General features: G+C 34.4%; 4 protein-coding genes and 1 pseudogene across 5 annotated transcripts in view; 4 read left to right on the top strand and 1 right to left on the bottom strand.

Annotated features, from left to right (window-relative positions):
• The window catches only part of LOC128222814 (retinoic acid receptor RXR-like), a 13126-nt gene extending 641 nt beyond the window's left edge, over positions 1-12485 (bottom strand). Inside the window, exons 1-7 of one of the 2 annotated variants that reach the window (XM_052931939.1) lie at positions 12351-12485; positions 9316-9724; positions 8779-8936; positions 5264-5433; positions 4759-4885; positions 4041-4265; positions 1-3738 (exon numbers count right to left, since the gene is read on the bottom strand). The exon at positions 1-3738 is cut by the window's left edge and continues 641 nt beyond it. In XM_052931939.1, the coding sequence (XP_052787899.1) occupies positions 3485-3738; positions 4041-4265; positions 4759-4885; positions 5264-5433; positions 8779-8936; positions 9316-9724; positions 12351-12369 (1362 nt within the window). In that variant the 5' untranslated portion in view covers positions 12370-12485 and the 3' untranslated portion in view covers positions 1-3484. The remainder of the gene's footprint in view (positions 3739-4040; positions 4266-4758; positions 4886-5263; positions 5434-8778; positions 8937-9315; positions 9725-12350) is intronic. The other variant, XM_052931940.1, reaches the window with a different exon arrangement.
• Positions 12486-19813: 7328 nt separating this feature from the next.
• Positions 19814-22188, top strand: LOC128222812 (toll-like receptor 2). The gene has a single exon (XM_052931937.1). The coding sequence runs from the start codon at positions 19888-19890 to the stop codon at positions 22069-22071; it is 2184 nt and encodes a 727-aa protein (XP_052787897.1). The 5' UTR covers positions 19814-19887; the 3' UTR covers positions 22072-22188.
• A 7465-nt stretch (positions 22189-29653) lies between these two features.
• LOC128222813 (toll-like receptor Tollo) lies at positions 29654-32420 on the top strand (annotated as a pseudogene).
• Positions 32421-40135: 7715 nt separating this feature from the next.
• LOC128223295 (uncharacterized) lies at positions 40136-58003 on the top strand. The gene is made up of 20 exons (XM_052932578.1): positions 40136-40195; positions 40612-40794; positions 41147-41383; positions 41525-41647; positions 41735-41860; positions 41977-42237; positions 42405-42531; positions 42718-43870; positions 45065-45299; positions 50268-50384; positions 50593-50906; positions 51210-51323; positions 51617-51773; positions 52195-52378; positions 52519-52732; positions 53219-53707; positions 54961-55287; positions 56001-56319; positions 56477-57025; positions 57520-58003. Exons 1-20 carry the CDS (start codon positions 40138-40140, stop codon positions 57807-57809), a joined length of 5577 nt encoding a protein of 1858 aa, XP_052788538.1. The 5' UTR covers positions 40136-40137; the 3' UTR covers positions 57810-58003.
• On the top strand, positions 52776-54962 carry LOC128224469 (uncharacterized). Its single transcript, XM_052934312.1, has 2 exons — positions 52776-54140; positions 54359-54962. The coding sequence occupies exons 1-2, from the start codon at positions 53033-53035 to the stop codon at positions 54958-54960; spliced, it is 1710 nt and encodes a 569-aa protein (XP_052790272.1). The 5' UTR covers positions 52776-53032; the 3' UTR covers positions 54961-54962.
• Positions 58004-72089: the final 14086 nt, after the last annotated feature.

Below are 72089 nucleotides of genomic sequence, written 5' to 3'. Positions count from 1 at the left end.
AGCACATGAAAAAGGACCTGGCCCTACATTACAGTATTGTGAATAGCAATGCACCATGTTTGAGAGCATTTTCTTCATGTTCGACTACACATTAATATTCCATATCTGAATGGTTACAAGAAGAATAGGCGTTACAGTTATAAATATAACTACTGTGCGAAGATGCATGCTTTTTATTGAATGCTGTCCTTAACAACTTAGCAAAAATAATTATGTCAACAGCAACCATCGTGATTGAAATAATACACCCAATAATACATGCTATAACAGTTAGTATTATCTCAAAAACTTGGTTAAAGGGTGCCATAAATATAACTTAATGATTTTGGTCTTCTCTTACTAATGTCATTTGTATTATTGCCTTTTCAAGAAGAAAATATATCGTCATTTGCTTGGAATTGTATTGGAGATCTGTCATCAATCTATCTTACACGCCAGTCTGCATTAAGAGGCAGCTGGAAAATGCCAATAATTATGGCATATATAGGACTCTCAATTTAAAATGATACAACAAATGAATGCAGGCTAAAATGACATGACGCGAATCGATTTATTACTCATAAATACATGCTTGGCATGAAAAAGAAACAATATTCCAATGAAAGTAATGAAACAAATTTTATCCATGTTTCTTGCAACAATTCACAATAATATCAATGGATTTATCTGTTAAAATATACCTTTTCATTGAATTCATTTGTCTACATGCAGCATAATATTGTTTGATCACCAAGAGCCTGTTGGTCTTAATTATCGGAGTGAATTACAATCCTTTTCATGTCAGAACCAAACTTCTCCAAGGATAAATCTCAAGAAGGAAAGAAGTCGCTCTTAGGATAAGTATCATGAAAAAATGAAACCGCTCCTAGATATTTAATAAAATAGCCAGCAGTGTGCTTAAAATCAACCATGTATTTTTGCAAGGATTTAGATATGATAAACAAGATAAATGATTCAATGCATGATAAGAAAATGCTAGAATAATGCAAGACAACACATCATTAAATTCTATAACCAAATGCTTATGTACAGCAAAAAGAGAGATCATTACTTTTGATAATGAAACAAAGTTTTATAGATAATTTGTTAGAATTCTTTTGAAGTAAATATACTTGAGCACAATTTTTCTGGATGCAAGACAAAACCAGAGCATGGCATAGCGAGCGTCCATGCATTTGCTATACATATGTGTATTGTCTCTAGCAACAAGTGAACAAAATTTCATTTGTATGTTTTGAGTTATGGCTAAAATTTTCAAAACGCCATGCTGACGACAAGACAACTAAGAAAAACAACAACAAACAGGCTTAAAAATGAAATTCACACTATATCTTTCATACTGTATTCTCAATCTACAGCCTTATATAAGGTCGAATATATGGTTTGCACTCATTTCAAGTTTATTTGATCCAGGGGATGCACAGAAAATTGAGTAATGGCTTTTTCTGTGGCAAGGTAATATAGAATATCCTATTCCAGTAAAAGCTTATGCCATACTAAGTTATCATTGGTATGTTCCTATTTACATTAAGATTGAAGTATTGGTCAGAGAGAGTGAAACAATTGAATGGATAATATTATGTACATTTAATCTAGGGTAACCACAGCTGAAAGTTAAAATGCTTGAACTTTATGCCGTGGACTAGGGGGTCGAGTTACATCCCTTGTGAGTGAAATCCCCTTTTAGTTCTTAGGTTTCAATTATTTCAATAGCTCTATAAGATTAAACACATCTGTACTTGTTTTGCCTAGGAGACAAAGAAAAACACCCGCAATCGGCTGATGACATATCATAATAAAAATATTACATTCTTGGGCAATCTGACCAGTCTTACTTATTTTTTTGCAAAATACATCTCATTATGACCAAGAATAAATAATTATCAAACTTAAATTTGTTTTCACAGCCCCTGACCAATACTGCCCCCTATGGTTTTTATGTAACCAATCAGTGAGCTAGAAGTAATTCACTGTACGTTTACGCCACAAGGTTTCATGATCACACACTCTTATTATATATGTACAAAAGCCTTTGTAACACTTGTTAACAAGAATTTTTATCACAACAGTAAAATGTATATAACAAACTTCTCCATTAAAATATCATTTCTACACAAAACATGTTTTAAGTATATACATATAAGAGAATAAACAACATTATAATTATAATAATAAAACCTCTAAAATCAAATGTAACATAGCACTTCCATACGTTAACAAGATTGGCTGTTATATATTGTTACATAACAATTAATTTTTGTTGCGTTTTTTAATCAATTACAATTAATCTCTCGTAGTGATATTTAATTGATTTTAAATGTATTTAAATTGTTAATGGCATTCCTGTGGTTATGAAACGAGTCAAAAATTATTATGAAATGAGTCAAAAATTAAAGAAGAAAAAAAAGCTTATCATTACATGTAAAGCTAATTTCAACATTTTACATATGCTTCTGAATAAGAAATTTTAATTTTATTTCAAAACTGCTCTGCTATATTAATTTAACGTAAACAGTTACTTAATTTGAACTCTTCATATATGTTATTAAGCAATTTATATGTGACTTTGCCTGCAGGAATGAATCCTGTGAAGTCATTTGCATCATCATCAAACATTGAACATATAAGAGCTATTAGATGTTAATGTATTTTTTGAACATTGTGTTAAATTTAGATAGGTTTTTGTAAAAAAAATTTAATAAAAGCAGAACCATTACCTGCTAATGGGGTACAATATTTAAGATGTCATTTTTACCTCTTCAGAACTTGTTTACGCAGACAACGTCTCATTAATAAAAAATATCCAGCAGTAAACCATCGAGTGTTTTCATGAACAGCTGTTTATATATCATGAATATAAGCATTAGTTTTATGTTTTTAATATCAAGTGAGATTTATGAGCAAAGCTGTCATTATAATTAGTGATAGGATAAGTTTATATAGAATTCTTCGGTGTTTCTATACATGTTCATTGCAGTAAATATATTTAGCACATGAAATTGATTTTATGACAATTATGCATTAAAAGGTTAGGAAAATTAGACCATAACTATTCAATTTAAATGTATGATCCTTATCCTTGTAAGTTGACTTAACAAGTAAATCACAAAATTTGACTGTGATTCAAACATAATCATTATAACATGATCACATCATCTCAAATCCAAACATTACAGACTTGTGAATGACTACAACATCCACATGAGGATTTTTTGAGGGCTTGATTACATACATGAAAGAAATAGAAGTCATTTTGGACAATGGTTAAACGTGTTGATTTCCTCAAATGAAAATATCTCAGCTGTCAATAAAAGAGAACTCCATCCACTACAGCTATCCTTCAACAGCAAACTCCCATAAACAATAGAAAAACATCAACCTTCTCAATCTCAATGTGCAACAGTCACACATCTGAGGGCCAATCAGGAGGCAGTACTGGGCTTAATCAGCCAATCATGAGACAGTACTGGGCATCCTTATCCAATCAAGATGCAGTACTGGGCGTCTCCAGCATCTCCATTAGGAACGTGTCTATTGGAGTATCTCCGATCAGTTTGAAGAAGAATAAATGTTCTAAGCACTTGAGCCCGATGCTTCTTAGCGCAGGCAGGCGCAGAAGAAGCTTTGCGAAGCGGCCAGGCTCGTCAACGTATCGATTTTTGCAGTACTCTTCCAGTGAAGCATATACTTTCTCTCGTAGCTGTTCCACTTCTTGTACACTCGTTAAGCCCTTGGCATCTAATAAACAGAAATAAAATTGAAACACTTTATAATTAACATCTTCTAGGTTGGCACAATATCCAGATATCTACATCTACATGTACACAAGCTGCAAATGATAACTCAGCAGGCCTTGTTACTACATTCTGCATTTGCCCTTTTAGTACATTTTCTGACATGACCAAAAAGAGATGAAATATATTATTAAAATGAATGTACATAACAATTGCTTGAACCTGTGGCAAAGAAATAAGAATTGAACATTTCTTGTTAATGTAGCAAAACAACCTGCAAACCCTAACAATCATGTTTTTTCCCACCTGGGTTGAAGAGAACAATTGAACGCAGACAGCCGAGCTCGGTCTTGTCCATCTTCATCTCCCGCATCTTGGAAACAAGCTCTGTGAGTACGCGGTCGAAGATTGTCCCAACACCGGCCTGGTGCGCGCTGCTACGATGAACGTGTAGGCCTGTTGCCAGTAGAATCCCGTCCTTTACGGAGATGGAACGGTGAGAGAACGCAGCTATCAGCAGTTCATTCCAGCCTTAAGGTAAAAAGGTCATGGTATCGTTGGAATCAAAATCAGACCAGTTTTTACTATTGATTTTCAGGGGTTTGCAATTCCTACTTGATGTTAACAATTTATCACAGAAAGGAAGGAAATCAAAATAAGGAGCCTCTGATCCAGAGTCTGATACCCTTACCACTTGGCCATCACAACTTATAAAATAGCAGATCTGAATAAAATCATGGCTGATAGCCCCTAAGAAACATCAAATTCTAGTAAAAAAAGTTAAGCAATACTGACAAATTGATAACAGTGAGCAGCCTGGAAGAAAAGTAAAAATTCTAAATCTTAATTCAATGTGCAGAACAAAAACTATAGTCACTTTTTATATTCTCTTGGATGGTTTCTTCCTGTAATTGGGACCAAGGGTTTTTATTTTTTCATTTATTTAAGGTCCAAAATTATCATTTTTAAGCAGTTTCAGACTCTTTGACTACTGATTGTTTGACAGACTGTACTTTTTGTTTACCTGCACGTAGCAGTATAACCTGGTCGTCGAGGGGCAGTTCTGTGAAATGTGGGATACGTTTTGCCCACTCAACCAGTGTAAACAACTGCTTATCTGCTGCCTGGCAGATATTCGTCACAGCGTCTTTCTGTAAGCAAAAATGAAACAATACTTGATTTCATCATTGTAAATAAGATTGTTAATTGTTTAAGACATGTTTTTACAAATATTTTTTATGATACATGTTCATTTATAAAATTATTTAAAAAACACGCACTAAAAAGTCACAACTAATGTTGCTATCATACTTATTGAACATTGTTAATTTTTTACAGTCTCATTATTTTCTAAAGGATTTATCAGCTATGAGTCATGATACTCTCATGTATGAAAATTTTGGGGTCCATTAATATGGGTTCAAGTATATTGTTTTTCACTCAAAGTACAATGTAAGATTATTTGGGGGTCCCTAGGATGCAAGTAAGTACACAATACAAAATTGAGTGAGGGACTCCAGTTTACTGACCTGTGCGTCAATGTAGGTGTCTGTTTTTGGCTCCACAGCAAGCTCAGCATCGAGTATTTTCTCCACAGGCATGTCCGCGTTTGCGTTGACGGAGGAGTCGTTGTCCGCCTCACCCTTCTCCTTGTTGCGCTGCCGCTCCTCTTGCACCGCTGAGGAAGAAGAGATGCATGCTGTGATGCATCGACATTTCATGCTGTTACCAGAAATAAATCATCACCCTGCCTTAACCACTTGCTTATAGGATTTATTAGAACTGATAACAGACTATCACCCTGTCTTAACCACTTGCATTTAGGGCTTATTAGAACTGATAACAGACTATCACCCTGTCTAAACCACTTGCATTTAGGGCTTATTAGAACTGATAACAGACTATCACCCAGTTTTAAAAACTAAGACACTTGTATTTAGAATTAAGGATAGACAATCACACTGCTTAAAAGACTAAGTCATTTACATATAACTTTTTAGATACATTACTGGTCGATGAATTTAATGAACCCTTTTGTTAAAAGAAAGGCTTTGGTTTATTTTTTTTATTGAGTTCTATCTAGGTTTCAAAAAAGTCATCTTCGATAAACAAAACAGCTGAGCTCCAAGGAGCCAATGCTAATTTCTTGTTTCAGATAAACAAAGACATAGGCTTTGCTATGCATGTGAGTATTGTCTTTGGCAACATGTGTGCCCAGTTTCATTTGCATAATTATCTTTAACAGTTTTTACCCCCAAGAACTTAGACATCACCACCTGCAAAGAAACCAAGGCTTGACAGTTTCAAGCAACAGCTGGATCAAATGGGGAGTTCAATATACATGTATGATGCAGCTGCCATTTATAATTCAATATAGATGTGTTTACATTTATTCTATGAGTAACAATTGAAAGAATGATTTTTAGACACATATCCGTATGTCACATAATGATGCAGTTAGAAAACTTTGAATATATTATGTATATTTGGGTAAACTGGGCTGATTTCCGTGTGACATGTAATTCAGTGTCATGCTTAAAAGAGTATTTTATATAAATTGTATTTTTTTTAAAACCATTGCTTATTTATTCAGAAAATATCATAAAATTATAATAAGTTAATGCAAATGCATCCATTTGGTAACAAATTTATCTTTATCTGTAATGATGTCTTAGCACAAAACAGTCTTAAGCAGGGAAAACAAAAGTTGCATTATATAGAGAATGTCCTTTAGGCAGTATATGCATCATAGCAATAAAACAATCTCTGATTTCATTAGAAATTCAGGTCAATAATGTAAATGTACATTAGCATACACCAAGCACTTTCTATACAATGAGTAATGAAAGGGTGTTTTCCTTGTTTTCGTCTACATATTAACTGCCGTATCTTAACAATAGCAAGAAAAATGGGTGTAGCCATTCTATAACAACAATGTAAATCAACTACAATGCTTCTCACTTACAATGTATGCTACTTGTTGAACATTGTCCCTGACCAAATGATATGGAACAGTTACCCAGGGCTTTTTCTGCCAATTTTGGGAAAAGACCCTAGACATTTTGGGAAATTTTGAGTCACGAATATTCCTAAATAGGAAATTTTACAGTTAAAAGAACAAGTTTTTCAGTCTCTTGAGAATTAGGAATTTTTTTATATTAGTTTCTTTTCCCTTTCAAAAGACCTCAAATGGCTGAAATATCAATCCTTGGGGTATAAATCTCTATTGCAATAAATCATGACACATAATATTTCATACTGATCTCTGAATGTGATGAATATTAATAATTTCTGATTTCAATTATTTCCAAAACTTTACATCACATAACACATAGTTAATTAGGATGCTGAATGAACCAGTACAGGTAAAAAGACTTCCATAAAAAAGTTTTGTTTTTTTTGCTTTTGTTTAATTAGGATTTTTTTCTGAAGATTGGGAAAAATATCATATATTTTGCTTTGGGAATGGGTCTGATAGTTGGACCCATGGGTACTACAGAAAAAGCCCTGGTTACCCAACCCGCAACCCTCAAGAATGTCTTTATTCACTTGCGATATTTCAACATCTCCAGTTATGGGTGTCATAACATTTACTTCTACTGCCCTATATGTGTAAGTTGGTATCATAGTTTCGCAAACTAAAAATGTCTTTTTCATTATTTTTGTCATTTTAAAGAAGACCATCCCTAAAAATGAGAGAAAAATTAAACTGCTTCCATAACTGTGTCACAATAATATTTCTAAGATGTCAATGGAAATATAAGAAATAACATAATAAGGCAATTAATTTCGTACTACATGCCTTATTTCAGAGTTAAAACTTGGTCTTAATATAAAAGAAGTTGTCATGGAAACAGCTATATGAAAGCCTGCTAATTGTCTTTTTTTCTAGAATGTCCTCTATCATTTGCATATCTCCAAGTGAATGAACAATTCCTAGAAAATGGTGCTTAATCATAAGGCAAAAAAATTAGTATGGTTTGAATAACCTAGCTGCCAGTGTTTTTACTGTCATTTTTTTTTTAAATTTTGGTGATTCAAAAGAGTCCAAAGGAATTTACTGTCTAATATCAAAATATGAACATTAATCTCACCTGAAATGAAAAGGATGAATTCAACCAGAAGGAACTGTTTACTGTGCACAAAAACAACCTATTTACCGACCCTAATATCTTTTCAGCCTGTAACCAGAAACAAACCAACAATTTTTCAGGCCTAAGATGTGAATTTTTTAGGCCTAATATGTGAAAATATGCTAATGGCATATTTTTCTCATCTTCGGCCTAAAAATTTGTTATAACTTTTATCACCTTTCCCTTCTGGGAAATGGCGCTTTATTCACATGTACATGTTTACTAATCATTAGTAAACATGTACATGTAAATAAAGCGCCATTTCCCAGAAGAAGACGAGTGAAGGGAAAGGTGATCAAAGTTATGCAAGAATCCAACAGGAAAATACCCCACGACAAGACCAAGCTATGACAACAATTCTTTGAAAAATTGAACATCAGTAACATGACAGCTATCAAGACACTCATCAGGATTGTTGACCTCATACAGGCCATATTAGCTTATGCACCAAACTGGTCATTCTTATCAAAGTCTGATGTATTAACGCCTGTTTCAGTCATTCAAGGATCTTAGTCATAAGGCTGAAAAAGGTTTGTTTCGGGAAAAGGCCTGAAAAATAAGGATTGGTATGGCAAACACTATTGAAACCTTCAAATTATAAGAATTCTTCTCATTTCAGGTCATATTAAACTTCAGAGATGGTTTGTTTAATTATGTAATATTTCTTTCCAAACTTGAATTATTGTTTTTCAGAAGGAGGTAAATATACACTGTTGGAATAACCTGAAACATATTTTTACTTCAACCTTCAGAACAAATGGCTTATTTCTTAATTGGATCTATGTTGTAACATAAATTTTAATTTTGTAGAGACTTAGCAAATAGCAACAAACAGGGTTTTTCCTTCTTCAGCAACATTTTCAGTACCCCACCCCCAAAAAACAACAACACTGAATGCCTTCTGTACATACCTTCTCTTTTCATGCCCATATTCAGACACTTCATATATCTGCAGTACTGACATCGGTTCCTCTGGCGTTTGTCAATCATGCAGTTTCTGTCGTCCCTACACGCGTATGTCAGGTCCTTCCTTACTGTACGCTTGAAGAATCCCTTACAACCCTCACAACTGAAGGGGGAAAAGGTGCAAATTGATAAATGAATACATTTACATACTTTGCACATATATTATGATAAATAACTGATTGACATCATTGAACTCCGAACAAATTGTTATATACATTTCTATGTATTATGTATTAGCTGCATCTATCTATTACATAATTGCAAAATTTGAGATAATAAGACAATTGAGATAATCAACTTAAGTTTAATAGCGTTTTTAAGGTTTTAAGTTCACAATTGTCACGTCACAAAATGTCATAGTCAAGGGACAATGAAATAGAATGGATAATAAATGAATGAAAACAAACCATTATATATTTTATATCTGTTTGTTATAAAAAACATAATTATGTACATGTATAATAAGCAATTCAAAACTGTACCTGTATACCCCATAGTGTTTTCCAGATGCTCTGTCCCCACATATCGCACAGATGTGTTTGTTACTTAGAGTAGTGTGGGGCATGTGTGGGTTTGGGGGTGATCCTACAGACCCAGGGGACCCTATTGACATCATGGAGGGTGATGTGACGGAGGAGGAGGGTGAATGTAGAGGAGGCGAGTGTATGGAACCCGCACCAGTTGAGTTGGCCATCCCGGGGTGCATTCCATAGCTGAAGTACTGGCCAGGCGGTGAGGTGACAGAGAGCGCCGATATGTCAGGTTTGATATCAGGAGAGGTCAAAGGTGAAACAGAGCCGACAGAGGAGATGGGGCTCGTCATTCCCATGCCACCCAAATCCATACCCATAGACATACCCGGTCCACTACTCACACCACTGTCTAGTGAATCTAAAAATGAAAACAGCAAACTTATAATAAACTCAAAATCAGCTGATTTTATATCTTGGCCAAATGCTTAAAACGTTAATATGTTTCGACATTTTAATGTAAATACTCTAAATTAATCTTTCAAAATAATTTGTTAGTAATTCCAACTATTTTTGTTATTGTTGTTTTATATGAACAACAGTCCCATTGAATTTCAGGCTTGTGCTGTCAATTTCAATCAAAATGGAAACAAATCCAGTGGAACACACATGTACTGGTCTTGAATATGTTGTTTATATTGTAATGTCATCACATTTTATCCGAAATTCATCAAGATCATCTCGATGTTTAAATGTTTAACTTTATCACTTCAGTTTATAAAAAATTACAACAGACCAAAAAGTAAGTAAATAGCTTACATAATACTGAAAATGCAGACACACTATGTCTATCAAAGTGTATTTAACCCTTTACTTCATGTAAACCTAAGCCATTTCAGGCTGCCAGTTCATGGCTTATCAGTTCATATCAGTACCCCTACTTCATAGGAGATTATTGATATTATTGGAATTTTAACCCTAATGTATTACAAACCTATTTTCTTAGTATTTCTTTTGGTTTAATCAATAAGTCATCAATGTAAAGTTTATAGAGAATTAAATTTCCAATCCAGTCATATAAATTTTATTTTGTTATCTAAATTATTTCCGCATGATATTCATAAACAAACAGAAAAATATGTCAAATTTGATGAAAATTAATTTTTATTACACTTTTATTAATCAAACACAACACGAAATATTATATAAACAACATATTTTTATAATTCATTTAATGCAACCTGAATTGAAACAAAGATGGACAGAATTAAAAAATAGTTCACAACAAAGAAGCACGGTATATTTATATATATGATACAGAAGAAAAAAAAAGTTGATCAACAGTCACAGTACGTATAACTTTCGGTTATTTAACACTACAATGAACAAATAAAGTTATTATTCAACTACTAAATGAGGCCTGCATGTTATTGTTTACTAAATTTATATCGTTTATTGCATGTCCATGTATTGTCATTTGGGTTTGATTTTAAAAATCCTCATTTCTCGTATCCTTGTGTGCGTGACGCCGAGGTCTGAATTCTCGACGTCGTACTCAATGTCTCAAACTCATTTTAATTGAAGCCAGAATGTTCCGATTCGTCAGACAAACACTGAAATATAAATGACATTATTCAGGAATGTTGTTTTAAACTGAAGTTAACAAGGGCAGAAATTAGCTCTACATTGCATTCTTGTGTATTCGAAAACACGTGTTTCAACAGCTGATCGATGTTAAATTGGGTCATGTCAAAGTTTAACAATAGGGATAGTCATTATTGTATAACACATTTGTACTTACTTTCAATTTGTAGAAGCAGATGCGCATTTTTATGACCGGATTAGCGAAACAGAAGTGACACATATGTCCCATATAATGATTTATGGCCTTTGTTTATACAAGCCAGATGATTTTTTGTTTATCCAACATGGCCGACATTTTGACACGTTTTCGAACCATGACCTGTGACGTCAGGCGCGTGATCAATAAAATATAGTTGTATTATTGGTAGTTAATTATAACTTGCAGTATTGTGTAAATTTCCACGAGGAAAACGAGACAGAAATGCCCACAAACCTGCGCAGTCAACGTTTTACGCATCTTTGATACCAGTGACCTTATTTCGCGATTTTCCGAAATTCTTTAAATAGTAACATAGTGTTTTTTTTAGTGCATTGTATTTATCGATGTTTATACTTTATGAATATGAATTTATAGCGCATAAACAAGCATCAGGTATGAAAATAAATGCCCCTACATTACGAATACGTAGGATTACGTATCTATGAAGCTATGGATAAAACGTTAAGATCCGTATCTATGAAGCTATGGATAGATAAGTAAAATTGCGTATCTATGAAGTAAAGGGTTAATAAGACAAAATATCCAAAAGCAATATATTATTACTGTGACATGTGAAGCCACACAATCAATATCACATTGGACAAACAGGATGGCGTTCCGAGAATAAAACTACACCAACCAATGTGTCTGTATATAGATCTTAGATGACATCATTGCAAGAGGCAATGCACTTCTGGTCACTGACACCACACAAATAAATAAAAGGTTAACAAACTTTAGAGCACTTTTATAAAGAGAACAACCAGGTTATGCACCAACGATGTAGTAAAATATATCTATATATGAAGAATTAAACAAATGCATTCTAAAGTAAGAAATTAAGATATTAATTCTGCTGTATCTGATTTTGCTTGTCGGTTAAATTGAGTTCAAAAGTTCAAGTTGTGGTTCATACAGGGGTCAGAATTGCGTATGAAATATTGAAGCGAATGTACGAGTTACAGATCATCTTCGTGGAGCTTATTGAAAAAAATGACTTATACATTTAATCTAGCACCACATAAAAGCAAAATAAATTAATAAACACATCGTTTAATTACTCGAAACCACTGAGGAAATCAAAACAAAATGGCCACCGCCCGGGCAGATTTTGTGTACAAAACACACCATATAACACGTGGATTCTGCATGAAAACACGATAGACTTGAGTTATGAAAACCAATCCTACATATTAGCACTTACCCATGGCATTGTCATCCATGGCAGGGAAAGATCAGCAGCATAAACAACACACGCAAATGAAAGACTTGTTATGACGTATCGAGCTGTGCACGCAATCCAATGTTGACCTACTTTACCTCAGTCGTTATGGTACGTTTAAATTCCCAGCATGCACTTTTTTACATTTTCTTTCTCAGCAACGCAGTTTGACTTCCGACGAATGTAAATACATATATATACAAGAACATTTTGAATTAACACCGCATTTAAGACACCAGTTTTTTTTTTGCATTTGTTTATTCAGGTACAAGATTTACTTTTCGTTATAAATTTTATCGTATGCGTTCGACTGAGGTAAAGGTCAAAGGTTAAAAAATACCAGGAAAAGGGGAGGTAACACAGAAGGAATGCGGGTCAAAAAGGCCCTCTTTCAGAAAGGCCCGGTCCAGAAAGGCCCAGTTTGATCTTTTATCTTTGATAACTGACGTTATCTTAGATATATAGAAGTGAATATTTATTAAAAATGGCATAATGTCTTAAATGATATTTTAAATCATTTCAGGAATTCGGAATTGCACCATTTTCAGTGGGTACAGAACAAATCAAACGGCGTGACATTTTTTATTGACAGACATAATAATGCATTTTTCACAAGGTTAATGTGTTCAACAATGCAACAATGAATCAGGATTGCTGACTGAGAGATGTGGCAGCAAATCACATACGCAGACGATATACATCTCCAATCCTTCCAAGATATTCAGAATTCCTCATGTCTCCATTCAAGTACTCGTCTGCGAGCGTCCTTATGGTGTTGTCTTGACGCAGACAACGGACGTTGCCTCCTCTCTCCAAGTCCTCCGACTCTACAGACATCTGCAAGAGCTCGGCCTCTCTGCGAAGAACTGGCACGAGCCTGTAGAATCCCAGTTCACTCCCTCCGGCTTTCTGGTTAAGACGGTTGTGCCACCCTGGAAATATAGAAAATATACTTTGATTAAAATCATTATTAACTGCAAATTTGCCTTTGATTTAATACAATGAAGGATTTAAATATTGTTTAACCATAGTGGATGGCTGCAGACACGGACGGCACACAAACGTCAACCCCGCCTCATTCTTTGTCGCCTCCCGATACGCAGCAAGGGAAATTCCTGAATAAAACATTTTCGTGAATTGAAAACACGAGGTTAAAATACATTATCAAAATTGCTATTTTCTAAAACATGCTTTGTGTATTACTTACCACATATCTCCAAGGTGACAGCTAAATGCCATCCGGTCAAATATTAACACCTTTACTGAAATGTGTGAAATGCGTGTCAATGGACCCTATGGCATACATGTCATAGGGACATAAAATAAACACCCAATAGTCAAGTCAAGTCATCACATTTATTCACTCAAATTCATGCACAACATGAAATAATTGAGGTAATTGATAAAGACAATACATTTCAGAGGCTCAAATACATAACATACATTCAAATAAATCAAATATTTAAAGACCAGATAGTCCCGATTAACAGGATAAATATTGCACATATTACACAATAAACAATACCAAATACAGGACACTGTAATATTTCTCTACATTACATACGTCTTTTCATGATATATCTACATTGAAGTGAATAGTGATTTTTTACATGGTTCATAAATACATTGGGTAACGCAATATACTTGTTCAGTTATACATATATTGGCAATTTATAAAAGACGTATACCGTTAAAGCCTGTATATTAAGCCGTTTACTGCAATATTCTTACTTCCAATATACAAGTTCTTAGCTTACTTAAAAAATAAAATTGATCCACCACTTCTCAAATTCCTCATCAGTTGTCCATCAGGTTTTTCAATATGTATTATCTCAAAGTCTTACCTGTTGCCAGCGATGGCAGGTATCACATTCCCAAGGATGCTGACGCGGCCTTACTTCCTTGGAACACAATATGCACGGAAAACTCATAACCAAAGACATATGTTGGACTAATAAAATCATCTGGAACATAGTTCTTTAATTTATACATTTGAACTTGATTTACTCTATTTTGATTATATTATTAAAGATGTGTTACATAGTATGAATATATCTTTATCACACTTCTTCTGCCTAACACTACTAACCGTGAAATATCAAAGACATACCGCAACTGATAATGTGAAACGATAATTATCACCTCATTAAAGACAAATATCGCTAATCCTATCAAAGTACAACACCCTCAAACACAATACAGGTGTTTCCTTTGATTTAAAAGTAGGCCTTTCTGGAACAGGCCTTTCTGGACCGGGCCTACTGGGCCTTTTTGAACCGACACCCACAGGCAACGGCAATGCATGAAGAGAGACAATCCTAAAAGAAATTGATCAGTATCTTTTCACGGTTGTTTACCTTCAGTCAGTTAGATCGCGTCATTAAAAACATATCCATGGATTGAAAAAAGCCGGCGTCTGTGCACGTGTTATCACAGATGAGGATCCTATTAATATCTCCTCATATAATAATAATAATAATAATAATAATAATAATAATAACTTTATTTAAAGAAGGTAACGCATTAAAACATAGGCAGCATATAATAAACAAACATTATACTTGCCTAATTATCGGAGTTTTATTTTTTCATTATCTGATTTTAATCTGGTCCAAGTTTTAATGTAATATTGCCACGGACCAAGTTTATAGGACTGTGCTATTGCGTAGTTATATGACATGAAGATGTAGTTTGTGCGTTGAAAATTACGAGTGAAATGAAATATTTCTTCAGTCTAAAGGAAGTAGAAATCACATCAATGGTAATTTTTAATAACTTTTAACTTTAATTTGTGGCGCGGGAGGCGCCGTGACTGTTATCCCAGAGAAATTTGTCTCGCGCGAGGCGACTCACGGACTCTCGTCAGAAATGCAGCCCACAAGTGTATCCATTAATTTTCAGAGCAGTTATGATTCGAAAGTTAACAACGATAGCGTTAACAACGTTGTTAACTTTAACAAACTTCTGAACAACCTGCATAGTGTTTGGTATATCATTTTGCTCTTCAGTTATATTTGAATGTAGATCTATGCAATTTTTCATATTTATGATAATGTTTTGGTATATGCTTGTGTCCACAAAAAGCGTTTTTTTTTTATCTCGGAATGAGATCTGTTTCATGCATGGAAGGTGATTAATCTCGGAATCACATTGTTTGGTATATGGGCGACTTAGTTTCTAGAAATAAGGTGTGTTTAGTAGAAGGCATCAGTCATGGATAACTCGGCATGAGATTTGTGAAGTGGTTACTGTATACATATTCACGTTTTACGGTCCTTTACAATTTTTAAATCATACCGTTTTTGTGTCGAACATATACAGTATAAGTACAAATAGTTAGTATTTCTAACAATAATTTGTTTAAACTTATCTATTTTAAAACAGGTACTGTAGCATTATGTTTAGTGTGTGCGGGGTGGGGGGGAATAATCGGGGGAAAATACACTTGTCCAGCTAGCCGACCACAAACCAAACTCACTTATGCCCAGGACGAACGGTTCTTGCCTAGTCAAGGCGCAGACTGCACTTACCACTGCGCTTACCGGACATTGTATTTCTGTAGATGATTGGGGATTTTCGTGGCTTACACTATCACCATTTGCTGAAGGGTTCAAGCTTTTGGTGCCGTCTTAGTTTTAACACTCCTAATGATTTGTCATACTCTATTTCGTCGTACAATTTTTTTTCCAAAACATCAGCGTGTACCTTTAAGAAAAGATAATATCTGCAGATGGTACATACATAATGACATTTTTTGTACTAATTCATACATAAAGCACAAAATTTATGAAAATAATATGTGTATATTTTTTTTCATTTTCTCCGAATCACAAGATTTGGCGCCACTGTTTAAAGCTGCACTCTCACAGATTTACCGTTTTGGCAATTGTTTCTACTTTTGTTTTAGAATGAGCCGTTCATTTGCGTTTATAAAATATCGAACAACCACTGATATAAGACTGCTGACAAAAGATCATATCGCAAATTTTTATATTTCCGTTCGAAAATTAATGTGTTATGGCTAATAGCGTTACTAACGCTTTAAGAAAATAACACATCAACTATCGAACATGAAAACCTGCCATCTGATTTTTGTCAGCAGTCTTATGTGACTGCATCGTTCCATGCGTCTTCGAAAAAAATGGCTCGTTCCAAGACACAAAGAAATAATTATTGTCAAAACGTCCAATCTGTAAGATTGCAGCTTTAAGGTGACAATAGCCAATTCTACTTTATTCTGTGTCAAATTAAATCATTTTAGAAAAACTACCTTAACATATTACAATTAAGAACGATTTAAGAATAAAGATCAGGTTAAATTCATAGAGACAAAGGTATATGTGATTAAGAAAACGTGAATTAAAATATTTACAGGACTTCAACATATAGAAACATACAAAACTATGGTGCCGGTGTCCAGTTGTTCGTACGCTCTCTAAACCTGGCTATCGTTAAATTTTCTTTCTAACCGTTACTTGACGGGTTGTTAAATTTCAATTTTGTTTCAGCAAAAAATTCAAACAACACAAACTTGGCAAAATACAAATTAAAGAATATAATTTAGCGATTTTCGTCATTTTAAAGTATTAATAACAAATGAACGAACAACTGGCTACTATGGCACATCCATGGTGCAATTTATTTTAGAACGTTTTGGTTGGCATGTACGACGATTGAAAAAGACGGCATTTCTACGAAAAAGTAAAGCTCGACGAAACTTGAGGTTATCATTTTTCAAACCAGATTGAAGCAATAACAACAAAGTTTGAAATGGTAAAGAAGAACTATCTAAAATTGCTCGCAAATCGAATACTGTAAAGAAGTCAAGGTGAGGATTCACGTGACTTAAAGGGGTTCTCACTTGAGTCACCACGGGTCACAACCGATGCTAACAATAAAGTACGTGACTTTAATTTGTAAATAACTTTTTTACAGAAAATATTTGAAAATATTTCTCAGCCTATAAAAGACTATCATACTTCTTTGTTCTACACGTGTGAAATATTTTAGATTTGCTTGTAATTTAATGATGCAATCCTTGGCCAAAATTTCAACCTGTCATCGTTCAACACAATTTCGTCGAGTTGACATTTTGGCCAAGTATTGCTTGCACCCAGGAACTTCATATTGGTCATGATTAGTATAATCCCCCTGTTGATTTTGAGGTCAGTAGGTCAAGGTCACAGTGACTTTCAGATAAAAAAATGCTTGGGAGTGGTGGGAGGGGGGGGGGGGCGGTAGACAAGCGTTTTTTTCTAAAAAGTAATCTTGGTGTTTACTCACACTTGCTACACATATAAGACACACTCGTTTTTGTACAACTCACTCGGTCATCTCCGGCGAGCTTCGGGATAGATCTCGTAAATAGGCTTCAAGACATACGAAAATCTGATGAGGCCGCCGTCGAAGTTAACTCAATTACCATTACGCTCAGTAGACCCATTCGATTACGCAAGCAATGTTTACATTCGTTGAATAAGTAAAACAGAATTGGAAAATGAACTTTCAAGACCGTGATAATATCACTACTAATCCTCCCTTAAACATTAATGATGTCTCTAATGACGGTTGAAAACACATAAACACGTTTTCAATATGGGCGCCGCCATGATGGACTATTATTTTAAAGACCCGTAATAATTCCGAGGTCTTATCTGTTGCGGATATCTGTTGAATGGCCGAGGTGTTTCGATTAAGATAAGGCAGTCCGAACCACGATTAACTTTTATTTGGATCAAGTCTGCCTTAGAATTCAGAAAAGAAACTTAAATATCTCACACCAAAATAAAACTATTGATGAAATTCTCAATAAACATTTTTATTACATGATCTATAAATAAACCGTCCATGATTGGACGAAAAGTAATTTCGTAGACAAAATAAATCGCAATATTGACCTGTCTTTTTATAGACCGGAAACAGATTATCGTATGACTACATAATAATGCTGGAAAAAGCAATTCAAAAACACATTATTGACCTGTCTGTTTAAAGACCGGAAACAGTTTAGCATATGACGTCAATATATATAATATAATTAAAAAAATATTTATTTATTAGCTGTAAAAATGTAACTTGATTGCAAAATCATTATTTAGGATTTAAGTAAATAATTGTATAATATTAGTAATCAGTCTTTAAGTTTAATGGACTTTATCCTACATGTAGATACATTATGTCAATGTATTGAAATGCTTAACGTAATATATATGGTCACCAAGCCGGACAAGTGGGTTTTCTCCGGGTTCTCCGGTTTCCCCCACAACACAAGACCACACTCTCGCGTTAAATCGTGCCAACGAGAGTGATTAATATAATGTTGTACTAACTTGTTTCACAATCGTTGTAAAATAAATATGTTTAAACTAAATTAAACTAAACGAAATGTATATTTAACGCTTGCTTGAGTTTTATGAAGTCCTTGAATGATAACTTTGCAGTCAAATATCAGCTCAATTATGTGTTCTGTTATTTTCATTATGAGACAAAAACGTGTATAATTGATCATTTTCAATCAAACGAACATATGTTTGACATGCAGAGCATTCTCCTTCAACAAATAAACAGCGATTACAAATTAATTGCTAACTCATAAGCTTGTTTGTTTGGATACTTGTGCTTTTGATTTGTTTCCATCCAATCTATCATGTATAAAAGGAAATGATGTTTTGAATCAATAGTATGGCTTCAGCCTAAATTTAAAAAACACTATTATTAAATATATCTGTCATGTGCTTCCGGTCCGGATTTTTCTATCCTGACCGGACACACACGATTGATATTTTTTTCTAGCATACCTTAAATAACTCTTTTGGTGAAAAAATGACAAAGAAAAACGCATTTTTGAATATTTCACCAAAATGCGTCACCGTGCGATGATGTTTACTGACATCATGACGCGCAGTAATTTTTATTCACTGCATACGTTCTTTTAATATACTAAATGTATATATTTTTTGTGTTGAAGCTATATTATTTTTAAAGATAATGCTAATGAGAATCATCTACTGAAATATCATAATTATGCTTACATAAAGTGTATAATAAAATAAATAAATGGTAATGCGTCCAATTTTTAAAGCAATTTAAACGATAATTGTTTTCAAATGTTATCCTAATGCACTGACATTTGTTTAACGTGATCTCCCTTGATTGACAACTCGGGGTGTCGAAGGTATTTAAGCACTTATTCTATTGAGAAAGGTGTATGTGAAAAAAAGTAGAAAGAAATCTTTAAAACGGACAAATCAATTGTGTTACAACTTTTAGGATATCATAGTTATATAATTTGACATTATGTTTGTTATGTAGACATGTTCCACGTGACCATTCTATTCGACTGACAAAACTAATATAGACATACTGTGAAAACAGAGATGAAATTAAGCGTAATTCCCCTTAATATGCGGAAATCATTTCCACAACTATATAAAGGTCATATATGATGATCAATTTTGTATTCATTTTATATTGTTTTGAGATATAATGTTGAAAGTTTTGTGGTACACCTGATATCAAAATGATGGTAAGATTATTGCTGAAATCGCGATGGCTGCTTTCCAACGTGATCTGGATATTCATGTTTAAAGTGTCACTTGGGTCGAATATTAAACCTACGAACACTTTGGTGAACTATGGTGACGTGGATCTACCAGAGCAGTGGCGGAATCTGTGCAAAATTCATTACGAATATATGATTGGATCAAACTTTACAAGTAGGTGGTCATATCGTTTGTCATGTGACCTTGGAGCGAACGATCATTGGTCATTAGCGTCGTACAGAGAATGGGTTTCAACCAAAGAGGTCGCAAAATTGCAAATGACGTTACCAGCGCGTGCCAACAGCTCTTTGAATTTTGCATTGGAAATACACTGTTCTTCTCAAAACGCGACGGTATCCTTGCCTTGGCCGGCGAGGGCTAGATACTTGTGGAGCATCGCGATTAATAACTGTACGCTGGTCGACTTTCTAGCAGAGTACAACAAGACCCACAGCGAAGCGGATAATTTGAATGTCTTTATTGTGACAGATAGCGTAACACTCACACAAAATGAGCAGTTTTTACATGTGTTTGAAAACTACAAAAACATGAGTAGTCATTACTATTGTGGTGGTGAACAACTGGAGAAGTTAGTAAAAAGGAATAATCAGCAGAAGTTTGAAATACCAAAACGAAATACATTAGTAAATCTGAATAGATCTCCTCGTTTATTAAGTTTAAAAGGTGATTCCGAATCTGATGGAACTCATGTTAAATCATCATCAAGGAAAACACAGTTTGATCGATTTGGGAATGGGATGCGAATGCCAAATGTCAAGAAAATATCAGCAGAACAGAGAACAATGTTACGAAAAATTGCGAAGTTTGGACAAGACTATAAGGTTGAGAGAAGACAGTGTTCATTCGACAGGCTACGCTACATTGACGAAAGTCATTCAAGGTCTTTGTCGAAACACCACACATTCTTCATGACAGAACGATCGAGCTACCCATCCCTGATGTTCTACAATTTGTCACATTCCAAAATAACCCAACTCTCTCCAATGGTTTTGCAATGGCGGAGATATTTTCCTAAAATGATGTATTTGGATATGTCTTACAACAGAATAAAATACTTCGCAACCTTGTCGGATAATGGTTTACTCGCCGATGGTGTCGGAGTTTTGGATCTAAGACATAACAATATAACCACTATAACTTATGAAGATTTTGAGGCTTTGGGGGTTCACAGTAACACGGTATTCGTTGATCTGAGACACAACCCTCTACACTGTGACTGTAAACTTAAACATCTTGTGGAAGCTGTGCACAATCAAACGAGTGATTTGATGAAACAATACTCATACCTTGGTGAGATGCAATGTGCGACGCCAGAGCGTTTCCAGAACACAGCCCTCTCCTCTTTGCATGCGGACTTTTGTGATGTACTGGATATAATTTACCACGAAGGTCCAATCATTGCTCTTAGCTGCTGTGTTCTAGGTGTAGCTGTTCTGGTCATTTTGGCGATCAAGTATAGAAGAGAGTTAATGATTCTGGCCTTTACTCGCCTGCATATAAGCCTACCATGTCGAAAAGTGATAAAAGATGGCAACAAATTGTACGATGCCTTTATCGCATACAGCGAACACGATGGTGCTTGGGTGTTCAATACTTTACTGCCTCGTTTGGAACGCCCTATTGAGAATAATGGCCCTGGTTTCAAGCTGTGCATCCACCATAGGGACTTTCCTGTAGGTGGATCTATTGCTGATAACATCGTCGATAAGGTGAGAGAGAGTAATCATACCGTGTTGATATTATCAAACGAGTTTTTGCAATCACATTGGTGCAAGTATGAGTTTAAAGCTGCGTTTACTCAAAGTATAACAGAGAAAAAACGACACTTGATTATGGTCATCAAGGAAGAATTGTACAAGCCCTTAATTGACCAGGAGCTAAAGAGGTGCTTACAGACATTCACGTATGTACAGACGGATGATGTTCTGTTCTGGGACAAGATCATATTTGCCCTTGCAGACAGGAAAAGAAACATAGTCAATGTTGAAGAAAACAATGTTATCAATGCGAACGTTAACAATGTGGCACAGAATGAAAGAGATAATGTAGGCCAAGGTCATGAAGTTCGGGACGAGGAGCGTGCACCACAGCAGGAGATGGTCAACATTGGGTTTATTCAAGACGGAAATTGGGTGCTTTAAGTTGGAAAAGAAGCGCAGAAGCAGTGACGTAATTGAACAAAGATTGCCAAATTGACCTGGGTGATCACCACTATATTTCTTGTCACGAAATCCTCTTCAATAAATGTATACAAATAACCGATAATTTGTGAAGATCGTTTAAGTAATTTTTCACTTTTTTAAATTGTATATCCGATATGCAAATAAGCTTGCCGTTTAACCCAGCTATAATGTCAGTAATGCTAAATGTTGATGCCTGTCAACCCATGTAGTATTATATTATATGAAAGGATATTGCCTTTTTATTGCTTATATGTGAACTAACTGACCAAAAATACATTAAAGATGAATATATGCCATCTGAATTACGAAGTTTATTTACGGAATTAGCATTTTTTGAGCTTGTTTACGCTATTTGAATAGGCATAATTTTGATATATTCTTCCTCTTTCTATTAAACCATTTCAAATGAATATACCAAAACCACATGGGGTCTCCAGGCATCAACATTATACATTATTGTATACGTAGTGTACCATAAGTATAAACACAGACTATTTTCTGGTCTAACCTATATATATATATATATATATCTGCCATGTTATGTAATGTACAACATAGCATGCGGACTATCACGTGAATGTGTACGTTTTGTATCTAGTTCAACTGCTCACTCTGAATTGTATGATTATTTGGTTGTAAATCAAACGTTAACATTGTAAAAGGGCATACCATTGATTGGTTGGCATAGCAATAATGCAATCAAACCTCAACATGAATCCAGGGTGCGTATTCTTAGACTCAAATTATGAAATTTGAATTTGATTAAAACATATTAATATCACTCCAATTGACAAATGGGGAATATATAAAATTAAAAATAGTCATATAAAACATAAACAACATTTTTGTAACTTCAGTGCTTTAATCATCATTATTTTACTGGACCATCAGGATTTTCAGCTTTAAGTATTTAGTCTCAAACTCAGACTCAATGCGTTATTAAATACTAATCAAGCCGTCACCAATTACTCAATGTGTTTCTGAAAGAGCCCAGCCAATACACAGCTGAACACAATGACAGCATTCGCTTATTACAGTAAACTTTGCATGTTATTGTTAATATATATTTGGGATAAGGTAGATGACCCGTTTAAACGATACTAAACCTCATAAGATATCAACGGGCATCAACAGTAAACATGAGTGTTAATTTAGCCATTCAAAATAATGTGGTAATACTTTGTGCTGACTAACCTAAGTAAGGCCAAACATATTATATTATTAAGTCTTAATGTGTTTCCGACCAGAAACGAACAGTTTTTGCAAATACACTTGCAGTCATTCCAAACACTAGAACATAATTATATGAAGTGTTTTCGTCTTCGCCATCTAAAAAATGACAAAGGCTGCGGCTGGCACCTGGACTAAGCCGATTGCCAACAATACCCCGTTTAAGACCATTGATGTTCAGAAATTTTGGACCATTATTGTTCAGAAATGTTATTGTTTGCAGCGTAATCGTTTGCATCATATTGGTTGTTTAAGTTGTCTTCAGCGTTGTTTGGCTACTCTCTTTGGAGTAATGGGTGAATATGGTATGCTTAGAACGTCCATTATACGATACCGTTTCTTTCTTTGTCAACCGATTTCCTCCTTTTTCTCTCACGTCTGGGACATGAATTACGTCTACCACGACAATAGCTTTGTCTTTTAACAAAACATTGATAACAACAGCGATATGCCTGTATGGTGCATTCCTGAACTCACCCTTCTGAGTGGTATTAATCGGGTACTGCAATAGGAACTCCACGTATTAATTAAAACAAATTAAGAACCTCCAGTATTAAATAAGCTTACGTATATCCCGAATGTTTGTAAGCTTTGTTTATACTCGCACTCGGGCCTTGACCATTCGGCGAGTGCTCTTAATAAGATTGTTAGTCATTTTAGATTTTTGGAGCATAGTGCACAGACAGAATGTAGCCCTAGTTAGAGCTACCCTGGTTGTTTAACGTGCAAAAGTGAATAGCACTGTAACATGGGATCACACATTTAACGTCCCTCCCGGGAGACGATTAGTATTATTTTTAGTGGTGCGGCGGGGAATCGAACCTGGATTAACAGTGAAAAGTTACCACTAGACAACGAAGCCGCTACTTGACGTTGTTATTTGATATATTAACGATCAAATGCGTTACATTTACGCATTGGTTTTGGCAAATTACTGTGTACATTATAGGTATAGAATGAGCCGTAGCTATTCTACATCTCAGTGTCTTATTTCCTAATGTCTAAACCGCATCATCATGAACACATATCGTCCGTTATATTATGATCATTTAAAGGCAAAGCACGCGGGAGATATACACCATTGAAGTTATTGAATTGATTATAGAAGTCAATTTTTAATTTAGAAACATAAACGATTAAACATATCGTCTTAGGATTAACAAAAAATTGAATAAATCTACAGGACTGCAACACTTTAACATATAAATTACTAACTATTTTATTGCACAAAAGTATTTATAATGTAAATACTGATGTACGCCTTTGCTATACGATTTCTATATCCCTGAGCAATGACATCGACATTAACCGGTATGATGTAACACTTTAACTACAATTTATGATTGTTTCGTAAGCTGGCACCATTGCAGCGTACAGTTTTGTTAACATGCAAATGTTTGTGTATGTTTATGTTAAACAGATTAAGTGCTTAACTTTAAACTCAGTTTTTTTATTGTGTCGAAACTTTTCACTATCAAAGATAAATGTAGAAGAAAGTGCTTAAGAAGTCTGCTAAAACTATTAAAATTGTTTTTGAAAATGTACTGATCAAAGTCGAATGTGTTTATTTTCGGTGTTAAATTTTAAAAGATAACCCTTACTTGTTTATATAAATTTCTCCAAACTGGTATTAGGAATTGTAATCACGTACGCCCATACATTCAGATGTTATAATAATTACATTCGTTGGCAATGCATTCTTCACAGACCAATGGCTGATTGAACATGAATGATTAGTCGAGGATATGAACGCTCTGGTGCTTACACGGAAGTTTTAATCCTACGTCATACGTACGTACAACTCATTTTTGTTTTGTACAAACTGTATATAACAGCTATTGGCTTATTTCTTTTTACGATTTTAATGACAACAATCTGATATTTTGGTTTGACCAATACTTATATCAAATACTAGAACATCAAACATGTGTATTGAATCCAATTAACGAAACATGGAATGCAATAAGCAACAATCTTATTAATTTCATAGAATTATCGATAAAGTTATTTAGCTTAATCTTCATGTTTGTACATCGATTGTAGAGAAAGTTATATAAACGTATTTTAAGTCACTCTCGTTGGCGCAATGTTGCGCGAGAGTGTGGTCTTGTATTGTGCGGTCCGGAGAAAATCCCTTGTCCGGCTTTGTTACCACACGCGCCGAGACTTTAAACCGGGTTGCCTTCGTGAGAAGCGCATGCGCTGACCTGACAACTGGTATGTGTTTATGAGTCTTTATTATCTTTAAACATGTTTTTATGAAAACAAAGCAGTTTACAAAAGTGAATTTCAAAACTAGGTAGATTCGTAGCAATAGTTTTTCATGCTTATGATGTGCGGGCTTGAATTCTTTTATTTTTATTTTTTGTAGTCGCTCGTAGTCAACATAGATTGTTTGAAATGTTACGTTGATACTTGATATATCAGCATGTGCATGCTTGTTGAATTTTTAACAGAGTACCAGAATCTGTGTAAATTTACCGAGTGAATACCGGAAAAAATACCACACACATACAGAGAGCAGTTCCACTATACTCATTTTGTCGTATTTTGAATCCTGTATTGGCTACATCAAAATAATCAAAGTGAAAATTAAAATACAGCAAAATAGTTCACTGTCCTAACAACGAACTAACACACACAATGACTAATCAATGCGACCGGGACTAAAAGACAAAACGGCTATTCGGAGATCAAAATAGCCATGCTAGAAAGACGACAAACGGTTACGAACCGATCGGCGGACAATACGGTGTAGATTGAAAGACCACATGGCCAGGAACCAAGACGATAAGGCACTGACTGTCGGACCGTACGTCTCAAATCAGCCGATGAGATACGACCCATATCGGTTGATCGGAAACGACCCAGATACGTGACCCATACGGACCAGATGACTTATCGATTAATTTAAAATGACCCAGATAAGTGGACCATACGGCCCAGATAGAATCAATCTGGGCTGTTTGACCTTTCAAACCGGATTTTACAATCTTTTAATCTGGCAGTTTTTACAAGTGAATTTAAGGATAACGACTAAAACCTACAACTTAAGACTACGGAATTCGAGCATTCGTTCCGGATGGCTGCATTTATCTTAGATTTATAATTTTGCGACCTGTTTTGATAGAAGTAATGCTAGAAGTATTTGTGATGTTAATATGTTTGTGTTTATAGTTCATTGTCGTTTGGGCCCTTGCCTTGTGCCAATTAACAGGTATTAGTTTTACATTTTCGACTACTGGGCTTGTCACTGTATTTTTCAGTATATAATGGATGGAAAATTGAGTGTCATTAAATGTCAACCAAACTTTTAACATGAATGGAATAAATGTTAAGATGGCGAAAAAGGTGAGGTAAACGATTTTAGACTAAAATGTAATGCCCAGGTTTCTAATGTTTAAAGGCAAGCAAACAAATCTCAAGTGTTTTAAAGTGATTACGCCATATTAATTGTAGAAAATAAAACGACTATAGAGGGTGTCATATCATCCCCACCTTGGTACCCCAGATTCAAGATCATATGGTGTCATTCCGAATGCCGAGCATACGTCAAATTGCACTAAAAGAGCACCTTGGAGTCGGATACCAGTATTTTACAAGCAAATATTAACGAATGCATTATAAATCACTTGTTTTCAGAAGTATTATGATAGTTACATACCTCCCATCATTATACTAACAAAAACAAATATGGGAGAGAGCACCCGCCCTCAAACCAAAAACCCCTTTAGAATAAGAACTTGATGAAACTATTTTGGCTTCTGGAAGGAGGCATGTCCTAAATTGTCCAACCAGCCCCTATAGTACAAAGATCAGATCCAAGAACCGTCTCCAATTGGATATTAATTGAACTTTGAAATGGTGGAATATACTCTGTAAGATTACGTTCATGCATGTGTTCATACTATGTTTGTGCAATTTTGTTCGTGCATTGGTGCTTGTTTCGTTTACTTCGTGTAACATGCTCTTGAAAACTTCCAAATATATCTCTTTGTTAATTGCACATGCTGTCTCGTCCTCTACCACATCATATCAACACTTCAAATGTCGATATGCTAACTGACCGATATGTAAGCCAATTCTTACAGTTCAAGACAATGTTTTGCAATTCAATCCGTTCAGCATAAAAATAGCACGAACTACCTTACCTATATATTGCAATGATATAAGTACAGACCTTTCAGCCGTTAATATTTAATACACAGTCATAAATCAAACAATCCAACATTTTCTATCGCTTTTTAATACGATCTCAACTTGTATGGTTTTGTTATCAAATGAATAACTGACGAAGCTACCATTTGCAGCCAATGCATTGTTAACAAGTATGTATTGACAGATATAAAAAAGGTTAAGATGAAATATTTTAAGTAAAGAATTATTATTATGCTCCTGAAAATGAGGCGATCAACAGCATTTACGAATGATGTAAGCATACACATGTAAAATGGTATTTAATCTAAGACGTCATACAGATGTACGTTTACTTTGCAAGTGAACTGTTGTTTTAATGCCAAGTACCTGTATGTGTTCCAGGATGTACTCTCTTTATTTAAGATTGAGAATGCTTCTTCATACTGATATTTGTTTAAGCCTGAGTAACGCACATATTTAATATATGTTGTTCTTTGAATTCAGTTTAAAATCTGCAATCAGAAAGAAAGAAAAATAATCATTAACATCTCAAAGAATACATATTGTCTACTTGATTAGGTCTTACTTCCAGCCTTACAAAACATGGATTATCTAAGAAATTAACAGTTACACATTTCAATATGAGTGAATTTTCTTAGGAGAAACGCGACATACCATTTTATGGTTTTAAATCAATTGGTTTTAAACTAGAACTAAACATCTTCCTGGCATAGCACAAAAAGAAAATTGTACAGATAAGTTTTAGAAGACAAGTAAAACAAATATGTCTGAAGACCGAATTCACAGGTCAGAAAGTAAAATCTTCAGTTTCAATATTTTGCTACATATATTTATTATATTTATTTATTAGCTGTAAAAATATAATTTGATTGCAAAATCATTATTTAGGATTTAAGTAAATAATCGTATAATATTAGTAATCAGTCTTTAAGTTTAATGGACTTTATCCTACATGTAGATACATTATGTCAATGTATTGAAATTATATGGTCACCAAGCCGGACAAGTGGGTTTTCTCCGGGTTCTACGGTTCCCCCACAACACAAGACCAGACTCTTGCGTTCAATCTTGCCAACGAGAGTGATTAATATAATGTTGTAATAACTTGTAAACTAAACTAAACGAAAGGTATATTTAACGCTTGCTTGAGTTTTATGAAGTCCTTGAATGATAACTTTACAGTCAAATATCAGCTCGATTATGTGTTCTGTTATTTTCATTATGAGACAAAAAGTGTATAATTGATCATTTTAATCAAACGAACATATGTTTGACATACAGAGCATTCTCCTTCAATAAGTAAACAGCGATTGCAAGTTAATTGCTAACGCATAAGCTTTTTTGTTTGGATATTCTGTGGTTTTGATTTGTTTCCATCCAATCTATCATGCATTAAAGGAAATAATGTTTTGAATCAATAGTATGGCTTCAGCCTAAATTTAACAACACTATTTTAGTAATATCTGTCATTCGTTTCCGTTCCGGATTTTTCTATCATCATCGGACACACATGAATAATATTTTTAGCATACCTTAAATAACTTTTTCTGTGAAAAACTGACATAGAAAAACGCGTTTTTTTACATTTCACCAAAATGCCAAAAAGTAGTTTTTATTCACTGCATACGTTTAAGACGTTCTTTTAATAAAACGTCTTTAAGATTTATTTTGTTTTGTGTTGAAGCTGTATTATTTATATAGTTAATGCTAATGGAATTCATTTATTGAAATATCATAATTATGCTTACATAAAGTGTTTAATAAATTAAATAAAATGTATTGCGTCCATTTTTTAAGCAATTTAAATGATTATTTGTTTTCAAATGATATACTAATGATGTTCCTTGATTGAAAAACGGGGTTTCGAAGATATTGAAACACTTTAAAGTCTATTGAGAAAGGTGCAAATAAAAAAAAGTCTAAAGAAATATTTAAAACGGACAAATCAATTGTCTTACAACTTTTAGGATATCATAGTTATATAATTTGACATTATGTTTATTATGAAGACATGTTCCATGCGACCATTCTATTCGACTGACAAAACTAATATAGACATAAAATGAAAACAGAGATGAAATTAAGCGTAATTCCCCTTAATATGCGGGAATCATTTCCACAACTATATAAAGGTCATATATGATGATCAATTTCGTATTCATTTTATATTGTTTTGAGATAAAATGTTGAAAGTTTTGTGAACACCTGATATCAATATGATGGTAAGATTATTGCTGAAATCGCGATGGCTGCTTTCCAACGTACTCTGGATTTGCATGTTTAAAGTGTCACTTGGGTCGAATATTACACCTACCAATATTTTGTGAGCTATGGATACGTGAATCTACCACAGCAGTGGCGGAATCTGTGCAAAATTCATTACGAATATATAATTGGATCAAACTTTATAAGTAGGTGGTCGTATCGTTTGTCATGTGACCTTGGAGCGAACGATCATTGGTCATTAGCGTCGTACAGGGAATGGGTTTCAACCAAAGAGGTCGCAAAATTGCAAATGACGTTACCAGCGCGTGCGAACAGCTCTTTGAATTTTGCATTGGAAATACAATGTACTTCTATAAACGCGACGGTGTCCTTGCCTTGGCCGGCGAGGGCTAGATACTTGTGGAGCGTCTCGATTAATAACTGTACGCTGGTCGACTTTCTAGCAGAGTACAACAAGACCCACAGCGAAGCGGATAATTTGACAGATAGCGTAACACTCACACAAAATGAGCAGTTTTTACACGTGCTTGAGAAATATAAAAACATGAATAGTCATTACTATTGTGGTGGCGAACAACTGGAGAAGTATGTTAAAAGGAATAATCGGCAGAAGTTTGAAATACCAAAACGAAATACATTAGTAAATCTGAATAGATCTCCTCGTTTATTAAGTTTGAAAGGTGATTTCGAATCTGATGGAACTCATGTAAAATCATCATCAAGGAAAACACGGTTTGATCGATTTGGGAATGGGATGCGAATGCCAAATGTCAAGAAAATATCAGCAGAACAGAAATCAATGTTACGAAAAATTGCGAAGTTTGGACAAGACTATAAGGTTGAGAGAAGACAGTGTTCATTCGACAGGCTACGCTACATTGACGAAAGTCATTCAAGGTCTTTGTCGAAACACCACACATTCTTCAAGACAGAACGATCGAGCTACCCATCCCTGATGTTCTACAGTTTGTCACATTCCAAAATAACTCAACTCTCTCCAATGGTTTTGCAATGGCGGAGATATTTTCCTAAAATGATGTATTTGGATATGTCTAACAACATAATAAAATATTTCGCAACCTTGTCGGATAATGGTTTGGCCTCCGATGGTGTCGGGGTTTTGGATCTAAGACATAACAATATAACCACTATAACTTTTTAGATTTTGATGCTTTGGGGGTTCACAGTAACACGGTATTCGTTGATCTGAGACACAACCCTCTACACTGTAACTGTAAACTTAAACATCTTGTGGAAGTTGTGCACAATCAAACGAGTAATTTGATGAAACAATACTCATACCTTGGTGACATACAATGTTCGACGCCAGAACGTTTCAAAATCACAGCCCTCTCCTCTTTGCATGTGGACTTTTGTGATGTACTGGATATAATTTACAACGAAGGTCCAATCATTGCTCTTAGCTGTTGTGTTCTCGTTGATGCTGTTCTAGTCATTTTGGCGATCAAGTGTAGAAGGGAGTTAATGATTCTGGCCTTTATTCGCCTGCATATAAGCCTACCATGTCGAAAAGTGATAAAAGATGGCAACAAAATGTACGATGCCTTTATCGCATACAGTGAGCACGATGGTGCTTGGGTGTTCAATACTTTACTGCCTCGTTTGGAACTTCCTATTGACAATAACGGCCTTGGTTTCAAGCTGTGCATCCACCATAGGGACATTCCTGTAGGTGGATCTATTGCTGATAACATCGTCGATAAGGTCAGAGAGAGTAATCATACCGTGTTGATATTATCAAACGAGTTTTTGCAATCGCAATGGTGCAAGTATGAGTTTAAAGCTGCGTTTACCCAAAGTATAACAAAGAAAAAACGACATTTGATTATGGTCATCAAGGAAGAACTCTACAAGCCCTTAATTGACCAGGAGCTAAATAGGTGCTTACAGACATTCACTTATGTACAGACGGATGATGTTCTGTTCTGGGACAAGATCATATTTGACCTTGCAGACAGGAAAAGAAACATAGCCGATGTTGAAGAAAACAATGTTATCAATGCGGACGTTAACAATGTGGCACAAAATAAAGAAGATAATGTAGGCCAAGGTCATGAAGTGCGATACGAACATGGTTACAATGTAGAAGCAGGTCGGCACGAGGGGCGTGTACCTTAGCAGGGGATGGTCAACATTGGGTTTATTCAAGACGGAAATTGGGTGCTTTATGTTGGAAAAAGCAGAAGCAGTGACGTTATTGAACAAATATTTAACCAGGGTGATCACCACTATATTTCTTGTCACGAAATCCGCTTCAAAAAGTTTATACAAATAACCGATAATTTGTGTAGATAGTAAATTTGTATATCCGATATGCAAATAAGCTTGCCGTTTAATCCAGCCATAATGTCAGTAATGCTAAATGTTGATGCGTGTCAACCCATGTAGTATTATATTATATGAAAGGATATTGCTTTCTTATTGCTTATATGTGAACTAACTGACCAAAAATACATTAAAGATGAAAATATGCCATCTGGATTCCGAAGTTTATTTACGGAATTAGCATTTTTTGAGCTTGTTTACTCTATTTGAATCTGTATAATTTTGATATATTCTTCCTCTTTCTATTAAACCATTTCAAATGAATATACCAAAACCACATGGGGTCTAAAGGCATCAACATTATACATTATTGTATACGTAGTGTACCATAAGTATAAACACAGACTATTTTCTGGTCTAACCCATATATATATATATATATATATATATATATATATATATATATATATATATATATATATATATATATATATATATATATATATATATAACGATGAAAAGATTATTTCCCCTGAGTATGTATCTTATAAATACACATATAATCGGAAATACAAAACACATTTATCGTGTGATAAGGGTACGTACATGGTGAGGACTATTGGATAGTCTGCCATGTTATGTAATGTACAACATAGCATGCGGACTATCACGTGAATGTGTACGTTTGGTATCCAGTTCAACTGCTCACTCTAAATTGTATGATTATTTGGTTGTAAATTAAACGTTAACATTGTAGAAGAGCATACCATTGATTGGTTGACATAGCAATAATGCAATCGAACCTCAACATGAATCCAGGGTGCGTATTCTTAGACTCAAATAATGAATTTTGAATTTGATTAAAACATATTAATATCACTCCTATTGCCAAATGGGGAATACACAAAAGTAAAAATAGTCATATAAAATATAAACAGCATTTTTGTAACTTCAGTTCTTTAATCATTATTATTTCACTGGAAAATCAGGTCAGGATTTTCAGCTTTTAGTATTTAGTCTCAAACTCAGACTCAATGCGTTATTAAAAACTAATCAAGTCGTCACCAATTACTCAATGTCTTTTTGAAAGAGCCCAGCCAATACACAGCTGAACACAATGACAGCATTCGCTGATTACATTAAACGTTGCATGTTATTGTTAATATATATTTGGGATAATCTGGATGACCTGTTTAAACGATACTAAAACTCATAAGGTGTCAACGGGCATCAACAGTTAACATGAGTGTTAATTTAGCCATTTAAAATAATAATGTGGTAATACTTTGTGCTGACTAACCTTAGTAAGGCTAAACATTATTAAGTCTTAATGTGTTTCCGACCAGAAACGAACAGTTTTTGCAAATACACTTGCAGTCATTCCAAACACTAGAACATAATTATATGATGTGTTTTCATCTTCGACATCTAAAAATGACAAAGGCTGCGGCTGGCACCTGAAGTAAGCCAACTGCCAACAATACCCCGTTTAAAGCCATTGATGTTAAATTTGTTTGGACCATTAATGTTCAGAAATGTTTTTGTTTGCAGCGTAATCGTTTGCATCATATTGGTTGTTAAAGTTGTCTTCAGCGTTTTTTGGCTACTCTTTTGGAGTAATAGGTGAATATGGTATGCTTAGAACATCCATTATACGATACCGTGTCTTCTTTGTCAACCGATTTCCTCCTTTTCTCTCAGGTCAAAGACATGAATAACATCTACAAAGACAATAGCTTCGTCTTTTAACACAACATTGATAGCAACAGCGATATGCCTGTATGGTGCATTCGTGAACTCGCAATATCAAAGTGGTATTGTCCGTGTACTGCAATAGGAACTCCAGGTCTTAATTAAAACACATTAAGAACCTCCATTTTAAAATAAACTTTCACACATCCCCAATGTGTGTAAGCTTACTTAATACCCGTTCTCGGGCCTTGCCCATTCGGGAGTGCTCCAAATAAGATTGTTAGTCATTTCAGATTTTTGGAGCATAGTGCACAGTCAGAATGTAGCCCTGGTTTGAGCTACCCTGGTTCTTTAACGTGCAAAAGTGTGTAGCACTGTCACACGGAATCACCCATTTAACGTCTCTCAAATAAGACGATTAGTATTTTTAGGGGTGCGGCGGGGAATCGATCCTGTGATTCCTTGATTGACAGTTAGGTGTTACCCCTAATCTACGGATCCGCTACTTGACGTTGTTATTACATATATAACGATCAAATGCGTTACATATACGTTACGGCTTTGGCAAATTACCGTGTACATTATTGGTAAAGAATGAGCCGTAGCTATTCTTCATTTCATTGCCTTATTTATTAAAGTCTAAACCGTATCCTCCTGAACACATATCGTCCGTTATATTATAAACATTTAAAGGCAATTTAGCATGTTGAAAATATATACCATTGAATTTATTGAATTGATTATAGAAGTCAATTTTTAATTAAGATGCATAAACGACTGAATATATCGCTTTAGGATTAGCAATATATTGAAAAGTCTACGGGACTGCAACACTTAAAAATATAAAATAATGACTATTTTAATGTACAGTAGTATTCATAATGTAAATAATGTTGTACGTTTTTAACATTCGTACGATATTGCCTTTACAATACATGGTTCTTAAGCTTTTGGAAAATTTTGAAGAATATTTCCGTCTTTCTAATAAATAAACTGTTGAAAATAAAACTAAACTAAGGCGGTATAGATACGCAGTAGGGTGCAATCCCGTGACCTCTGGGTTGCTAGACGATTTCTCTACCCTTGACTTAAGACATAAACCGGTGCGATGTAACACTTTAACTACAATTTATGATTATTTCGTAAGCTGGCACCATTGCAGCGTACAGTTATGTTAACATGCAAATGTTTGTGTATGTTAATGTTAAACAGGTTAATTGCTTACCTTTAAACTCAGTTTCCTATTGTGTCAAAACTTTTCACTTTCAAAGATAATTGTAGAAGAAAGTGCTCAAGGAGTCTCCTTAAACCATTAAAATTGTTTTTGAAAATATACTGATCAAAGTCGAAAGTTTTTACTTTGGGTCTTTAATGATAAATGATAACCCTTACTTGTGTGTATAAAATTCTCCCAACTGGTATTAGGAATTGTAATCACGTACTCCCATACATTCAGGCGTTATAATAATTACATTCGTTGGCTATGCATTCTTTACAGACCAATGGCTGATTGAACATGAATGATTAGGTGAGGAAATAAACGCTCTAGTGCTTACACGGAAGTTTTAATCCTACGTCATACGTACGTACAACTCATTTCCATTTTGTACAAACTGTATGCACAGCTATTGGCTTATTTCTTAAACGATTTTAATGACAACAATCTGATAGTTTGGTTTAACTAATACTTATATCAAATACTAGAACATCAAACATGAGTATTGAATTCAATTAGCGAAACATGGAATGCAATAACCAACAATCTTTTTAATTTTATAGAATTATCGATAAAGTTATTCAGCTTAAACTTTATGTTTGTACATCGATTGTTAACAGAGTTATATAAACGTATTTTAAGTCACTCTCGTTGGCGCAATGTTGCGCGAGAGCGGGGCATTGTTTCGTGCGGTCGGAGAAAATCCCTTGTCCGGCCTTGTGACCACACGTGCGGATTGCCTTTTGTAAGAAGTGCATGAGCTGACCGGACAACTGGTATGTGTTTATGAGTCTCTATTCTCTTTAAACAAATTTTAGTGAAAACAAAGCAGTTAACAATAGTGCTTTTCAAAGCTATGTAGATTCGTAACAATATTTTTTTATGTAGTTCATGATGTGCGGGCTGTGAAATATGGTCTGTAGTTACTCGCAGTCAACAGAAATTGTGGGAAATGGGAAATGTTCTATTGGTACTTAATATATCAGCATGTGCGTGCTTGTTGAATTTCTAAAAGAGTGCCATAAGTCTGTGTAAGTTTACCGAGTGAATACTGGAAAAAAATGCCACACACTTACAGAAAGCAGTTCCACTATAATCGGTTTGTCGTATTTTCGAATCCTGTATCGGCTACATCAAAATAATCAAAGTAACAATTAAAATACAGCAAAATATTTCACTTTCCTAAGCACGAACTAACTTACACAATGACTAATCAACGCAACGGACTAATAGACAAAACGGCTATTCGGAGATCAAAATAGTCATGCTAGAAAGACGACAAACGGTTACGAACCGATCGGCGGACAATACGGTGTAGATTGAAAGACCACATGGCCAGGAACCAAGACGATAAGGCACTGACTGTCGGACCGTACGTCTCAAATCAGCCGATGAGATACGACCCATATCGGTTGATCGAAAACGACCCAGATACGTGACCCATACGGACCAGATGACTTATCGATTGATCTGAAATGACCCAGATAAGTGGACCATACGGCCCAGATAGAATCAATCTGGGCTGTTTGACCTTTCGAACCGGATTTTCAGTCTTTTAATCTGGCAGTTTTTTTAAGGATAACGACTAAAAGCTATAACTCAAAACTACGGAATTCGAACATTCGTTCCGGATGGCTGCATTTATCTTAGATTTATAATTTTGGGACCTGTTTTGATAGAAGCAATGCTAGAAGTATTTATGATGTTAATATGTTTGTGTTTATAGTTCATTGTCGTTTGGGCCCTTGCCTTGTGCCAATTAACAGGTCTTATTTTTACATTTTCGACTACTGGGCTTGTAACTGTATTTTTCTGTTTATAATGGATGGTCATTAAATGTCAACCAAACTTTTAACATGAATGGAATAAATGTTAAGATGGTGAAAAAGGTGTAGCAAACGATTTTAGACTAAAATGTAATGCCCAGGTTTCTAATGTTTACAGGCAAGCAAACAAATCTCAAGTGTTTTAAAGTGATTACGCCTTATTGTTTGTAGAAAATTAAACGACTACTAGAGGGTGTCATATCCTCCCCGCCTGGGTACCCCGAATTCGAGATCATATGGTGTCATTCCGAATGCCGAGCATACGTCAAATTACACTAAAAGAGCACCTTGGATTCGGATACCAGTATTTGACAAGCAAATATTAACGAATGCATTATAAATCACTTGTTTTCAGAAGTATTATGATAGTTACACATCTCCCATCATTATACTAACAAAAACAAATATGGGAGAGAGCACCCGCCCTCAAACCAAAAACCCCTTTAGAATAAGAACTTGATGAAACTATTTTGGCTTCTGGAAGGAGGCATATCCTAAATTGTCCGACCAGCCCCTATAGTACCACAGATCAGATCCAAGAACCGTCTCCAATTGGATATTAATTGAACTTTGAAATGGTGGAATATACTCTGTAAGATTACGTTCATGCATGTGTTCATACTATGTTTGTGCAATTTTGTTCATGCATTGGTGCTTGTTTCGTTTACTTCGTGTAACATACTCTTGAAAACTTCCAAATATATCTCTTTGTTAATTGCACATGCTGTCTCGTCCTCTACCATATCATATCAACACTTCAAATGTTGATATGTTAACTGACCGATATGTAAGCCAATTCTTACAGTTCAAGACAATGTTTTTGCAATTCAATCCGCTCAGCATAAAAATAGCACGAACTACCTTACCTATATATTGCAATGATATAAGTACAGATCTTTCAGCCGTTAATATTTAATACACAGTCATAAATCAAACAATCCAACATTTTCTATTGCTTTTGAATACGATCTCAACTTGTATGGTTTTGTTATCAAATGAATAACTGACGAAGCTACCATTTGCAGCCAATGCATTGTTAACAAGTATGTATTGACAGATATAAAAAAGGTTAAGATGGAATATTTTAAGTAAAGAATGAACTGATGATTTTTTTTGAAAACGAAGTTCATTCAGTAAAACACGTTTGTGAAAAGCAACTGCATTTTCCCCAGCCTATTAAATCGTACATACGTACTAAAAATGCATTTCCTTTTTGTTTGAAAATATCAAAGGCAAAAGTGTATCAAATCTTTGACGCAAATTATAATCAACATATTAGAATGCTAATTGCTAAACTGTTGTACAAAATACCATCAACTTGTTAGCAACGTTGTCACAAATATTATTATGCTCCTGAAAATGAGGCGATCAACAGCGTTTACGAATGATGTAAGCATATACATGTAAAATGGTATTTAATCTAAGACGTCATACAGATGTACGTTTACTTTGCAAGTGAACTGTTGTTTTAATGCCAAGTACCTGTATGTGTTCCAGGATGTACTCTCTATATTTAAGATTGAGAATGCTTCTTCATACTGATATTTGTTTAAGCCTGAGTAATGCACATATTTCATATATGTTGTTTTTTGAATTCAGTTTAAAATCTGCAATCAGGAAGGAAGAAAATGATCATGAATATCTCAATCTGAGAAATTAATAACAACACATTTCAAAATGAGTGATTTTTTTTAAAGATAAACGCGACTTACCTTTTTATTGTTTAAATTATTTGGTTTTGAACTAAAACTAAAAAAAACTTTCTTGCATAGCACAAAAAGAAAATTTTACAGATAAGTATTAGAGGTCTGAGTAAAATAAATATATTTGTCTGCACACCGAATTCACAGATAAGAATGTTAGCATTTCAATGAAGTCGATCTTAGTCGTAAATCATGTTTTGGTTAAATGTGATGAAAGTGTTATAAACTTAACTGAACGTTTTGCTTGAAAATCGAATAAATAATGTTTGAACAGACACATGCAACTATTTATTTGGAAATAAGTATTCTTACTTCACCGAAATATCGATTCAAAAAGCGACCGGACCATTCGATTAATAAAACGGATCCAGAGAACATATCATTTAAGGAGTTCTTAAAATCGAATAATGAAAGTTTCTTAGGCGGAATATTCTTTTTTTAGGTTTCCCGACCTACCCCTTTTTGCACCCGACCCTGAATTTTTTATTGGCATCTGATAAAATTTTCAGCCTGCTATTTGCCTTCCTTTGCGATATATATCAAAATGTCAACGGTTTTCATTGTAAAATAAAAATCAGAACAACTCCACTAAATGAAATATCCCGACTTACCTAACAAATTTTGTATTTAGTCTTGGCCTTGTTAATACATTTGGGTTTAACATTGCATGTTTAAAAACTATTATACATTTGTTTTGCATATATATTTGTATGCGTAAAGGGAACCAAATTTTCAAAAAACTGTTTCAAGCAAAGGGCAATAAAAAGAAAAAGTGGATACACATTCAATATGTGGTATCTAATAAGAAGCAAGCGATTTTTTATTTATGTAAATAAAGACGAATACCAAACCAATACGCAGTAAAAAAATAAAATGTAATGTCTTCAATCTTTGTCAACCGACACATATGTGAATAATAAAAACAAATATCTTATCAGAAGAATACGGGACATTTCAATTACTTTGTGTAATAGGAAAACACAAGTTTTCCGTGACATACGGCACAGTAAAAAAGGCTCTTAATTTGTGATGTCGCTAATACGCTCTCTCTCCCTCCCTCCCTCTCTCTCTCTCTCTCTCTCGCTCTCGCTCTCGCTCTCTCGCTCTCTCGCTCTCTCTATCTCTCTATCTCCCCCTCTCTCTCTAACTACCCCTGCGTATATACGTCATATGCTAATGAACATTCTAATGATTCTTATTGCCATATAGTTCGGTTACGGATGATTGGTTTAAAAATGAATATTTGTAAGTAATTTGTTCAACTCCCTTAATTAGGGAATTGCAGGAGTGTTTTATTTTCTATACTAAAATTGTGCTTACCTTCTCATAAAATTTGAGATGATGGGCATAAAATAATAAATCACTAGATCGCTCAAGCCGCTCAGCACTCTCAATATATATACTCATTAAATTGCGAAACGCTACTTAAACGGATAAGTATTCATAACCGATACCTGAACGGGTTTTTATATCAAATAAAACAAGACTTCGCCATAGTGTATAAATCATATACCTACAGATAAGTAATGCAACGTTCATGTATCACCTAATCTCTTCCTTGTAGATAAACACAAAGCTTTATATCGTTCCACATGCACAAAAGAAGTTCATTGCTTAAATTTAACGCAAATATCGCAGTGTTAAAATAAGAATAAAATGTTGTTCAGTACAGAATAAGTCATTCACCATGAAGTATATTTTGTATATCTTATTATTGTTTGCAGGAGCTCGAAACTATGTGCAATGTAAGTATGTTTATTTTGTATTGTCAGTATGAAATTATAACTTGCTTATTTTTATCTTTAATATTTTATTTGATTAAGATTTAGAAGTTACACTTGGTAACCTAAACTTTATCATTAATTGATTTATGGAAGATGTAGTAATATTTGTACAATTAGTATTTGTTGTCTAACGAACCGTTTGTTGATTGAATGAAGGTCTTTAGTACCTTTTAACATGATCACCGTCAAATTTTTAGCTTCTAGGCTTGTCACTGTATATATTTCATTGTATTGATTATAAGGTGAGTTAATATTTATGAAGCAAAATAGGGAGATCGAAAAATCGAAATTGACACATGAATTCATTAGCATGTTAAAATATCAAAACATCACTAAACACAATTATGTCCTGTTAAAATTTCTACTATGTTCTGTAGCGTCAAAGAGATGTCCTTCTGGTTACACATCTGACGGAAACGTGTGTTATAAAGTGTACACTTCGTGCAAGGACTGGACGGGATCAAGAGATACCTGTAGTCAAGATAATGGAGTTTTGTATTTAATTGCTGATGACGAAACCTTTCACACAGCGCAACGAGCCGTTGATAAAATTACGAACGGTAATAAAACAAATATTATGATTGTTGATATAACTAAGCAAAGGACATCACCCTCAGGAACGACATTTCTAGTCAAAAAGGCTATCCTTTGACCAACAATATTAAAACTGTCCTTTTATACCATTGATTGTACCATTTTGTGAAGGTACGAATGGTTTGTTTTGTAATGGCAAGTCTACGCGTAGTTGATAAATGCAAGTAATCTTTGTATCTTTTACTTACTCGTATGGAGACATTTATTAATATTTGTTAATATTTCATTAGCTGTGTAGTTCAGTTATAGAAATGTACATGTCCCTTACTTTTTCAATCATTGTATTATATCACATGGACAATATTGTAATTGTTTAAGGTGGACATACTTTGTGTAAAGGAGGAGTGTGGCTGGGCGCAAAAAGGAGAAATAATCAACTCATGTGGGAACAAGACAAAGGAAAAGCACAGGACGGGATCTTTTCGTCATACTATGCATCTGGCCAACCAGATGCACTCGCCGGGGAAGACTGTGTCGAAATGCGTCACGTGGATGGATTTAAGAACAAACTGAACGACTATTTATGTTCACAAAAACAGGAGTTTATTTGTCAGAGTATGTATTTATTGATCAACACATTTCTTGTTATTATCCATTATATATGGACAAATATGCTCTATGCTCTAATGCTCGTAATTTACAATATTGACATTGACATAGCTTTCTAAATCTAAAGCTTACGAGTATCATTTTCAGAGTGTTTCTTAATCGACAACTGCGCCGCTGAAGATTGTTACCCTCCATCAAAGACAATGTGCACGTCCTGTGTTGATAATGGAGTGCATTACAAATTATCTAATGACAAAACGCAATGTTACAGTAAGTACACTTCTAAGATAAAACTATAATAGGATAAGATAATATATTACTCTAGAACTATAAAGGATCATGTTTTTGTTTTTTTAGGAATGTGTTCGTTCGATACTCACAAGTGTTGGCCGGGAAGTTGCGGTGCGGATGGCCTTACGTCCGAATGTCAATGTCATGCGGGATTCAAGGAAATCAGAACTTCTGCAGAGACAAAATGCAAACGTATAGTATAGAAACTTTCCCTAACGGTCACACACATATTAAGTTAATACACCCATACTTTAGCTACATTTACATGTTGAAACAACGGTAAGTATTTACCTGTATTTCCATTCCAGTAACCACACAACCAAGTATCGAAAAATGTTTAACATCCTTCAGAGGAGTAAATGGTGAACTGAAACAGACGGCTACAGGTATTTGCTCGGATCACAGTGACATATATGGCAACTATCAGCCTGTTAATATATCTGTCAATGTAGCAGCAGATTTTACAGTTCCGATAAATCTTACAAGATATGACAGGCCGGACTTCATTGAAGAGGAACGCTTTGGTGTTGTTGACTTTTTAGTGACTGTTCAAAAGAAAACCAACGGAGGTACTTTTAGTTATCATTTAAATTATTTCAGCCTAAAATCTCTTATTTCGTAAAGTAGATACAATTTGGTAGAGTTTTATACGTAATATTTACGTTCTTATTTCGTAAAGTAGATACAATTTGGTAGAGTTTTATACGTTATATTTACGTTAACATTCTATTTTTAGCACCAAAAATGCCGCAGAAAATATTTAGCCTTCTTCAAAATAATGAATTCAGTTCAACCTCACAATTTTACAAAGTGTCTACTTTCGATGTCAAGGACTCAAAATTATATCTTCAAAACGGGGATTGGTACGTAGTATGACTATAAACGTGCAATTGGCATAAGCTGGAATTCAAATCGTCGCTAATTTGTTATAATGCATACGTTTAACGAATTGTCTATGTATAATGAAACTTAGCCTTTTATATCCGTATTACCTCAATATAAAAATGTTAAATAAGGTAAACATTATTCGTGTATGTGTATTTGTTTAGGTTATGTGTTTTATTCACTACTAACGGCGGTGGATACAATAGAGGATTTGATTTCACCACGGACAAAGTGACCAAAATACAAACGTACGAGAAAACCACAAAAACTGAGGAGTTATGCTACAGATACGATAATGGAGCCCCTGAGCATTGTCTTATTACAAATAGCTGCACAACGTCACTAACAGAACCTTTGCAGATTACCCCTCGTGTGACCCGTGAGGCAACTTTACGTATAGGTTTCGATGGATGGGCTGATACAATACCACCAGGCTATACACCGGAAGCTGCCTCTGGTATAGAATCATACGAAATTCGTATCAATGAAGTGTCCGGTGGAATTATAGTAACGACCGGAACTGTATTTTCACGTATCGTAAATGACACCTTAGCGTTTGATGTACCATTGCTATCAAAAATCCCGAAACTTTATTCGGTCCATCTTGACGTAAAGGATATTGCTGACAACATCAAACAATGTAGGCGTTTTGTTCTTGTCGACAACTCCTCGGCCATAAAACAATCAGACAATGAAAGTCTGTTTTACGTGTCATCTGCCTCTAAAGATACCAAATTTGAATGGCAGACGCACCACAGCGACGTTTGCTTGTCATGGAAAGACTATTTCTACAATGATTTTTATATAAATAATGACTTATTTCTACCAGTCAAATCAGATCCCTTTATCAGCGGAATTTACGAGCAATCATCAGGCATCCTTCCTGTGTCTGGTACCACACATGTACATGGGATTGTCGCGTTTAAGTTTTCGCTATCGTTAAATAATGTGACTCTCAGATCGGAAGAAGTGGTTTCAAATTTTGAAGACCAAACACACTGCGTTAGACAGGACATGGCAGACGGCGAAACATATACATTGATAATTCAAGCAGACGATATCGTAAACAATTCTGTTAAAGAGAGAAGGACCGTCCATATTGACAGATCCGCTCCGAACATTGAACATATATGGTTGCGCAAAGCTGATCAGGAATCATTGTTCGTCCACAACATAAAGGACTTGTCCAAAATGAACCTTGGTTTTGACGCGTATGACCTTCATAGTGGTATCAGACAGGTTGAGTGGCGGCTTGGTACCATGAATGCTGCATCAAATCTTGCGCAGGGCTCTCTTTCGATTATGCGGCCTAACAATGTAAGTTTGGCTGTGTTTGGCTCCTCATTCAAGTGCAACCAAAAGTCATGGGAGGGATAGCAATGGGAGAAAATACAAATAACTAACTTCATTGTAAACGTGTTTTCAAAAAATTCTGAAAATTAGACAAAAAATGATAACTTCCTGAAATTTGGTTTTATTGAAATTCTGTTTCAATCGGGCATTACTGCTATCAGTCATGAACTTGCTTATATCAGCACATCCTTTCCCCCACGTTACTCTGTTATTCATCTTATATTTACCATCCATAGTGATTAAGTTACCCTTTTCCTTGTCGAGATGTTATATATACTCGATATCTTTTATGAGACAGATAACAAATATTTAAACTGTGCTTTCGTTTATATGGGCAAAATACAACACTTCCTTGTTTTTATAGAAACACAAACAAATGTGACAGGACTTATCTTACCGTGCTTTGCCATAAAATCCTGAAAAGGAGTATGTTTGCTCAAGGCTGATAAGGTCTTACCTCATATGTTTGATTCAAGATTAATGTACCTGTCGTTATTTTCCGACATTTATTGCATCTAGTTCAAAATAGATTTGCTGATAAATCGGACAAAACAGTTTTGAAAACGAATGATTGAAACATGTATATATAATCTTTGTAGTAATCATCATATGTGGCAGTACAGGCAAGTATTAATATGTATTTGATTTAATCAAAAACACTGTTCAAGGTAAGAACGTCATTAACGACATAAAAAACGTGAATATTTGATAATGTGCTCACATATTTAAATACAAACCAGTAAGGCCGAAACAGTTTTTTTGCAATTTAGAAATATTGCAGTTTGCACTTGTATATATGAAACGTATAGAGCAGTTACGATTTGAAGGTGAATAACGAAGCCGTAAACATCGTTGTTTATTTAACAAAGTTCTGAACAATTGGCCCTATACTTAATATAAGTTAATTGTATAAATAATCAAATAACACGATGAAACAACAAAATCATTTGCTACTACATGTTACCATTTTATTAGTCTGGTACAAACTGAGCATGTATATATATAAATGCCATTCTGAACGAAAATTAACATTCTTATGTATAATTTGTAATAACAAGAAACAAATCTCATGCATGCATACCTCGGGAGTTTGCTGTATACCTTAGTTATGTTATATTAAACTACAAATGTGTATAACTGTATGACCTTTTGATGCAGGAGACATGCTTTGAAAACTGCTACTGCCCAGATGTCGGAGAATGCGAGTATAAAAATTACACAGTTGCAACAACCGAACTTGCCAGACTTGTTTATAATGACAATCACATTGGAGACCACAACCGAAACTACTATTTTACCATTAAAGTAACAAACAACGCCTTTCTGTCAAATATTGGACATCTTGACATTCTTGTTGATGAATCTCCTCCAGAAAAAGGCATCGTGAAAGAAGGTAACCCTTCAGTTAATTGTAACAAACCGCCCAGTTATAATTTATAATTTGGCCAGTTTACACAATTGAATTACATTATTTGATGATATATATATATTAATGCATACATATTGGCCAATCAATCACATTTGGCCATCTTTAACCATACCAATGGAAAAAAACAAGGTTTATACATTTTTAACTTGTCTCTAAATATGCAATTTAAAATACAATACCATTGGTAACTCCAGTCCAGGGTTGAAGCATATTAGGAATTATTTAAACTTAATAAAAATCGTTATTTTTGACCACGACTATTTTGAATAATCTCTACTTTTCATCGTTTTGTTTGCATTTAGACTATTTCCTTGCTTTTATTTATCTTTGCGTAAAATAATTGTAAGTTGTGCTTGAACTTTAACTTAGGAAAATAGTGTTTTCACTGATATGCCGTGTCAATGGGGTCCGTGTGGAGTGGTGATCATCTTTTACGTTTAATTACTAATGAATCCACTTAAAAATACAACAGCTGTTTTTATATTATCGATGTAGTCTGTGTTTTAATCACAAAGTGTATTGAATGGAACCATTGCAGTAAATTGACTTAATTTACACTATTTGAAGTTCTAGTACATATTAACTATTAAGTGTTATTTTTTTGTAAATTCAAAGGTTCGGTAGACGGTCCTGATATTGACTACTTTGATGGGGATTCTTTTCTTGCAAATTGGCACGGATATATTGATCATGAAAGCGGGATAAAATTGTTCAAAGTATACGTCGCTGGTCGTTGCTTGTGCGTAAACGACATATCTAATAGCTCACTAAGAGCTGCACAAAATGTCACATTTATGAAGGATGTATATTTTCCCGAAAACAGCATAAGGATTCCAGCAAATTTTACCAACAAAGTATATGTAACTGTTGCTGCAATTAACAATGCGATGGAAGCATCGTTGCCTGCATGCTCCGATGGAATAACAAAGTTTATAAAATCCCCGGAAATAAGGAATTTTCATATTCAAAACGCAAAGATAAAGGAATCTATTTTCTGTGGACAGAATGCCACATGGCTTTTAACAAATGCTTTGTCGACTGTGTCATTGGGAGTTCATAATGCGTGCAGTAAAAGATGTGTCGATAATAATTCTTCAGAAATTATCAAAATATTTCCATTCGCTTCTTTCAACAAAAGTAAGAGTAATGAAGAAGTTGACTTCAGCTGTAGGCATCTTCCCTTGTTTTCTGAAAAACACTTTGAAATATACATTCCTCATGACAGACTTTATATTACGTGGGATGTGAACGAATATGAAAGTCAAATCGAGCGAGTGTTCATTGGATTTGGTAAATCTAATGCAGACAAAATCCTGCCATCATTTATTGATTTTCAACCAATTGTGAGACCTGGGCACTTTCACAAACATCATCTAGGAATAAGCAACGGAGTTCAGTTTTTCGTGCACTTGAAAATTGTGAGTAAGGCAGGAGCAGAATCGCTTACATCTATTGGGCCAATAATTATTGATGAAACACCACCAAACATTCTTGGTATCCCAATCATTACACATTCCGAAAATGTTTTATTGATTGGTTGGCAAAATGATACTTTTGTTGACAACGAGCAGCCTTCAGGGATTGATAGAATCAACTTTCAGTTTTGTATGTATGAGTTGTTGCTTTATTGTTTCCGTAAAATGCATTCTTAAACCCTAAGTGTGTTAATAATTCTTAAACCCTAAGTGTGTTAATAATAATGTATTATGATACCTACATACACTAAAGTGTATGAATTTTCAACGAAACGATACAGTTAGACACTTAATTTGTTGGTATGAAGAGTTCGGCTATTATTTTAGGACACTGTAAAACTGTTTGTCGATTATGATTGGTTAACACTAAAAGCGGTATAATTGGTGTTTTATTAACACGTTTCAGTTCACAATGAAATTCCTGTATCACCGATTCATGAATGGCTAGCTGACGAATCGACTGCATGCAAAGAGTATACTGGTGGGTGTATTGAATATCCGTTAACTCGTTTGCAGTCACATGATAATGAGTTTGGTCTTGACTTTATAGCCAAGATGTACATTTATAACAAAGCTGGTCACTTTTCCATTCTTTCCACTAAACCGTTTACTGTGCCATCACGATTTGCACCGGGGCATGCAGTCATAGTCGACGTTGACCCAAAGTCAAATGATAAAACTATAGACGAAGCTGTGCATTTTACTCCGAACAAGCTGTGCGCATTCTGGAAAGGTTTTCACCATCACGAGAATATATCCATTGCAACAGGCATCGGAACTACAAATACATCCGCAAATATTGTGAATTTCCAACCGTCAGACAGTTTGTCTATACTTTGCATCAATTCAAGCAAAATAATTTTCAACATGAAATATTTCTTTCTCATAAAAGCCTCTTGCTCTGGTGGGGAAACAATTTCGAGTTCAAACGGCGTCATTATTCTGAACGAAACGGAAGTGATTAACTCATTTCACGCAAACATTGATGAAAAGCAAATTGTCTTTGCACTGGTAGACAATGAACTAAACATATATTGTCAAAAAATACCCAGTGAAATAGGGATACACTATCAATTTGAAAAATACAATGCAACGTCTATTCAGATTGAGAAAAACGATTTTCTTCTTGACGAAGACCTCCAAGGGTTTACATCGCTTAAAGAAATAGGCTGCATTAAATGCACACAAAACAATTGTTCACCAGAAATAATCTTCAAAAGTACTAGAAACACATATTTTGTCCATTCTTACAAACGCCGGTCATTTTCTTTCAAATGGGAATTGGACTCCAGGGTATTGGCAAAATCATTAGTAACAGAATTCGCCTTGACTGAACATGATCAAAATGCAACCTCTGCTTTTATACGTTCAACAAAAGATGGTGAACACACCCTAGACATTCCGAAAGAATCTGGACCATATCTTCTGCAAACAAGATTCTGTAATAAGGCAAGTTGCACGAAAAGCATTAGTGAACAAGTGGTGTTCGAGGACATATTACCGACTGGCACTGTCACAAGTATAAAACTATCAGTTGATATAGCTACACCTTTTTGCACAGTCGTTGTGTTAGACTGGATCGATTTTTATGCGCCAAGTGGAATAAATTGTTATCAATGGGCAATCGCAGGCGATGCTGGAGGAATTCATACTATAATAGCATGGCAGACAATTGGAAGGAACACAACAACGGTATAGATTTATTTGTGTAGTGATATAGCACATTAATTGTTATCAAATATAATTTTAAACACAACACAATCAACAAATTGTATTTTTTTTAATGTTCTTAATTTGGTAACATCGTATATTTATTATTCATTTGAAGATACTTGTTTGTAAGGCTGCTGCTTGAAAATATGGCTGTTTTCTTTATTTCGATTTGCTCACGTAAAAATTTATTATGTTCACTTCAGGTACGGACGTGCATTCCTCTACCAGTGAATATATATGCAACGCTATTTGGGTGCGTAAGGGCATATTCAAAATGCGGCAATAGCATAACCGTCTGCAGACCAACACAATATGCACATGCTGAAAATCAAATAAAAGATACCGTTCTTGATTTTGATATCAACGGAATGTCATGGCAAACAGTTAAGAAGGTACAGATCATATTATAAATTCACTTAGAATTTATTGCTCTTGAATTATTTAAGGAAATATAGTAATTTGGTCATACACACGCAGATTATATATTTTTTTTCAACAATAAGAATGTAACAGCCGTTTCATAATAAAAAAAAACCTTCAGTGCCATCCAAAACTGTGTTTGTTTGTTAGTTGTGTGTTTAATATCAAGGGGTTTGTAACATGATTTAAAAGTGGTTGTTGTTTTTAAGTTTTATAACAAAGGTTGTACTTTATTTTTTCAGATTATGCACAGCTTAAATGTTGGTGACAATCGTCAGATTATTGCAGACAATGAGTTAAACATTGCTAATACTGGCTCCGATGTTGCCGGATTTCTTCTTGGCAGACAGGGACAAATGACAACTTGGTCACTCTCAAAATCAACCACTCCCCCTATTTCAAAAACGGCTTGCGACATCAATCCGAACTGCATATACGCGGACGAAAACTCTGACGGTTATATCAAGATTGATATGAAGGCAGTTTTGGATAATGTATTATATTTTATTTGTGCGCATGCGAATGCCTCCAGTATTCAACGGGAACATAACGTTGAGCACCTTAGCGAAATCAATGTTTGTAGTAACGGTTTTATCATTGATACAAAAAAGCCGGATGCTGGTCAAATTATTGTGGAGAATACAAATGGGTATATTCGTAACCCTCAAAAGATAAAGATTCGCTGGCAGAATTTTCAAGACAATATCGACTCGTCTGTCTTTGGATATGTTAGCAGAATAAGTTCTTATCGTTATGGAATTGGTATGAATAAATTATTATTATTATTATTATATGCTTCGTATACCATCGTTTTCATTGGAAATAATGCTGTCAAATTATACTTTTCAAACAAAGCTGCGTGCTGATCAGGACTTGACTAATTCCCTTTTGCGCTGAAATTTCGTTGAAGCGTTACAGTTTTTTTCGTGAAGATACCATTTTTCGACGTAACTAAAAAAGAATGTTTTACGGACAGTTTACTGAAAGCATATTATAAAACACGATATACTGTTGGTATCCATTTCTAAACAATGGGATATACCCTTCGTATTAGTGAATATCACATTCCTTTGTCTATTTAACGGGAATTATACCTCAGTAAATAATTTTACTTAATAATTTATAAGCGTTATTTGCGAGGCATTTTAAGCCTTTGATAAGAATGACCTTTAACGATTATTTATATGCAAATTCTTAATAATATTAAATCTGAATAGAAATGAAATTATTATTACAAGTATCTATTTCTAAAAAAGACTTTTATATCAATTTTAAAGTTTAATCAGTATTTAGAGAAAAATGCTTGACCTTTCCATTTCTTTAGGTACGGTTCCCTATGTAAGCGACAAAAAGGAAATGGAGGATGTGGGACAGACAAGTTTGGCCACATGCTTATTAGAAAACTATACAAACGGAGAAACCGTCTTTGTAACTGTGCAAGGTACGTAAGCTTTTGCCTGTAAATAATAATAATAATAATAATAATAATAATAATAATAATAATAATAATAATAATAATAATAATAATAATTATTATTATTAATAATAATAATAAATAATAATAATAATTAATAATAATAATAATAATAATAATAATAATAATAATAATAATAATAGTCATTGATATTAATAGTACTATATTATTTCAGCTTTCGACTATGCGGGACATATGTCTGATGTGGTGTCTCAACCCATTGTTGTCGACACTACCCCTCCTATAAAAGGCGTTATTGAGATGTATGATTACTCATCTTACGAAGTCACTTTTATATCCTCATCAACGACAATCATCTTGTCCGACTTTTACGATAAGGAAAGTGGAATCGATTACTTTATGGTTGGTTACGGAACGAGTCCAAACAGTCCTGATATAATTCCCTTTGTAAAATATTACGTCAAAAGTTTCGAAATGGACTTTATTGACGGCATAAAAGACGGCACAGAATTCTTTATAATTGCAAAGGTAAAATGTCCGTACATAACGTAAACCATATTTGTTATATTCTGAGTATCTTCAGAAATATATCTGTTTTAATGATAAGCTGTATCGTAAAGTTTTCAAGTAGACAGTCCAGAATTAGTAATGCCCACATTTGATCCATCTTATTAACGGTCGCATCGTAAGATCGATTGTTCGTATCCTTTATTCTTGATTGCTGTGAGTTTTACTTTGAAACAAAATTACTCTAGGCTTTTCTATGATTGAAATTATGTAGTGCCCTCGTTAATAAGATGAGCCCATAGACATATACTTTGAATAATTTAGGCTGTAAACAGAGCTGGGCTTGTTTCGTCCTTGGAATCAAAACATTTCGTTATGGATAAAAGCCCACCGATTTCTGGTGTTGTCCTAGATGGTACAACAGATTGTAGTACTGGCGTAAGTATTCATGATGTTTGAGCCTTTGAATTATCATAATGTATATTAATATATCAATATGTATATCGTGCGCAGTTACAATGACAAACATTATATTGCTATATCAGCCACAGGTCCATTCAAACAAATATACAGTTTCGAGTTCGTTTAAAGTATGCAAAATGTTATTATTTATGAGTTTGTAATTACAAGATCATATGTGTATTGACAAAACAAACATGACATAATGCGAAATAAGATAATACATTATGCCTTTGTACGTTATATTATTTTGTAATATTTCATATCTGCAGACCGACAAAAATTATCAGACCGCTGGTACTCTTATTGAAGGCTGTTGGAATCATTTGAATGACAGCGAAAGTGGAATTTTGAATTATTTTGTTGGCCTAGGGACACGCCCTTTTCTGAATGACATTAAAATTATGACAGATGTTGGGCTCAATACATGTAAGCATACCAGACTGATGTTTTAGACTTACTTTTTTCCAAGTATTTGCTAACGAATACAAAGTGCAATATCTCAAAGTTTTTTTTATGTCATTTGTTTCTTCAATCATTTATCACGTATGGATGTCCTTTTTGACATTTCATATTTACATCACTAGAGATAAGGAGACAAATGATACAAAATAAATAGTAAGTCATGTAAAACATGATTATGAATGTATAATCCTTATTTGATATGGAGTGGGCATCAATCGCAAAACAAACTTCATTTGTTGTTGTTTTTACAAAAAGATCAGCGCTCATGTTAGGCCAAAAATAACATATATGTGTTAGTCCTGTCCAAAACGTATTTATTCGTTACGAACAGAAGCCATTAAAAAATTCTAAGAACTTCAAAACCCCAATATTTGCATAATTTCAGTTATAAGATGGAACGGCTCATTTAGATATGGTACAAAATATCATATCAACGTGCGAGCTTGTAACAAGGCAAATCTATGTACAGACGTTACATCGAACGGGATAGTTTTAGACAATTCCCCACCAGTAGAAGGGATAGTATATGTTGGATCTAACAATCGACACCAAAAAAGTATCGGAAGCAGGTGAGGGATTTCATCAATTGCAATATGTTCGTATATGACTTTTTCTTTTGGACTTTTGATTTTATATAACATATTTAATAATTCATAACTTGTACAAGGTTTACATTTAATTACAAGCATTTAAGTAAATTTTTCCACAGTTCATCTGTTCATGGTCAATGGCAAGGATTTGAAGATCCACAGTCAGGGATTCATCGCTTCAAAACCTGTATTGGCACAAAACGTTTTGCATGTGATGTTATTCCAATCAAAGATGTACTTCTTCAAAGTCATTTTATATGGACAGACGTTATTTTACCTGAAAATGTTGACCTTTTTGCCACCATCATAGCATACAACAATGCAGGAAAATATGTAAACCAGTCATCTGATAGTTTCCGGATTGACACATCACCTCCAAATTTACTTGAAAAACCGAAAATTTCAAGAGACTATACTTCTCTCCAAAACGGAAAGGCACAATTCGATGACTCTATTTTGCGTTTAACTTGGAAATTTGAGGACAAAGAGAGTTCAATTACCAAACACATTATATCACTAAAAACACACCATGAAGGTCATGTTCCGATAAACCATCTTATTACGGGTAATGTAGAAAATATCACTATAATTCTTGAAGATGGAAACCGTTTATATTCAGGCGATGAATACTACATGACAGTATCAAGTTGTAATCAGGCTGATCATTGCTCCGAAGCTGTTTCAGATAGTATTTTGATTGACCATTCACCCCCAATCACAGGAGGATTTAGACAGCCAATGACGTGGTCAGGCTTTAAAGCATCAAACGACACTTTTATAACTAATCTTGCCCTTTCCTTTTATGGGTTTTCTGATCAGGAGTCAGGTGTCAAAGCGTACTACCTTACGGCCGGTTTAAATTACAGTTCAAGTGAACTGCTTTCATTGATACACCGCAAGAAAGCGACTGCAAATGACGACTTCGAAACAACCAATGCCACGGTGACACTTAAAGCCAAACTTAAAAACGGAGACAAGATTATTCTCTCCGCATGGGCAGAAAACCATGCTGGCCTTAACAGCAGCATAGCTCGGGTTACCGTCGTTGCCATGGAAAACTCCAATACATTAGAAGGAGTACTTGAAGTAGAAAAACACTCATGCGATGTCCACTATTGCAATAATGATTGTACGTGCGCTGTTGTTGGAAAACCATGCACTAAGACTGAACACAGTGTGGAATGCAGTAAACTTGACGTTTCCATTGCAACAAACAGAGGATACCCAATAGTTCATGTTATTGCCGGCCTCTCCAAAACACATCAAGATATATCGCCATCTTCTTCTTGTTTAGCTGCATCATGGGATGTTAGTTTTAGTCGTTTGCTTTATAAAATACATCGATTTGAGTGGAGTATGGGTTTGTATAATTATTCTTTTGGAGAAGGTATATTTGACAATGATGTTATGCCTTGGAAAGACGTTGGTAAAAACAAACAGGTTATACACTGTTTAGAAAGAGACAGACGTTTGCAACACGGAGCGAAATACGTTATTTATGTACGTGCCTGGTATTCATCATTTGAATATTCAGATTTTTCGTCACCTATTGTTACTATTGACCATACTCCTCCGAAAGTTAAAAGGGGAAAATTTATCAAGGATGCAGACACAACTTGTTATAAGGATTTTGACGTTATCGATTGGAACGACACAATAACTGGATGCTGGGAAAACGTTTTCCAGGAAACACAAGGACATATCACTCACTACACTGTATCACTTGGGACGACCATAAATGGTACAGTATATATAAACAAACAGTGTCAAGCCATCAAGTAAACTAACATATCGACAGCACCCCATGCATTATATTGAAAGACATTTGGAATATCCCTTTAAAGTCAGTTGGAGGACATTAGAGACGAATTAAGAAGGCGATAAAGTGCCAAAAATGCCTTTATCCGTTATCATGATTTTGTTACAAAATACCCAATAAATTTGCGTTTCTCATTTCAGGAAGTGATATAGTGCCCTATACTAACGTACAATTGTCAACTCAGTACACTTTTGATGACCTACGGCTGACGCATGGAACCCGTGTATTTATTACAGTCACCGCCTATAACAACGCTGGTTTGCATGTAACAATTAGCTCCGACGGTTTTATTGTGGATATCGACAATCCTACCGCGGGCGTCATATTCAATACAGAACACCATCAGGATTCAAAGTTTCAAAATCCAGGGAAGGGTATTAGATCTTCCTGGCATGGGTTTGTAGATACCAGTGCCGGAATTAAAACATATGCCGCCGTAATGATAGATACCCAAGTCACGGATTACGATAATTTAACATTCAAGTACACTGGTCTTCAAACACAAATACAGTTTAAGGACGTTAACATCAAGCAAGGGAATACATATAAAGTACTGGTCAAAGCATTTGATTCTGCGGGCCATATGAGCAGAATAGCAGAATCTAGTGAATTTGTCGTAGATACTACTCCGCCCGCTGGATTCGTTTGTGGGTCCTATCAAACAGTAGTTGACAGGAACAGTATTAAAATGGAAAAGGAGATTGCGTTTTCGATTCAACAACCCATTGGAAATGTTTATTAGGTTGAAGGGCGATTTGGAAACCTTACTCGCGATAGTAATTATATACTCCATGTCGGACATAATCGATTCCCAATAGCATTTACCAGGAACCATAATGGAACGTATGACTTTGATTACCATTTTTACTCAGAAAATGAAGAGAATGAAACAGTCATACGTATAAACAGTGGCTCACCAGAATCTGAAATACTACATTTTGCAATTAAACAGTGTCAAAATATGACACATGCAACAGATGAAAAACGTATTGTTCACGCTAGACAAATCAATTCTGACCAAGTCGCTATTTATGCTCAAGTTTTGGATCCGGAGAGTTTTATCGAAAAGGTTGGCTTATTTCAAATATTTTGATAAACAAATGAGGATGCAAATATTAAAGTGACACTCGTATTTGCAATTTATTTAACAAAAATGACAATTTTTGAGTGATTAACCTTTAACTACTCAAATATAAAGCATTTATCGAAAATATCAATTACTGATAACAATATTGTAACGTATACTTAATAGCTGAAAACGCACAGATTTTAATAGTAGGCCCTTAAAGATTTACACAGATGAACGATTTTCTTATAAGGGAAGAAATACCGTAGTTTATGCACCTACTTTTGAATTAAACACAATATCTTTCATAATAACCATGGTTTTCGATGTGTATTCAATCTTTTTAGGTAAATGAAAACAATTGTTATTTTCCTTATTTGGGAGTAAGAGTGCATCTTTAATATCTAAAATTTGTAAATCTCATGCACAAACTATCACTCAAAACAAATATTTTGTAATTGAATTATCAATGTTTCGTATCTTTTTATAATTATACATTAACATCTTGTTATGAGTCGATTCTTAAATTCCCTGCTGTTCAACAAAACGAAATTAAACTTGACCATGTTTAACACACGTTTAAAGAGTAAACTCACAATTAATTAATTTTAATAGTATAAAATTTATTTTTATTGATAACAAATATTGATATTAAAGATAATATCGACGCAGACTCTTTTGTATCGAATAACCTTATTCACATATACTTATTTCAGGTTCAAGTGGGAATCGGAAAAAGTCGCGGTGGTTTTCAAATTAAACAACTTCATGACGTTAAGTTTGGCATCAGCGGTGTACTCAGCGTACAAGCTACACACGGATCTTCAATATATGTCACATATGTAGCGACAAACAATGCTGGCATTTCCTCTTTTTATTATAGCCAGCCGTTTATAATGGATAGAACACAACCACATATAACGCATGTGCAAATATTTGCGAACATGGGTCATAAAGAAAAGCATATCTTCGTTAACGCAACATGGAAAACAATAGATGATGAAAGTGGTGTGAAGTTTTGTTACTGCTCACTGGGTAATACTTTAATTGCATCTTTATGACGTTGAGCACTTATACTGTCCATTTATTATTTCATTATAACTTAAACAATGTTTACGGAAATCGCATCGTCAAAACTAAATGTTAATTGTTAGTTAGTTTTAAGAATTGATTGTACATTCTCTTTTTTCAGGATCAAGAAAAGGAGTTTCTGATATATTTAAGATTCAACATACCGATGATATTTCTCGATGTTCTTTTCCGGCAAGGAATTTTAAACATGGAGACAGCTTAGTAGCATCGGTTACTTGCGTTAATGGAGTTCAACTATCCCAAACAGCCTTTTCGGAAAGATTGATCATTATTAAAGAACCCCCGGCTCATCATGAAGCAACAGTTGCCTTTATTCCATCAGTGACATTTTCTGTCGACGGACTTGCAGCTAGTGGTGTTGGGAACATGGGTAGCTACATCCAAACGGATACTTCAAAACTTGTCATTGAATGGAAACCTTTTGGGGATCCTGAGGGTGTAAGCAAATATGAATATCGTATTATGAAAGGGAACACAACCATAACAAACTGGGAAACCTGCCAAAAACACACAATGGTAGAGGTTAGACATCAACATCTACAAACCGGGGAGTACCGAACGGATGTTAGAGCAACAAATGAAGCTGATATGCAGAGCAAGGCAATTCACAGTTATGTACAGGTTGTGAAAGAGAAACCAGAATTGACAGGTAACGGTTGCTCACATTTAATGGCCCTTTACATTAATTTATTGTGTGAAAGTAAATAATAGTTGCCGCGCCTCGAAATAATTGGGCGAGTCGTGTTGGGTCGTCTTTATTCCTCAATGTCTAGCAATGTATCTGGAGGCCGAAAACACCACATAAGATATTATAGTACTTTGGTTTGACTATTACTGACATATGTGCTCATACTCACGACAAACAGGTCGTTTTATTCTTGAATTATTTGACTTCATTAAGGAAAGGCGTATGCATGCTTACACTTAAAGGATTAATCGATTAAAAGGTTAAAGCCAATAATCGACCTGCTATCGTCTAGGCAAATCAGGGCCTGTGTTCTTGGGCTTACAATTTAACCACGGTATTCGGGTATTTCAGCACACGTTACAAATTTCATAAAAGTTATAAAAAGCTGAAAGAGACCAACTGGTTGACATTAAAAATGTTGCTTTAATATGTTAATTTAAATGTTTTGCTTTTAGGCCACCCACCTTTGCTTAAGTACAAAAATAGAGTATTATCCATGGACTGGACTGAAGTCTTCCGACATGGTTATATGACGAGTAAGAGGGTCTATGACGTTGCAATCGGCTCAAGAGATGGATTCGCAGATTTACTTGAATTACGGAACATTGTAGATGAAACATACACACTAGTAATGCCATATTCAAACTTCCTTACCAGCTTCATTAGCGAGATTTTTATAATTATCGTTTGCAAAACTGATGTTGGGGAAAGAAGCTACAGAATAAGGCACACATTAGTTTTATAATCAGCAAAATAGTTTGCAACCATTACAAACGTGTTTGGATATTTAAACAACATCATTTTTATTGTTCCATGTTCGACACAAACTTGTACTTTTACATCGTTTGATATAAACATAATATCTTTGGTTTTTAGTATATATAGTTTGATATGCACATTGCGTGTTTTTGCTAAATGAACATAAATGATGATACCTTTGACGACTGTGTTTTTTAACTTTATAATAAAATCATCATAATACTTTTGCTCTTTTTGTGTTGTTGTTTTTTCATACCGCTTTATACTGTAAGTTGTAAATTCAAAGTTAAACTATAATAACGATGCACAAAATCCTGGTTAAATGTGTTCATGGAAATAACGTGTTTGATGTACCAATTGCTGTCATTGTCCTAATGAACGCTGTACATAAAATGATTTATATAACGTTGAACAACAATGGCGTAGTTTTATAACTTGTGATTGATATACATAATTCACACATTCGTAATCGTAAAGCGGTATATTAAGGATAATTTCGTATGACTAACACTACCTAAAAAAATAAAATGTGAAAAGTAAACCTTTCTGTTGTTTGTCCGACAAAATATACAAGGAAAGCATGCTTGTCGAAGTAATTCGCCAGCGTTTGCCTTTAATGTTTTTCATATTAAGATCAGTGGTGGCAGTAAAAGTCATTGATGGAGAAAAATAGTTGTATATAATATTACAGCAGTTTTTATAAAATGATATTCAAAAATGTTCCTGAATATTTACCTGTTACTGGTGCCGTTAGTACAATAATATATAAATGTTATGTATCTAAAATTTGACAGTTTTTTTTTAAGTAAAACGTTTCAAAATGTCATCGTTCATTAAGTTTTGAGGTATTACATTTTGAAAGAAAAAAACCCATACATTTTTTACATCATTATTTGGTGCAATACGAATTTGAGCAGTTTTAAAGAAAAAAATATTTTAATTGATATTTGCTGTTTTTTTCAGAAATATAAAATTTAAAACGATTGTGAAAAAATGGAGAAAACCAGTGTCTCATAATCACTTCGAGGTAAAGAATGATGAAATATCTTTCTTAAGATAACAGCAATCAATACAAAACCACAATAAATTGTTTGTCAAATGAGGTTAGCAAGTTCGCTATATATTTTATTCATTACAAACATCAGTTTGGTATTCATGGTGTTGCTTTATGTCATTGATTTATACAAATATGGGGTTCCCTTTGACAACACGTTTTGTTAGACTTTGTGAAGTGGAACTTTAGAATAACACATACTATGAAAATACTAATATATTGATGAAGTAGCGCTCCATTAGGTATGACATTGCAGTAATTGAAAACTATAAATTGCTTTGAAAAACGTATGCTTTAAAATATGCTTAGGAAATATTTTAAAATAAGAGTGCAATATGTTTTACTCATTTGACTAAAATATTTTGTTATTAAAGCCGTTGAAAAGGCGATATTACTATGACAACATCTATCTCTTGAGACTGTCTAAACTCCAGGAAATCTACAATTGTGTAAGCCATTGTATTACTTGAGATTTAAACTTTGAGAACTATTTTGAGCAAAGGTCCTTTAAACCAAACATATGTTTTGCTACCTGTGATTCAATATTGGTCAAACCTGGATCTAAGAACAATGCAGCTAATCAGGATGAGTGGTAAGAATAACGGACCAATCCAATGACTGTAGTAAATTATTTAACTTTAATTTAAGATGAATATTGAATACGTTACATTTACAAAAGCTGAATTAACGCAATTGAAAGAATATAGCACTAAATTGATTTAAAGGGGTGTTCATATGAATGCCTTGTTTCCCTGAAATATCATTATTGATAGAAAGTTATTTGTTTTAATGATAATCCGCTGTCTTTTACCACTGATGTCTAGTTCTTGACTTTTTTGTAAATTTTAAAATAATTATTTTATAATCTGCAACAGTCAAAGAACACTAAGGCCACATTCAGTTCCATAAATGTTCTTAAGCGGAGTTTTGTAACATTTGTAGAACTCTTCAAGAGTTAAACATAATACTTCGTCGCATTGCAACGTATATTGTTTATAGACCTATAATGTCATTCATGAACATTTATTGATTCATGAATAAAGATTTTCAATATGTTCCTACATGGCTAATGTAAAACATAAGATATATTGTGTCTCAAAGTTAAAAAAACAAAAACTTTCTTATTTAGTATTTTGAATAAGGCCTTTAGGCTGAAACGTCAATAAAGGGTAACAAGGCTTTCTATACTACCCTAGGAATCATTACAGTGTCATTACAATCAGGCAGTTTGAAAACCCCCCAAACATTTCAAACAATAGTTGACAACGGATGAAACACAACTACATACGAAAGATAGTGAAGACTTAAATATAGAAAGCAATGCTTAAACATTAAAACTGCATCATTAATTCATTTATTCTTAAATCATATGCGTCTTCAATAGGTTGAATGCATTAAGACACCTTTGGTTGGGGATCGTAACGGTCGCTAAAGCTGCAACGAACTGCCATAAATTGCTGAGGCCGGGTGTTGCTCTCAGTTTGGAGCAAATTGTTCAATGAAATAGTTGGGAATTTGAAATTGAAATTGATCGGATTTTTTAAGGCGTCAAACTTCTCATTTTTGCGATATTCGTGGACATTGAACTGCTCATTGAACCTTACCATGATTTTTCTGTCGCAGCTGCAGCTCGTTGCCTTTGCAATGGGAACCCTTACATTTTCGGAAGTCTACACGGCATACACTGGTAGAACCATGTAGGGCAATTCTTTGAATTTGACCACCGCACAATCGGTCGTCCAATGCCTGCCGTTGTGTTCTGGCTATGAGCAAACGTCCAACAAAGGTTGTGACGCTGCTCAAAACGATAAAGTTACTGACATTTGTGAAATAATGTCACGCAAACGCACGGGAGTGGTACAATGGTAGGTCGACAACCAATGGAAGATCTTCTTAAGCAAGGTTTGTTAATACTTCTGTATGTACGTTTGATACATTCCAGTAGATAAATAAACGTGAACACTTTATTAAAGTAGATAAAGTAAAAATAATGGTGTTAGGGGCGGTGATCAATTTTTTGATAATGGATATTGTTCAAGTTTATATACATATAATGACTCAAAGTATCTATATGCGATGTAATGTATATACTTTCATTCCGAGTTCCGAGTTTACCCCTATCAATGTTTAAATTCAAAGTTCTTAAATCTTGAATGTTTTAAGTGCATACGCTTTGATGTTGACGTACAATTAATTATTATCTAGAAGTTAAACTTATTTATTTTACAACGATTTCGAAAAGATTGATATTAACATATGCAAAGTTCGCCTCGTTGAAGTACCAGCAGCAGCAGCAGCAGCGGCAGCGGCAGCGGTAGCGATAGCAGTGACAGTAACAATAGCAGTAGTAGTAGTAGCAGCAGCAGCAGCCGCAGTAGTAGAAATAGTAGTAGCAGCAGCAGCAGCAGCAGCAGCAGCAGCAGCAGCAGCAGTAGCAGTAGTAGTAGTAGTAGTAGTAGTAGTAGTAGTAGTAGTAGTAGTAGTAGTAGTAGTAGTAGTAGTAGTAGTAGTAGTAGCAGTAGTAGTAGTAGTAGTAGTAGCAGTAGCAGTAGCAATAGTTATTTCATTGGCATGGGGTTGCTCCCTACTCAAATCAGACTTTTATTACTTGTATTTGTTTCTGCAATATCGGTATTTAAAAGTAAAATAATTATAATATAGGTGTTTAAGATACATTACCGGTTGGTGTAAAAACATGAGCGAGGCCCCTATTGGCTATACTTGTAACAACAAGTTTCGCGATAAGTTACACATATAAATATTTTTGTCTCGTTTTGAAAAGTGTGAGGCGGGACGGACTATGTTCGACGCATCATGCTTCCAGCTATTACGGATTAACACTAATTGAGACTAAACGATTAAGTTTCAATACTAATATACACCGAATCAACACTTCTTGACACTAATTGATTGACTATTAAAGAAGGTGTGCAATCACCGCGGCTGATCTGTGGTATAGAAGTGACACACTTGACTGTCAACCCAAGGGTCGCAAGTTCGATTCTCCGCCGCATCACTTAAATGCTAATCCTCTTCCGGGATGCCCGTGTGACAGCGCTTTACACTGGTGCAGGTTAAAGAACAAGGGTGGCACTAACCAGGCTTAAATTATGTCTGTTCACTTTGCTCCAAAACCCTTATATGACTAAAAATCCTATCGCGACACTTGCCGAATAGGCCTTACCCGAGTTATAGTATAAATTAACATAATCATTTAAATGAAAAGCTACAGAAACAAGCTCAGTAGCCAAAAGTTTAAACATAAACCCCGTAAATGGCACAGTATGGTGTTTTTTTAAAGAAAAATTGCCGAGTCATTAGAAGTGTGATTAATCGATTTCTTAAGAATATTGACAGGAATATTGATATTGTACGTGACCCAGAGTTCACAAAATCTAGTCGAACCATTGATGGACATTTAAAAAGTAGGATGGAAATTTCTCGTCCAACCCAGCATAAGGAAATCGTCTCATGTGATGATCTGAAAAAAATCCGATAACCTGAACTCTCCAATCATTTTGAGACAGGCAGCATGGTTCCTTATAGCTATTCATTTGGTCACAAGAGGCCTGGAGTTCCATTACCAGCTTCGGAAGAACAGCATTGAGTTCCGTGAGGATGCTGATGGAAAATTCCTGATTCTGAACCAAGAAACCAAAGAAAAATATCACCAAGGTGGCGCGAGAACAAAAAAGTCCCCTCCATGAAAAGAGAATTTATGCCACACGAGAGGCTCTATGTCCTGTGAAAGTTGTCGGGCTGTTCATCAGTAAACAAAAAATCAATGCCAATATGCTCTTTAACCGAATGGACAATCATGCACTTGAAAATCTATCTCGATTTAAAATTTGGTACACTGAGAAACCCCTGGCAAAAAGGACATTTGCAATGTTCATGAAGAACATAAGGAAAGCATGCCAATTCATGACACTATCAGTCTGTACAATAGCTAAAGTAGTGTGTAAATATGATACAATATTGTTGAACCACTGAGAAGTGGAATAAAAGAGAATATAAAAGAATAATTAATATATATAAAACATGTGTGACATTGCTATTATCAACCCGAGAGCAGAATGTTACCGAGGCGCCAGCCGAGGGTGACATTCTGTTTCGAGGGTTGACAATATCAATGTCATACATGCTGCCATATGATATATATTTTATTATACCGAACAAATTAAGTATACAAATAAGTTTTAAAATGTTTTTAATTTCATTTAAGTCAACAAGTTCAACAAGATAAACAAAGTCAAATAATTATATCTAGAACAAAATCCCACCGTAAATTTCCTGTCGTCTGATGTTTGTGTGTACATATTGAATAGTGACATCACTACTGTATCACTACCTAGGGAGGCAATCACGTCATGATTATCCCACCGTAAATTTCCTGTCGTCTGATGTTTTTGTGTACATATTGAATAGTGACATCACTACCTAGGGAATCACGTCATGATTATCCTAAAATATTAAAGCAGTTATTTGCTCTTATATGACATTCAAAATGTCACTGCGGTCACATGACCTGACAGTGATTTTTGTATGGTCACGTGTCAATTTTTTTGCGAATGTTTCTGATAGTCAAAATATCTCTTTTTCGGGTAATGGGATTTTACCATTGTAGACAAAAGTGTAATAATAAAAATAAGATCTACTTAGTCGGCAATTCTAACTACTAGTATGCGTGAGGTTCGTCCCAAGGGATGTTAAGGTGTATGTAAACACAAATTAGTATGTACGAAATTATTGCGTGATTTAACCACTTACTCAACTTGTCGACTCATTAACGACCGAGGGCAGAACATTGCCGTATGGCAAGACTGGTACTAGATAAGTCATTGATGAAAATAACTGCTGTAATACTAAATTAACCCTGTTCATATCAAAATAAAATATGGAACAATTATTTTCCCTGGCGACAAGATGAATGTCCAAGTTGATTTTTTAAGGTATTTGACTCTGGATTGAATGGCTATTTTAAACGTAAGAACAATATCATGTTTTCATTTAAAACATTTTGGTTTGATATCATACACAAAATGAAGATTTAATGGCATCTTCACTTCGATTTATGTTTTTTTTCCTGATTTTAATGAATTGTTCGGGTTAATAAACCTGTCCGAATCCGACGACCCAGATTTTACTTTTAACCGATAGTGTCTAGGTCACCGGCCGCGTCTAAATTGTCAATTAAGATATACATTTATCTATATTTATTCAGTAAGCGTTCATTTTGAAATTATTAGGGCATTATACGTTTCATATTTCACTTAACCACTCGTTCTTATATTAATTTATTTCGTTTTCTTTGATTTTAATGGCGTATTTATTGAACAACGAAGCTTATTCGCACTATATTAACCGCACAAGATATCATGCGTACTCGTGACAGCGTTACATTCAGCAAGCTACTTATGCAGAATGCAATTCTTTGTATCTTTAACAGCAGAGTCGTTATGTAAATTAGATCGTTGACCACCGCAGTTCTAACATCATTCGAGTTGATGTTCCCTTGCGATCATTTGTTAAACATATTATGCCGATCTGCCAATGGTAGATTCCGATTTACAGTTATAAACGTCTGCATGCCTAGCGGCCTACAACATCGGTTTTGTCTTTTCGATGTTAATGTCATCATGTGTGTCAAAAATCGTCTTCCAAAAGTATTTCAACATTTCTATAAATCCTTAAAATGCAATAAAAAATAGCAATTACATTCTGAGACGTGTTTTAATATCATCATTCATGTCAATTAGAATAGAACCCCTAATCAACCGGTTCTGTCCATTATCTTTTTCATCAAGACAGTTTCAACCAGCCATCATCACAACGATTAAAGTTATTGGCAAAAGTATTGGCCGAATTAATACTGTGAAAGTATAATTCAATCTGATTTTATAATTTTGCTCTCCTATTTGTCAATAAATAAACAGTCGAACACCGTCGGCTCAAAATATCTCGGCTCGAATTCATAGTTGGCTCGAACGGGATGTAAAGGACAGCTTTCTTCATACTGAAAGTAAGTGTTCCCTTTGGGATTTAATTTCTTAACATTATTTTCAAACCTGCCATTACAATATTCTCAAAAACATTTAAGTTTACAATACCTTATCTCAGGGGAGCGGTTTTGAACAATTTTAGCCCTCTTGTTTTTCTACATTACCAAGGCCGCATAGACATACCATATGATTGAACAAAACAGAACACTGAACTAAACTTTTATTCACAAGAAAAAGGCCAATTAAGCTCATTGTATGTGGCGACAAAGACAAAAAATGTAAATGTACATAATATACAGTATATAAGAATATGTAACCATCGTTAATTTAAAGGAAAATATATAATATATTATATAGTATTAAATACAACAGCTTATTTTCACTAGAATTTGTTTCATATTTCATATAATGCAGTCAAAAAGGTGTATTTACATTTAAACATTAAACGTATATTTGTATTAGAATCACAAATTTCAACAGTATGAAATAAAATAATCACTGCAATGTGAACTATTTTAAGCACGCACAAGTAAGGAAACAATTCATACATATGAAATATATACACTATATAGCAACTTCCATAAAATGCAGATTAAGATTATAATTATAAGAAACAAACTGAAAAGAATCGTTGTGTATATTTTAACAACGATCTTGTAATAAATACACCCATATTAAAGCACTCATATTAAAGCTATAATATTGTAATCATGGCAAGAAAAAACAATAAATAAGCAGACACAAGAGTTAACACAACGATATCTTAAATCTAAATCATGCGTCCCTTACTTTTAATCATTTCGTTTAAGCCATAAAATATGATCTATTAGACTTAAGAATACAACCTACATTTTATGCCAATGAAATTGCAGATAGGCAATCACTAAGACCTAGAGTTTATCATTAAGAATTTCACCTGTCGCTGGTTTTAAAAGGTCCGCCTACAACCACTCATTCGATTCACACTAAATGCGTCATATTTTGCGTTGTCAATGTATGAGCCAATGTGGTTATATTGTAAGTCAATTGGATGGACCTGAAGGAATTTCTTAATGAATATGGAAAAGCTCGTTCGCTACGCTCACTCGGCCCAATCTTTTTCATGATTTTTTTTTTACTTCATATCATTTAACTATTACATAATCTACACAAACAATGATCGAAAACAGTGTAAGAAATTCACCCAAAGTCACCAAATATAATTGTCGATAAATGTGAAGATATAATGAGTTAATATGGAATGCCAGCTCCAACTGCTTACGTACAGCTTAGTAGTATTCATATCGTATTTTGTAACTTATATATGTTTTATTGTAGTCTTGCTTAGTTGACCACGTCAGTAAATGGATCAGTTATCAAAATGTTAATTTCAACCTATTTGAATTTGAACAATTAAAATTGTTACCATATAGTTTGTTACATAACGTTAATTTACTAGAAACCTTTCTTGACTTCGCTGTAACAAAAGCTGTGTTTACTGTTCTATATTGTACTAAAATTGTACATTATGGGTATAAATGTACATATGCCGTTTAATGCTGAATAACGATATGTTATAAAATTATTATGTTATGTAATGTTTACCATGATTAGGTGTAAAAGGTGTTGAGAGGTACCTAGATAAACTTCATAAACGTCGAACCATATCGGTTTCTGCTTTGACATTTGTGCTTCGTGTCGTCTTGATGATAATAACATGTAGTTCAAGTTGAAACAATTTATTTAAATGATGTATGCCTAGATAGATTAACCTTCGTATATGTATTATTTTGAACTTGTGTCAAAGCTGTTCCAACATGGGTTTGACATGTTTCATTAGTAGATAAACTCATGTGATCAATATGGCATAAGTATCATAAATGAACAAATTTGGTGTGACGCATACAATATATTGTTACACACCGATGCATGGATTGACTGTTTAAAAGTGTGTGTTGAGAGTTAATAATGAATTGGTAAAAGTACATGTTTAAAATGAATATAAGATATTTAACATACATATGATTTTTAAAAAGGTAATGTTTTATCCAGTTTGAATATATCATTATGCTGTCTGACTATATGTGTACATGTCCATTTTGGTTGCCTAAGTGCTTAAACCAGAATAAAATCTGAAATGTTTGGAATCATATTGGAGTTTTTTAGTTATAGTTAGATATGAATATGTACATTGATATGCATGCAGTTTTATATCTGATAGTTTAAAGCGTGCTTAAAATAGCTGATCATCGAACCATAAGATAATATCTTAATGTACAAATTGTTAGGGACAGTTACCAAAATGTTAAACGCTTTTCACTTGAGATTCGGATACACAAGTATACACACTTGTGTATCTCACTTAAGATTCAGACTCACACTTCTACCTCTCACTTGAGATTCAGACTCACACTTCTACCTCTCACTTGAGATTCAGACTCACACTTCTACCTTTCACTTGAGATTCAGACTCACACTTCTACTTCTCACTTGAGATTCAGACTCACACTTCTACCTGTCACTTGAGATTCAGACACACACTTCTGCCTCTCACTTGAGACTTCTTCCTTTCACTAGTGTTTGATGTGCACTTTCGCCCTACATAAAAACTTAATTGCTGATATTAATTAAAATTAAGAATAGTATTGTAAATGACTTGTGTACAATTAATATCTTGATAAAATTAGTACAGATAAAAATGCAAATATGTTATGCATTATATACATTTAATATGAAGTGCTTATGTTCTTTGATGTATGCAAAGTTAATCAGCAATTAGGTTGTATGAAAAGTATTTATTCAGCGATTTATCGATCCATTAAACCAATCAATTTATGTGACAGTTTTGAGCCTTTGAAACATATAAACCATTTTTTTGAATTAAAGTCGGCTTATTATTCAAATAGTTACTTTTTTGAATACCTATATTTTAAATAATGTTTACCTTAGACCTAATATGTTATCATATAATTATTAATATTGTTTTGTATTTTCCCCTTGAACTCACGGAAATGTGTCAAACTCAGATAAAACAGTTTTAAAGCTGCACTCTGACAGATTTACCATTTTTACAACTTTTTTTTATTTTTTGTCTTATAAAGAGCAAATGTTTGCGTAAATATCTGCAAACCAATGATATAATATTGCTGACAAAAGATCAGATAGCAGCTTTTATATTGATATCACGATTGCGTGTGTTTGAGATTATTTGACAAGAAATATATTCAAGAAAGGCATACATTATAATGGAAAAAAATAACTCTTATATGTATAAGCGTAACATGAAGGAAAATCAAAATCATAACCCCTTTTCACATAGATAAAACAGATTTTCACTCGAACCACTGTCATGCCACCCACTGTTATATAGAATTCCAAGGACATTTTCAGACGTGCCCTTATCCGGCTGTTTACTAGCAAAATGCTCATACGACCAGGCCTCATGCGACTCCCATTCCCACTGTCCTTCTCTATTTCTATCGTTAGCTCCTATATGGACTCTACGATTTGTTCCATTAAGCTGTGCGTTGATGAAGTCGTCTTCTTCCTTACTCGTTATCGAAGCAAGCGATGCGTTAATCTGCTCGCAGGCGTACTTTGCAGCGTAACAGTCTTTCTTGATACGAAACAGCTGATAACAGGATAAGCCGAACATGGTCCAAGCCACTTCACACTATCCGAAACGAAAAAATAGATGTGTATGTATGAGTTATTACGGAAGTTTAATTTGTAATGCATGAACTGTAACTCACTTGTGCCATATCGTTGGCACTGGTGTGAGTACATTCGTATAATGGCATCATTTAATCTTAAAAGCGAATTAAATAGCATTGCGATGTTTGGCTGGATAGCAATCCATGAAATATACTCTTTTGGTTTCGGTTCTTTTATTTGTATTTTCTGTTAACCATGATGCTGGTTAAAGTTTCTTTATACTCTCACTCCGGCAAGGCTAATTCTGCGAGTGCGAAGTTTAGTCATATTAGGTTTTTGAAGCATAGTGTAAAGGCAGAATGTAAGCCTGGTTAGCCATCTGTTATTACGGTTGATAATGTTTTAGCTACTTCTCTAACATCAGCTTCTACAACTGCTACAGCTATTGCTACTGCTACTATTGATACTTCTACTATAACAACTTGTACTACTTCTACTTTTACAACTCGCATTATCGTCATCACCATTTCACTTATACTAAGCATACTACCATTACGTTTAACCTCACCACCACCACCGTTACATCTACCATCGCCTTCTATAGCATTGTTTTCATTTAAATTGGAAAAATATTTTAGTTTAAGAAAGGACAGTATGCATAAATATCAACCTTGTTTTCAATGACCGATATTACATTTATGAAGCTGTTATACTCGTACAAAATATCTCAAGTTTGTTTCCCGTTTTTGTCGTAAGTTGGTTTGGTTTGTGGTCTCAAAGCCAAGTGGGTTTTATCTGGGTACTCCTGTTTTCAACTTAACACATGACCACACTTTCGCGCAAAATCGTGCCGACGAGAGTAACTTAGCATCAGTTAATTTGATTTTTTTTTCAATTGATGTTAAAAAAGATTATCATGTAGTTAATAAATGATTGAACGTCAACACCAATACTTAGGTAATCAAAAACATATAAGATATAAGAGCATTGATATTTAACCGTGCTAGGGATAAAGTCGAAAACTCATGACGCAATGAAAGGAAATAATTTTTATCGCGTATAAATACTTTGTGTCATTATATAAATATGAATTCGAACAATATTCATTATCAAAAATATGATCACCGCCACAAACACCATAATTTTTACTACACCTACTTAAAGTTTTCACGTTTATTTATCTATTGAAATGTACCACACGTACATACAGAAACATAAACAAACCTTGCTTACGAAGACCTTCCATTGGTGGTCGACCTGCCATTGCACCACTCCCGTGCTTTGCGTGACACCAGTTCACAATTGCCAGTAACTTCGTTGTATCGAGCCGCGTCACATCGTTCGTTGTACGTGTGTTCATATCCAGAACACAACGTCAGGCATTGGACGGCCGATGGTGCAGTGGTCAAATTCAAAGGATTGCCCGTCATGGTTGTACTTGCACATTATCTCTTGTAGACTTTGGAAAATAAAACGCTTCCCATTGCAAAGGCAACAAGCTGTAGCAGGAAAAGACAAAAAATGGTAACATCCATTTCGAAGAGCAACTCAATGTCCACGAATACCGTAAAAAAATGAGAATATTTGAAGACCCCTCAAAAATTTCCGAACTATGTCGTTGCGCAGCATGCTCCAAACTGAGACCGACACCCGGCCTAGGCGATATATGGAATATATAAATCCCACACAGATGTGTTTTAATGTATTCAAACTATTGGAGCTTCATATAATTTAAGAATCAATGAATACGTGATGCAGTTCATTTTTTACTTAATTATTGATTACTTTAATTACGTCAGTTTTGAAGTCTTTAATATTTGTTGTCTGTAGTAGGTATTCAACCGTTGTCAACAGTTGTTTGAAGTATGTTTCTGTTTAAACTGCTTGGTTGTTATAACACTGTAATTATTCCTCGGGAACAAAAAATACAAATCCTTTATCTAACCTTTTATTGACTTTCCAGCCTTAAGGCCTCATTCAAAATTTAAAATAAGGAAGCTTTTTTATTTTTTGAGTCTTACCATATATTAAATTATATGTATTACATTTGACATGTTAAGTCTCCAAATTTAAGGCTTAAGCGTTAGTAAAGAGTTAAATAAAGGACTTGAATGGTTATTTCAACAATTACAAAATTAAGGTGTCAAGTCTGTATTTTTTTGTATTTATTCATTCGAATCAAGCAAAATACTTTGGAGTTAACGAAACTGAAATACATATATATATGTGTTATGTTCTGTTGTGTTTTGTTCTCATATCTAATTTGTCCATCTGTTCTTATGGTTGATATCTTGAATCGACAGCTGTGCGGTAGCAAACTGCATTTTGTGTCGTCTGCAAAGCATAGCAGTCACAAAGGGATTCTATTGCCCTGCCCCGTCATCCTCGTCGATCAACAACTGTTGAACGACTTCGTGTAATTGCAGTCGGCCCTCACGACAGGCGACTCAACCGATTTGCAGAAATGTAGTTTTTTGTTGTATAATACATTAAAAGTATATTTCTTCTTCAGATAACAGGATTCAGCGATGAATACAAAAACGCGTTGACAGTTTTTTTCCTTAGATTCCAGTTTGAAAGAAATGATAACGTGCAGTGTATGTTTAGTTTGTGCTGATATTTGTTCATTTTAACGTGTGATGTTACATGATAATGGCCAAAACCGGAAATACATGCTTCACCTCGAGGCACGTCTTCGAATCGACCTCATTCAAATGAGTAATGTAGTTCTGGTTAACAGAAACAAGTCCTGAGTAAGGAATACTTAAGAATTCTACTGCAGTTGATCTTTATCTCAACTGAAATCAGACACAAATATATATTTTGCAATATTTGAATTAAAAAGCATACATTTGAGATACATGTTGTGGATGGGTGGAGACGACCACTTAATTTAAAAGTTCGATTGTTTTTTAAGACGATTTTGAAGAGATCTAAAACATATGATAAATAATAAAACAAAGAAAGTATATACTAATGATATTACTAAATAAATCACAAAATACAATTACAATGGGCAGTGATCGGCATATATCAGCGGAGACTCCGCGGTCTTATACATAAAACATTCTAAGACATATTAATAACAAACTTACCAGGCACGTCTTAATAATAATTACATACATAGAACTACAGTATTACTGCTCAAAGATATGAGCGGGTATGCTTATGTAATAAATAACAAATGTTATATTCGATGACTTGCGTCGTCGAAGATTCAGAGTAGAATGAGTATATAGGACAATAACCACGACAACAAATTCACAGACAATACAAGACACTATACAATACGGAAGCATACCAAACACACAAACGGATAAAATACGGATATATGAACCTTGCTACATACATAAATATACATTTTCGTTTTATTCACACGAAACATAATACAAATGATCTACTTGGTCACCTAATTGGCTTGTCACTTTCAATCCTTCCAAACCAGGGTCAATTAGTTTCTCTAGGAAACGTGATAGAGAGATTCATCCCTCTTTATTTATGAACAATAATCCAATTCAAAGTTTTCGTTCTCGCAAACATCTTGATATCTGCCATTCTGATTATGCTAAATGGAAAG

Source organism: Mya arenaria, chromosome 17, assembly GCF_026914265.1.
Source record: "Mya arenaria isolate MELC-2E11 chromosome 17, ASM2691426v1".
In the NCBI taxonomy this organism is placed as follows: domain Eukaryota; kingdom Metazoa; phylum Mollusca; class Bivalvia; order Myida; family Myidae; genus Mya; species Mya arenaria.
The sequence above is the reverse complement of the archived record's forward strand: the minus strand, read 5'-3'. Positions and strand labels throughout refer to the sequence as shown.

What these genes read in the sequence shown, in the direction of transcription:
- LOC128222812 (XM_052931937.1), top strand. Translation starts at nt 19,888, where the DNA reads ATGATGGTAAGATTATTGCTGAAATCGCGATGGCTGCTTTCCAACGTG.
- LOC128223295 (XM_052932578.1), top strand. Translation starts at nt 40,138, where the DNA reads ATGAAGTATATTTTGTATATCTTATTATTGTTTGCAGGAGCTCGAAAC. An exon ending in CGTTGATAAAATTACGAACG is followed by an intron (nt 40,795 to 41,146) that starts GTAATAAAACAA and finishes TAATTGTTTAAG; the next exon opens with GTGGACATACTTTGTGTAAA. An exon ending in TATCTTCAAAACGGGGATTG is followed by an intron (nt 42,532 to 42,717) that starts GTACGTAGTATG and finishes GTATTTGTTTAG; the next exon opens with GTTATGTGTTTTATTCACTA.
- LOC128224469 (XM_052934312.1), top strand. Translation starts at nt 53,033, where the DNA reads ATGACAGTATCAAGTTGTAATCAGGCTGATCATTGCTCCGAAGCTGTT. An exon ending in ACTTGGGACGACCATAAATG is followed by an intron (nt 54,141 to 54,358) that starts GTACAGTATATA and finishes TTCTCATTTCAG; the next exon opens with GAAGTGATATAGTGCCCTAT.